We start from the raw sequence: 72,089 nt of genomic DNA, 5'->3' as shown, positions 1-72,089 counted from the left end.
AGTCTATGTAGTCAGTTAACTTGTCTGGAGTTAAAGATACATAAATTTCTCACGGAAACTCATGACAATTTTAGATAAGGCGTCACGACGTTACGTCAAAGCGATCGACGAGATTATCGTTCAATGTCATGCACAAACGCATTAAATACATTGATACATAGGTATGTCCAGTTTTTAGAAGAGTCTCGCCTATAAGCTTATACTGACAGTGGGAGTGCCGTAATTCTTGACGTTTGTTAGGCCAAATAGTTTTTTAAACATACATAATAAAGGACACACATTTTCACATAAATTTTCACTTTACATTTAGATTAAATAATTTGTGGCGTTAAGATATGTTTAAAATACGCTCCAGTAAAAGAGAACAACATAATAAGGTTTCCGTTGGGTATTCTTCACTAAAGAAGCTCGAAACACAAAATATAACCAGCACGGGTTGCCAAAGCTGTTTTAGGGGAAGTTATGTACACGTATATTCGTACAGTATATATTTTTATTTGTACCTCTACAGTAATTCGATGTAAATATACGTAAAAGAGAGGTGAACTGACGAAAAGCAGGGTCCAAAAACAGAAAGGAACTTTTGTAACATACTGTGTACAACTTTTAACCTGTATGCCACGTATAGCGCAACAGCGTCGTTAAAATAACAGACGCATGACGGCCTTCACCAGACACTTAACTCCCATAGTCAGATGAAACCTATGCCTATGGTTTGATTTTTCTACTAGGTTGATCACAATGCTTTTTGTGATGTCATATAACCTGTATCACTCAGAAGTATGTTGTTTATACTTGCTAGACAATTTTCTGCAGTTGGAATGTGGTAAGCTGTTAGTTCGTAAGGTTACTTGTAGACGGGTAGACCTATTTTGTTCTCCTACGGACCTACGATATGCTTTAGTGAACTAGTATTATTTAACTTCCAATGAAGCATTTAAATTAGTGATACAACAGTAGTCATTTCTGCTGCCTTGTTCAATTTAATTTTTGAAAGTATGCATTTGCTTGCTTTCTATCTGTCACTAACTGGTTCATATGGAAGTTGTTATCTTATTGTATGTAACATGCCCTCAGATGTCCCAGTCAAAGGAAAAAAAGTCCCGTTAGTTGTCGCAAGATTGAAATTGTGGGAAAGAAGTTGAATTTGCAGTTGACTTAGTCGTAGCGTCTTGTGTTCGTAATATTTTATTGTTTGCCACTTTGTGTAGGTTTATTGTTGATATTACGTCCGAAAATTGTGAAGAATGTAATTACATTTAATCTTGGAATAACGCAAGTAGCAGTGGTAAATTTAAATTAGCGAAATCTGGAAAAGGAAGACTTTAATTCAGAAGTAATTGTAAAATATAGCCATATCGAATAGATGAAATAGGATAATGTTTTTTTATGTAGTACAATGATACCAAAAAACAGAAATAAAAGTTTTAAAATGTATTTTTAAGTTTAAATTGTAACAAAAGTACTTTAAGAATCATAACCCGTTTTACTAAAGAAGCATTGTATACAAATAGTCCACTGCTTAAAAAAGTACCAAGGTTTCGAAGGCACGACTTTATTCCCTTACTTAGTTTCAATTAACATTAAGTTTAAAAAACACTAGCAGACAGTTTTAAATAAAGTTGTGAAAATGACGTTCATGAAATTAACGCAAAACTACCTTATTTAACATGCTTTAAAGATGTCGTTATGGATCAATTAAAAGCATTACAATAGTTTGAATCGCATGACAAAAACGACTGTATAAAATGTACAGGCGACACATATATGGGCTTTAGTTTGGGCGCCTTTCTAAAGCGTTGTGTACACAGACCGGATTGCCGCTATAATAAAGGTTGTTAATCGTTTTCGCTTTGTCTGTTTAGCGAATTTTCAAGATTTTCTATTTGCACAAAAACGCATTGCGGTACGATTTTACAAAGGCTTGAGCGATGGCCATACATCTTTTAAAAATCGCACCGGAAAAAAAATAACCACGCATTGCTTGTTCCAGGTTTTGGTTTTATGCCAATTACTTAATTTCCATTTCCTTTTTACAGGAATTTTAAAGCGGCAATAAAAAAAAAAAAAAAATTAAAACGTAAAAAACGCACACGCTTTTACATGAAAGTAAAATTCCCTTTCAAAAGACAGGACAGTGTTCACAGTGCGTTTGCCACAAGGTGTCTGTAGAAAGTTGATAAAGAATTTGAAGGCTGCTGTGTGTCGCTTGTAAGAGATTACATCTCGAATTTCTTTAAAAAAATATTTTTTCTCACAAAAATCCTGAAACATTTATGTCTGGTATGTATTTGAAATATGAATTGCTCAATTGCTTATTGTCTTGTGCGCGATTCGTTTGTGATAACGCGTTGTAAGTATTGCAAACATATGCTTGACGCTCTTTATATGTTTGTTTTTATGACCGAACCGTAAAAAAATTTGATTTTAGAACATATAGGTTTCAATTTTTTTTTTCATCTTGTGTGTTAAGTGTACTGCCTGTCGCTTGTTGGTAGGTGTAAGGCAGGGGTTCCCAGCCTATTTACGGTCTTGTACCACTTGGACGCTCTGTACTGCCTCGCGTACCACTTCTGGCAGAACAACTAATTTGATTGAATCATATTTTTCATCTTACAACTAGCATTTTGTAGATTAAGCTTTAAAACAGTAGATTATATCTATCAAGAGAAATCATTTGACATAATTAACGCCCACTATCCAGCAGCGTTGTACGGCTTTTCAAAGCAACTGTGCTTATTTTGACAATTGACATGACCTGTATTTTGAACAGGGTTGCCAGATAGAAAACATAAAAAAAGCCAAAATTACTGTAAAAAAAGGCCCAAAAAAGCCAAATCTACTACAAACTCTAACAAGCCTATGGTTTTCCTTAAATAAATAAAAAATGCAATAAATGGTCATGCTGGTGCATTGAATTTCTCTTTTTGTGGCAAATTTTCTTAATTTTTTTCTTTTTTTGTAAATTTTTCTTGACATTTGTTTTCTCTTTTTGTAATTTTTTTGGAAATTTTTTCTCTTTTTGAGTTAGTTTCATATCTTCTTAACATAACACTCATGACATTTTTGAAAACGAAAAAAGCCTAAAAAAGCCAAATTTCATTTGGATTTTTTTCTTTTAAATAAAATCCAAAGAGGTTCAAAAAAAGCCTAAATTTTCAAATTTGGCTTTAAAAAATCCTAACTGGCAACCCTGATTTTGAAGATCGTAATTATACGAGACAACAGGAATATTTACGTAACAATGAATTGGCTTCGGATTTTTTTGGTAAACAAAACCAGATAAACAAAGTATAAAGTTGTGAATCCAGTGTTTTGTCAAAAAAAAAACGAAAGCTACTCGCGTAACACCTGAAAAACCTTCGCGTACCACAGGTTGGGAATCCCTGTTGTAAGGCGACAACCAGAGGCTACATTTTCGTTTCGTCCATTTTTTTATTATTTAGTTGATATTTGCGTAATAATAATATAAAAAAATACGCCTTATTTTTTCAAATAAATTCCCCTTCACTGTGTCACATAAAGATACGAAAAATATAATTAGTATATAATTTAATTCCCAAATGCGAAGTAAGTTCCCAAATGATATAATCATACCCAAAATAAATTTTTATGTGAGTTTACGGCTATTTACTGCTAAAATGTTTTTTGTCCGCTGCAAACTGCATGGATAGTGACTTTTTAACTATTTTTGTTAGGTTGTAATGGAGATTATTTGTACGACACTATACGTGCCATATATCGTACATTCTAGAAATATTTGACCTACTATAATGAAGGTAATATGATTCTACCACCCATACGAAAACAATTAGGAAAAATTGATAATTAGGTTTTTATTACGCGTCACGTCTGTGTTGTTTTATACAATGAGCAATGAATTTGCTGGTTGATGCACATACTAAATATTATGTAAATTATTTTACCGCAAAATTAAACTTGTACTTTACGATAATTAATTATCTTGTAAAAGTTTAGCGTGTTGTACTCTCTTTTTTTCATTTTACGTATCTCTCAAAAAACATGTTTTTTTCTCAAACATGTCGAAAAAATACAATTCTACAAAAAGGTAAACCCCACAGAATCTGATTATGCACTTAGGAATACATTAATCTATTTTAAAAATAAAGTGGTTAAAAAAAGGTTCTTTTATGGTAAATGTACTGTTTTTCAAGAAACCACCTTTCACTCAAATTATAGCGCCACTTTCAGTGTTAACATGCAACTTGTAAACAATGTCTATGTTTACAGACGTTGCTTAATAGGGAGTAAATGATCGTTGCGAAAGGCTGGTGCTTAAAGAAGAAATCAAACGTTGAAATGTCGTCGACTCTGCCGATTAGAACGTGTGCTGTGGTTGTAACACTGGGATTGTTGGTTTTCGTGATCTTTGCATATAACCTGAATGCCACGAGCTTTAAAATAAAGGTGAGTTGTTATGTAATATATGCCCAGTGTAACGTTAACGCACTTAAACAGACATAGCTGTTTCTGTTTTTAGAATTCGCATTCGGTCATTCAACTAGAACTAGAGATTTACCGTACTCTGAACTAAATATTTTTATAGTATAATGACTAACCACTATATTTAAAACGACAAGCTTGATAAACTTGAAACATCGCACGGTACAATGTTCTCCAGGTCAATAAGTCAAGTTACTTTTCTTTGGATGTAAATTAATATTTTTGCTGAACAACTGGAAGAAGATATTTAGTTTTCCTGTAAATTACACTACATTAATTTTATTCTATTAGTGAAAACTGAATAGTCCTATTTAAATATTAATTGTAAGGAAAGGCTTAAAAACACAAAAACGATTTGTGAATGATACAAATCTTTACGATACTATTAGTAAGTTTGTATCTGGCCACTGCCTTACATTATAGAAGTGAATACACTTTCATGTAGCCTTATATCTGTAAATTTTTATAATTGTTTTTTTGTTCTTGTTAGCTCTTGCCCGTTTAGTTTAAAGAGTTTGTTTCAGAGGTTTATGTTTATCAATGATGGGTGATTTCAGTAACGAAGATTGATAAAAAGGCATCTATTTTGTGGAGTTCGCAGAAAATAGTTTAGATAAACAAAAACCCTTCACTCATGTTTTCAAAGCAACGCTATGGCCCACGGAACCCCTAGATTATATGTGTTGAGAATATATACGGCGATGTTACAAAGTAACGTATTACGAAAAGTTACAAAGTTACATCTAAACGTGGTGTCATAAAGAAGTGACCTTAAGAGAAACAAACAGTTGGTTTATCTTGCTAAAGCGGCGTTACTTTCGATACAGGGTATAGGTGTTGCTTTTCGATGGCTAAAACGATTTTATCGAAACGGGTTCAGTTGGGACATACCAGTTTGCGGAGTCAAACTCGGGACTCGGCATTCGGGACTCGACGGAGTCGGTTTGATTTGCTAAAGTCGGACTTAGGACTCGGGTACGACTGCGTAAAACTACCCGAGTCCCGATTCCGATGAGTGCATGCCAAAGTTCGAAAACTAATAAGGCCGCAAACTGTAAATTATAAAATTGTTACAGCAAATATTGGAATAATTTGCAATCATATATAGTAAATTGGATGACACCATTTGAGTGTATTGCGGAATAACCAACCCATTTTAGTTACGCAAATGATTAAATACAGCTCTAGATTCAGAGACGGATTCGACTCGGCAGCCCTGTTAGAAACAAGGTTACATTCGCGCTGGGCGTAAAAATGGCATTTACGAAGTTAAAATTGGCAAAAGAATACAGAAATAATTTCCTCCCTGAATCCGACCCTGTTTTCTCTTGCATTACAAATGACTTCCATGTCCAAACAAATTATTCCAGACCCTACTGGTGGGGCGCCTATTTCACTGCTGTGAAAACGATTGGTGGGATGGTGGAATGATGCACACGGCACTCTGGTTTAACTGTATACAAACGTAAAACAACAGCGTCTAGCACGACAAAAAGGCATTTCTATAGTTTTGTTGGCAGAATTTTTTGTATTGCTGCCCAAGATTGGACGTCAGAAAATAAATAAAATAATCGGCTTTTAGTCGGTAAAATTAAACACAACTTGTTACGGATCAATAAATTAAAACCTTTAGTAGGTGTGAAAATAACAACAAATTTTTGCCTAAACCAAAAGGCACTCACCAGTTGATGGGCGAGTGACTGTCAATCAACACTCGCCGGAGCGAAAACCACTCTTATTGGCGAGCGGGCGAAACAATTTAAACCCAGATAGAGGGGCGTTCTAAAATCTAAACGCAATGTATAAATCAACATTAAAAAAAAGAATAGCGACTAGAATGATTAATATACTTCGCCTTAAAGCCATCCAAAGGGTCCGGGTCGGGTAAAATCCAACGATATAGACGCACCGTAAAAAGGTAAAATGTTTGCAAAAACGCGATAAAAAAGTTTTATCTATAGGTTTTGCTGTAAAAAAATATCTCCGACCGCCAGCGTCAATTTAAATCTAATAAAGGAAGGTGATATTTAAATTGACGAAGAAAATAAAAAAAGCCATTTGTTGCTTAAGCGGTGGAGCGAACGCCATTGGCAATGTCAAAAAAATGAGGAAACTCATGGCTTTCTCAAAACAAAAATCCTTGATCCGCCCTGCCAAAGAATTAATTCAAATTATTTATTGCGACTGAAAAACTAAATGCCGACAAAGTAGGATTTTTGGTAAAGCACGAATTAGCTTAGAACGAGCGTAATAGCCAACACGTCCAGGGGCGTAGCGTGGGGGGTATCTAGGAGTCTTGACCCTTTGAAATCTCAGTAAACAATTATCACAAAACTAAAACCGTGATTTTTGCATTGGGACATCGGCAACATTGAACCTGTCATTGAAAACACGTCGGAGCTTATCGCCGCCAACGCCTAATCACCACTCATTATTGTTGTTTCATTTAGCTGTCACCTGTCACCGAAATGTCAAACACGCCTGATAACGAAAATATATTTTATTGTTAAACCAAACATTCTTAACAACGTAAAAAACAGGCGTGTAAGCTACAGCAAACGTCTTCACCGCAGGTCGCTCTATTGAATGGTTGTATTAGTCTCAATCTCGAAAAAGAGCGCTTGACCGTCGCATTTTGAAACATAGATTAAAACGTCGGCGAACTATAGCTTCCCGCTAAACTGATAACAAATGACCGTCTTAATTTCAGTAATAAGGCATGTTTGTGTTTGTCTTGCACAGTTTTAGCTGAATAATTTACTAATTATACAGAGTTAAAAAGGGCGATTTTGAAGCCACGCTTTATACCAGGGGTCGGCAACCTACGGCACGCGGGCCGAATCCGGCCCGCCAGTGTAATTCACCCGGCCCGCCACCTCGTTAAAAAACTGGAAACGAGTCCATTTCACATACTTTTTGACAATTTTAACTACCTTGGTGCGAAAACTTTTCGCGCTTTGCGCGAATGATGTTTGTACTTTCCGTTTGTTTAGTTTTGAAGCTGTCTTTTAAACTATAGGTTAACGCTTCTTTACCGTTGCGGCATGAAACTTGACAGACAAGGGCGGCGCGGGCAAACGGAAAACGAATTCAAAAATATTGCACATATATTGTTTAACATTTTACTCTTATGAGCAAGGTAATAAAAACATGTAAGAAATTTAAAAGTAACGCCAGTATACCAAAAAAAACGAGCTCGCTTCTCTCGCCAGGTTCGAACGGACTGAACAAACACTAAACAAGTTTACCCATTGAAGTTATCGCGTTTCCTCAAAGTAGTTATATTACACTTTTCATTAGTAGTATGGATGACGACATGTGAACTTGAATTTTAAACAAAACAAACGCTTTTTTTCACGCTTTGTACCAACACTTTACTGCATCCTCAAATGTAATTAAACACGTTTTTAAGTGTAAAACAATCCGAGGCTCGCCAGATTCACAGTTGTTCTAACACTTTAATAACACAATTCTTAGTTAAGATTTTGTGCGGCCCGCAAATACATTCTTAGGTTGTTTTTAGCCCGCGACTAGAAAAAGGTTGCCGACCCCTGCTTTATACCATCGGAGAAATTAAACTACAGATATATCCAAATTTGTTGGTAAGCATTGTTAATTTTGCTGACAACGAAGTGCAACAGTTTGTGATTGATACGTCACAGAGACTATTCTGACACAGCAATTCCATAGCGTTTCGCGCGCAATTGAAATCACTTGACAATCGGACTTGAATACGAGGTGTTGCAATTTTTCTAATGTCAAATAGACGACTTAAAACAGCCGTATAAGCTCCTATTAATCGCCGTTTTTAGCGTCAAGAATACACGAAACGTAAAATTTTTCGGGCTCCTTCCGAACCCGCTATGGGTAGGTAATTTGGGTGATCATGTGACACAGTGGCGTATCCAGTGGGACTGGGGTTTGTGACCCCCCCCCCTTTTTGTAATTGATTTTATCGTGTTTTGTTCTTTTTTTTTCGGGGTTTAGTGAACTTTCCGAAGCGGTAATGCTTTTAATGTAATTGGGTCACGCGTCTTAAGCTAATGCGACTGCGTAACCAAAATCTAACACAAAACTCCGTTTTTCTTTTTTTTCTCTTTAATTTGTTGAGGCTGGCTTATTATATTAAGTGTGAATTCGACAATTAACAACGCTAATTCTCGCTAAAACGTCAAAGTTAGCGCAGCTGATGTTCCTCTCTGTTCGCTGTCTCTGCTAATATTCGATATTGGTTACCAATGGATTTTTGTTAACTGAAGAAGATTTCTAAAAAAATGGTCTAATTATGACTGTCGTGCACATTTCAGAGTTGCCCTTTTTTAAGTCATGCTACCTAACGCAAAATTATTCTTTAAACAAGCACATTCTAAGACTACGTGTTTAGTGTGCAATTGGCACAACCTATTTTCCTTCAACCGCAGCTTGTATTTTAACTGACTTGGCACATAGTTCGACGCAAATGTTGCGCTAATTGTGGCATAATAACACCCGGGAAAAACGATCTTCGTTTAGTATTGCAGGTGGCGAAAGGCGTGCCTGTAATTTAACGCTAGTCCCGTATATGGAAGTTAGGAAACTGCGCTGCTAATAGTCGAAACACGATTCTACCAAAATCAATCACACATATTTAACGGTCTTGGTTTAGTTTTTCGCCTGGCAGGAGTGTCGACGACGCACGTGTTTCGCATTTGCTGGACGTTAGTTGTTTCTGATTAGAATGTTTAATGACGTCATTACAATCACTATTTTATGACGTCACACCCGTCACTGTTTTAGGACGTCATTATTCATTAACGTCAGACGGAAAATAGGGAAATTTCCTAAGTTGGAAATTCGGGACAACCCTCTTTGAAACGGTCACGCTACGCGCCTGCACACGTCATTCAAAAATTAATTAAGAATAGAATTATCTGCCTTTTGCTGTAAATTCTTAAGTAACTTGAATCATCGCTAATGGTCCGAGTCTGCTTGGGTTTAGTTTGGAAATTTAAAATTACAGGTTTATCGAAGTTAATGCTTGGCTTGTGTTAAGTGGAAGATGTACCATATTTATTGTACCACTAAGGACGCATTTCGGGAACTTGAAAACAAGCAATAAATATTGTTGTAAACAGGCCATTCGGAAATGACTTAAGTCCCAGTCAAGTCTTTTTTGTGAAATAACTCAAGGCAAAGTCAAGTCGCAGTCAAGTCATTATTAGAGCAAGTCATCTTCAATTCAAGTCACGAATATGAAAAATACAACGATAAACCATTAAAATTGGCAAACTCGCCGATTATGAGCAATAACTAAATTAAAAAAGAACCAAAAAAACAACTACTTAATCGTTTTTTGTGCAGAAGTTAATATAAGTAGCTTAATTTTATAACAAAATGTTAAATGGAAACACTCAATTTCAACCCAAATCGTATGACTCTTGAGTTCAAGTCAAGTCATTGTCGTCATCATTACAACACTGGCAATAAACAACCATTATACTATTGTCTTAAAAATCTGGTGAAAAATAAACGAAACAAATGATCACCTTTCAAAGCAACTAAAAAAGAAACATGACCGAACGAGCTTTAAGGATTTTTTTTAACAATACTTTGTTTTCAAGTCTTCTTCGTTATTATTTCTTTTTACTTGTCTGTAAATGCAAGAAATGCTGGGTTAACTTTTCAAACCCGTACATGCTCAAATTTTATTACAGGCAAAAGCTAGACGACAAGGTAAACATTTCGCCGTGTTAATTTTATTCACACAATTGCTTTCTTCGTCCAAACACTAAGGCAACAAGTCCGCCTAAGATCAGGAATATAAGGCGGGCGATTTATATTCAATAAATTATTTAAATCGACCACGGTGCACCGTAAGTCTAATGAAAAAGCTAGGGTCCTAATAAAAGGTGTCGCACGATACCACGTAAAATGTAACCTATCTAGCGACGATGTATCCATTATTTGTCACATGGTTACATTCGTCTTTTATTAAAAATTCTTATAAAGCCAGACGATAAGTTTTTAATCATTAAAATAATATTAATTTCTTAAAGTAATTTTTTTGGAAATGTTGATCTTCGCGCGAAAAGTTGGACAAGCTGTTGTTTTAAATTTAGAAAAGTTGAAAGAACTGTTTTTAACGTGTTTTTTTTATATCAAACAAACCTTTTTATCGAAGAACAAAAAACCTTAACCAATTCATGTTGATAATAATCCGTTGCGAAAGTTGAGTCCTAAAAAAATTTACTGTGCGCAGATCCTGTATGACCAGTGTAAAGTATCTACAAGAAAACTAGTAAATCTATTCGTCGTCAATTTCATTTTATATTAGCTTATGCGTTTATATTTGTTTTAGGCTGATTTAGTATAGGTATGCCGCAAGTGACAAAAGTTGCGGAACATTGGCATAGGGGAAGCCAGTATACCGTTAATGCCCCTTTAAAGACAATGACTCAAGGCGTGTTGTATAGACGTCAGTCTTTAAACGGTCGCGAATAATTTATGATAAACATTTTCGCTGAAACATTCTACCTATCCATAAACCTACAGTGGGTCTTGTTGTTATAAAGGACGGCCTGTATGTATTAAGACGGAAGTCCACATTTCTGCAACACAGCTCTGAACAGTTCACTGGCTTATATCGCAAGGCTGGCAGAAAGGTCATAGTCGTTCGATGCGAGAGTTATAGAATAAAGTTGTTTTATTTTTTAATAAAATTAAGTTTGAATTTTTAAAGTGTAAGTTGTAGGTAGCTGTTGTAATGTACACTTCTAGAAAATACCAAAAGTTGCTATGTTGTCTGTCCCTAAAAACCAGGGCGTGTAGCTCAAAGCGGGTAAAGTATTTCTAGCAGCGCCGGTAAGTTTAAGTTTAACCTGCCACTTTAGAATTCGCAATTTTCCTTCATTTTTAACTATAATACTGTACGACTTTGTCAGCAAGAAATTACTTAATTGTCATGTCGATTGGTATTGTGGATAAATAATAAATAATAATGTATCAGGGTAAATTTAATGATCAGCGTTTGTAAAAGATTAGAGTAAGGCTTCTAACCTCAGTTTATAGTCCGTGGACAACAGTGAGCCCTGTATATACCTATCATCTTGCAATTTCTATTGCTACACAGAATGTTCTATAAATGTTCTTGAAAATGTTGTCCTTTACTGCCGTAAATACTGTACCAACTGCGTGTAAAAAAATATGTTACGCGTATGTGGTAATATGTAAGCCAAACATAACAGTCGGATTTATTTTGTTATGTTCCCTGGATTTTTTTCCGTGTGACGCAATTCGTTTCCATAAGAAAGAGTTGTCCCAGGTGATTTCTTTTGAGAAGTGTTCCAGGTAATTTCTTTTGAATGCAGTTTGGAGCTGGCTTGGCGAGAAAAAAATCAAGGTGTGCTGCACATTAGGAGAGTTTTAAAAGTAAGATTTCCCGAATGAAAATAACTTTATTTAACCCGTCCTTTGGTTTAATGATGGTTTGATGTCGCAATGCTGAACACAGTTTTGACTTGGGGGCAATTTTACACCTACTTACGAATCAAGTTTAACAACCATTGTGATTGTTTTCATACATAGTTGTACAGTTTTGAAAAAAGATACTCAGGTGCTACGCGCATTTGGTGAACGGCTGTGCTGGGCATATATTTTTTAAATATTTTATGAGCCAAAGTTTTTTGTGCCCCACAAAAGCCCATTAGGTGGCACGCCTTAACTGATGTTATAGTTGCGCTGTTGGTGTGATCCAGAACCGATAGCGCTCGATCAAAAAAATAAAAAAATAAAAAATGAAGTTTTTCTCGTTGGTTGTTGCAAGGAGTAGTGTAATATACGTGTTATATTGCATTGGGTTTGCGGTTTATGTTTTTCCAGGTGTCCACGCTCCTATAGTACTTGGTCCTAGGTGATTTCTAAGGCCCTTTGGCCCATGGTTGCGCTTACCGCTTTTTCACGTTTTATGATCGGTTTCGTTCAATTTCTACGGCGAAATTTCCACCTGTAAAAATTCGCTGAACCTAACGTGATAGACCAGGCTTACTTTAACCAAAGGTTTGAGTCCTAATCATTTAGGATTGTGTACAATTTCAGCTTAGTAGCGGCATAACTTTTAAAGACATTACACTCTAAGCTTTCACCAAAAGCAATAACCAGGGTCATATCACACTAAAACCACCTATAAAAGAAAAAACACAGCATGCGTTAAATAAGGTCACGTCGCATAGAAAAATGCAATTATCCGCGAGTTCTGTATGCTACAGTGCAGTTTGTTTACGGACTAGCGATGGACTTATTGACCAAGCACAGCACGCCTTACTGCTTTAAGAGGTCGCCTGTTGGACACGTAGTGCCTCTACAAGAATCCGTCACGGATGCCTTGGTTTGCTAAGCTACGAAAAAGCTCCCCACTGAACTGCGGTCTGAAAGAATCGTCTGACGCGTGAAGCATCTGGATATGGAGTGTCTTGACTGCTTTAACGCTGCGTTTCAAAACTGTAGGGCGAACCACAATGAAAGAATATTTATTGCGAATAAACAAACGATAAATCACTACTTACAGTTTTACTTATGGTCCGTTCAATATAATTGTACCTCGAAAAACGTTTGCGATCGAAACTCCATTACGGAACAATACTAGGACTGTTCATTTGTTCATTTTCGCTTAAAAATGCCTGCACTTGAAGACTTTATACCAGACGTCGATAAATTAGTTTTATGTGGCAATACGCGATTAACACAATCAGGAAATTCTGGACAATTGACAAAGCGCTTCAAGAAACATGCTGAAAGTTGCAAAAATATACAATAGGCAAGTGACATGACGTCATAACCGGGCGGAACCCAATAACCAGATTTGCCCTGGTCGCAATTTCGAACCGCTACTAATCTTAACTGTTGTGTCACTAATGGTACGCAAAGGCTTTTTGGGCGTGGTTCGAAAGCAGCTTCGATGTCTTTATGTCGAGTTTAGTAAAACACCGCAAATTTTAACAATGTTGCGACTGCCGATAGTTGTATTTTTAGCAATGTTGTAAACAAGTCATTTTGAAATGACTTAAGTCTCAGTCCAGTCATTTGTGAAATAACTTAAGTCCAAAAAAATAGAAAATAAAGTCCAAGTCAAGTCCCAGTCAAGTCATTATTAGATCAAGTCAAACCACTAATATAACGAGGAAGCCATTGAAATTAGTTAACTCGTCGGGTAAATTATATCAGCAACAACTTGAGATAAGAAAAAACAAATAAACAGCATGTATAGCAATCTAATGGTTTTACGTGCATAACCTGAGATAAATATATCAATTTAATAATAAAACATATAAGCTAAGTCAAGTCATTTTAAAAGTGTCAGGGGTGCGCCAAGCAATTCTTAGGTGACGCGAGCTGTACTTCAATATTTAATTTTTTTCTACACCGATGACATTTGTCGTCGTAGGTTTTATTACTAATTCGCATTAGTAGCAATGGCGGTGTTGGCCTTGACGTTTAATTATCTAAACTCAGGGGTGTCCACCTCAAACATGCCGGCGTGCCAATTTTTATCTTATAACTTCTTCCCGTGCCAAAGTTTCATAACCAAACCAATTCTTTTTAGTCATAAAAGCGCTTTTTTACCAAAAATAAGAACGTTTATTTAAACTTGAAAAAAAAACTGTCTAGCAGAAATGCGCATCACTACATCAAAGTGTCTCTCGGTGAGCTTACTTTTGTTTCTTCACATCGAGCTATATAATATCATGTGAATATGCTAGCCTCCACACATTATAATGTTATAATATCAAAAGTAATTGTTAGTTGTCGTGATTGCCGCGATTGTTTTATATTGTGAACAAACAATGGCAATTGGCTGAATAACAATTTTAGTATTTTTGGGGAAGGGCTTGCGTGCCACGTTTGGCACGCGTGCCGCTTGTTGGACACCCCTGAACTTAAACTGTGCGTCTTTTTTAAACTGTGTCGCAGAACACTTTAAATTTATCTTAAACCGCCTATTTCAATACGCATATTCAAGCGAGTAAGCAAGTAGGAGTTAAATTCACAGTACAAATTGTATAACATTATGGTATTTTCTAATTCACCCATTGCCTGCTAATAATATATACTTTTCGGCTAACTGTTTCGCTATTTTTTTTTCTCCAAAATTAAAAAAAGTCTTTAAGGATTCTACACACATAATGCGTTTTTCTTAAACTGTTGAGCTTCGTTTGGTGTGACGCGACACAAAACGAGACAGGCGACGGTCTCGATTGTTGTCAGCAGCCAGCGCCAGTTCGCAAAAAGGCAAATTTATCAATTAGGTATATTTTCATTTTCTTGGCAAGGTGCTCCTACACTGAATTGGCTACATCTCCTGACCCATTTTTTCTTTGATTATTAATTATCCATTTTCTGTTGAAAATCGGTCTCGCAAACTTTTCCATTGTTGTGTACATGTATCCACTGTCAAAATAAATGTGTGTGAAAACGCTAGTAAACTCATTATTTTTATTATATATCACCTGGTTGTCCTGCGCACTCACTCATCTCCACATGTTGTCTTGGCTTAATGGGTGTTTCTGTTTTTTTAAAAAATTAATCTTTTGAATCATACAGATATAGGGCATCGCCATCGCCAACCATTTGGATTAGTATTTGATTAAGACTCATTTTTACTGGTCTACCAATAAAAAAGTTATGCTAAACCACTAATTAACATCAGCAAATCAATATATAGTGTAGAGTGCTAGTACATCATTCCGCTGTGCGTCGTAGTGAAGGTCTGCGAATCTCATTTCGAACTTAAGGCGACTGGTTGAAGAGCGTACACTAGCCTTCCTTGTAATGCAGTTGGCAACAGCAGCGAACGGAGTGCGGTGAAACATTTTGAATCCCACAGGCGCGCGAAGCTTTCCAGATCGGTGCGCGGAAAGACGAAAAGCCATCGCGTACCATTCAGCTAGGCCACTGGCCGAAGGAGCGAAAACTAGCTCAGCGCACACGATGCCACATTCGCTCGACTGTTTGAGTGCTTCCCATTGCCGCAGTACAAACGCTTTCTCACGTCCCGGTCATCATAGTCTAGCCTACTCGCATGTTAATATAGTCGGCCGGCAACCAGTCGAAAGCGAAAATTGGGCAGAGGTGCAGTTGTAGTGTTGTGCTTGCTGCCGAGAATGCTTTGATAGCTTGAAATGAGGAAGGTTTGCGTGTCTTATTAGTCTTGCCTGTTGAATAAACAAAGTGCACATTTCTTTGTGTTAGATCTGTTATGAGTAGAGAGTTGGAAAAGAAAATTTTGCTTTAAAACAGTTGAAAATAACGCTTCGATGCCTTTACCGTCCTTCTGAAATCGGCCTTTTTTCGTTTAATAAATACAGAGCAATGTAAGTAAACTTTAAGACATACACCGTCTTTCAGGTGAGTTTGCGTTGTTTTACGTTGTCGAACCGTGTTGCAAAAAGTTGAAAAAAACCCGTGTATTAAAAGGACAACGACCATTGAAAAAATCTCTATGCCTAAAGCATGTGCTGAAAATTCCATTCATAGTCGCGAAAAACTTGCCTGATTTGTATATTGGGTGCTCGCGTCTATAAATAAGTAGGTATTTTTGCCGTTAGGAAGTGCTCGTATTGTATGCCACTGTGTATGCTTGACGATTCCAGTTAAGGGTTCTAATTTTAGCAGTTGTAGTCTGCCTCTGCCTGCAATAGTGAAAACCGTGTGCTGCTGCTGTACGACTGTCGATTGGCGATCAATACTGATCCTCGGCAGGCGAAGGCTGTTTTCGAAAGCCTTTACAAACCTTTTTAGCACAACCAACTGTACCATATTTGAGCACGAGCTCATAGGTTTTTGTTATAACTATGCGGGCCACCATCTTCAGTTTCTATCTTAAAATCGATAATGACTTGTTATTATATATATGTGAAAATAAAACACAGGTACTTTTGGATTGCTGGACAGGTGTTTAGCGACCGGTAATGAATCGATATATCAGCTTAAGATGTCTTTAATTGATTTTTTTTCTGTGGTCAGCTTGACTAACTGGCATTGTCCCAGCTTGTGGGTAATTTCCGTATTAAGTGAACTATCGCCTTTGGTGTTACTTGTTATCAGGTAAAAGATTAATAGAAAACTTATGTATAGATACATTGCACGCGGACAAAAATGTTTTGTGTAAAACCCTGTATAAAGGCAGTTGTATAATTATTGTAACTCAATCAATATAATTATTCTTTTCTGAAATGTTAAACTCGTTTCTATGAAAAAAAACGTTGTGTGTTGTATGACGTGCCTTTATACAATGGCAGGCCTCTTCTAACGAGTTCCTTACCCGATCTATCATAGACGTAATCAGTTATTCTGTTTGAACACTTTCGTTATTCAGAAATGATAACATTGTTTCAAGAACCCATATGACCAATGACTAACCACTTCGTTGCTGGCCAATAAAGCAAGTAGCTTTTAAGGACTGCTTTGCTTTTTGCATAACATTGGGCTTCGTGTTAACCAGTGGTTTGGTTTATGTTTAACCAAATGGTAATTTTACACTTTTATTGGAATATTTCACTGCCAATAAAGCATAACTGTCCATACTAAGAATCACAATAGTTTAAGTTGTTACTGTTTATTCAAGTACAACGCAATGTATCATTATTGGTTTGTAACGGTTGTTTAATTGAAATCAGCTTATATTTGAAATTAAAAAGGGATAATTACTAAGCAAAAACATGATATTCTTTTGATGTGACTTGCTGGAATGTCTTATTCTGGTTCAAACCCAATTTCCTATTTTACCGAAAATGGTTTATCATTTGTAACAAGTTTTCAGGCATACAGGCAACTGACTGAAATAGCTTTAATTGTACCATCCTATGTGTAGTACGCTGTGCCACCTACTATAAGCAAACTAAATTTATTGTGAGTGACAATTCCAGTTCCGAGTTAGTTTCGATTTTTTTGAGAGTTCGTTAATTCCTATTCCGTCTTGGAAAAACGGTTAAGCTCTAATTTTAATTTCTTCCAAACCGTTTTTTTTTTAATTTTAAAAAGCAGAGAAAAATGTAAATATCCAAGGAATAAAACGTATAAGCACCAGATAACTGTCAGTCGCTATTTAATAAAGAGAGAGCTGCTTTGGTCAATGTGGTTGGGGCTCCCCTGTGGCTCTACATTGTAAACCGTCGCTGCTGCCGCCGCCTCGCAGACTTTATTGAATGTGGCGTGCTTTACATTTCCTGTCGCCAGTAGGGTCAATGGCCTGCTGATATGCAAAAGTGTAGATTACCTAATACTGTACCTACCGATATGTACCAGGGATGTCCAACCTGTAAGCCGAATGGGCTGCATTGCCACTTTAAAAATTTCGATAGACCTCAAAACCTCTCAAGTTAAAGGGGTGACGTCATAAGTTACGTCATATCGTGACGTTATAAAACAACTTTACTTATAAATACCCGCTCTTCGAGAGTGAACTCGTGCGCAAATATGCAAGTAATCTTCACCTTATTTATTTTTTTTATTATGGCGAAGCGCGAAAATTTGAGTTTTTACATGTTTGGGCTGATATATTTCCTTAAAACCGTCCGCAAAAACACACATTTTGCTTAACGATGGCGGTTGCACAAGTGTTTGATGGATGTTGAAACGCGACATTAGACTCGAGAATAGTCTATTGCTTTTAATAAAGCCTACTGAAAGTGAGAATAAGTGGTGGGCCGCACGTAAATATCAGGCGGGCCGCGGGTTGGACATCCCTGGTTTAAACCGATGTATAGTATAATCGTTACCTCGTGTGGTTAGACTAACAATAAAAAAGTAAATGAAGTTAATCAAAATATAGGCAACTTACGACTTGCCCGATTGTTTTTAGTTATATTTCGTCATAGGGTTTATTGCGCTGTCGTTTACTATTAATGTTGCCTTACAGATTATTTCGTTGCTTATATTGTTGCTTATTTTGTGCGAAAAGAGAGCCTTCTAAGCGATGGCAATGCCAAAGAAAAAACGACCGAAAAATCCGTTACCCAGTTACGTTTGTTTAAAAAGCACAATGGCATTTTTCCCAATTGTACGAATCGCAAATTACCCTGGTAGGAATTCTATGTTTGTCAACAAAAATTAATCCTTCGCAGAAAGAGAATCACGAGGAGCTATCAAAAAACTGCCTAAACCTATAAATCGAAAGTAGGAGGAGAAATACAACTGAGGAGAAATTCGCGACATTTGTAAGGGCGATACGGTTGTGTGTTTTACTTTAATTTGTCCTTTATACATAGAAGCCAATCGCTATACATAGCCGCCAGACGAAGTCAAATGGCTTATTAAAAGCACATTGCTAAACACTAATATATAACTCAATAAAACCTAAATCGAATCCATTGTTGACTCGAATCATTAAGCCCGTTTATATGTACGTTTAAGCAGGATTCGAATCTGTTTCGTTAATTCATTCTCTCTCGTTTTGGTGTTGGAGTGAATTAAGTTCTCTCGTTTCTTAATCGGTCAAAAGGAGTGGTTTTCAATCCGTTCGCCGCTTATTCTGTTCGTTTCGCGGACGGCCGAAATCGTTTAATGTAGAATGACTTGCTTTAACGCAGTAAACATCATCACGCCACTTTTTGGGCATTATGGCGTAACACGAAGCTAGTCGTAAACAAAACAACAAGCTTAGCGCATAAGGAAAGAATATTACATACACTCGTTAGATACTAATTTGTGACAGAAGCACTGGACTAGAATCCACAAAATCGAAGATTATTATTCTAGGCCAGCGCCAAATACAGTTTTCATTAGTCATGCTTGGTACATCTCATCACCATTCTTTTGTCCTCTCTGCCTCGTATATAGCGTTGACCAGCACACATAAGCTTAAATTTCCTGCACTTACATTCTGTGTGCCAGGTAAACTGAAGCAATATACAATCAAAAACGTACTTAATCGGCAAACCTAACTCAAGTAATTCTTGTTTTTTTTATCAATTTTAGGTTAATAAAAACGAACAGCAATAGATTGCTGCCGCAAGGAGTAGCCTAAACCGAAAAATCGGTTGTGCGTCAGAGGTTTACTAGAATATTACGTGATAATGCATATCAGTGCAGTTTGCACACTCAAGCAGGCTTGAATTTCGCGCCATGTAATTACGACGCTGGAACGGATTACTTTTCAATCCGGATTGAACCTTAATCTAATCTGCCCGCGAAAGATGCATATAAACAGGCTTATTGTTATTTATATACTTTTTAGTCAGGGCTGAAGGCCTGAACCTAACGCTTTCTTAATAATAAATTGTTTCCTATAATAAAAAGAACCTCTATACTAGGGCTACCGTCCCCCATAAGGACGATGCACTATTGTTGTTTAGCTATTTCATCAGCGTTGAGCTGTTTCTTTTCAGAAAATCACTTTAATAGAATAAGCTTACTCTTTAGTTGCAGAGCTTTGTTATTTTAAAGGTTAAAGGGCCAATGACAAATTTGTTCTAAGCTTAATTTTATTGGACCAGCGCTGTATGAAAGTGGGACAATTTTGTTGAATCAGATTAAACCGTATTATGGCTTGTTGTGAACCCAACACGATGGCTTGTTATGAACCCGTCTAAAACAATCGTTTTTACCCGAACGAGAATTAAACCACTATTTTCGATAAGACTGTTTTTGTCGCATCAGAAAAGTCTCTTTGTAGAAAACTTGTTTTTTGTTAAAGATTTAGGCTAACCGGCATCTTTATTCTTTGTTTGGCATTGTACCCAACATTATGCAGTACAGGATTTGGTTAAATTCAAGTTGCCTGGACATTTGTGCCACGCTGCTTTCCGTTATAGATAAACTACATGTTGTTTGTTATCTGTTACATTTTGTATTCTGATCCTTGTTGACATTTATAGAGAAAAATAGCGCTTATGACAGTAAAAAAATCTTTTTCGAGACTCTTCAAGTGTGTAGGTTTTAAATCTATTTAACATGACATTCGTACTAACAAATATCAGCATTTTACCAAGTAGTATTTATAGCGCCTGAGCATTCCTCTAATGATCATGTTTTGAACATTCGCTGTGTGACCGAGTTTTCTAGGTGGTACAGCTTTATTTACTCACGAGACTTCCTTATTGTTTCTTGGAATAGCTAAGGAAATATGCAGCGTTACTTCTAAGAAATCGCATGTCGAGTAATTTAGCTCAAGCCTAACGTTTTGCAGCAATTGCTAATTCCAAAACTTTCTTGCCGACCACCCATTTTTTCATTTAAAATGCAATTTAGTGGTTGTGTTCAACTTTAAGGCCGGGAAGCACAATCTATGTAATTTAACACTCTTGTTTTCTGGTCTTGGCTTTTTAGACTTGTAAATAGTTTTATTTATATATAATTTTGGTGATTTGTTGTGTTTGCAGATTGTTAACAGAACTGACGGCGATGCTATTTGCGTCACTATATAGTATTCTGCTCTTAGTGAATAAAGTTGTTTTGGGACTTTTTTACAACCTTTGTGTTTTTGCTCGGATCTAATTTAACACTCGTTCGAACTTTAATCCACCCTTATAGCGACCCCCTGCTTCTCGATTTTTCGTGGAATACCTAAGGAAATCTAACACGTCGCGTTTGACAAAACAGACGACAGTTTAGGGATGACATGTAATAATTTACGGCCAGTAGCGCATACCTCATGCATTAAATGTACAAATTCATATCATTCTGATTTTGTTAGAAATTGCACATCATTTATCAACGCATTGGAATCCCCTAAATCAGTGGTTCTCAACCTTTTTAGCTTGCGGACCGGTAAAACTTCAAAACAAATTTTGCGGACCGGTGGACCTTCAAATATCAAAATCAACCCAAAATGTAAATACGACAAAAGTATGCAAATTAAAAGCAAAGAATGGAAACTTGAACTTAATAAAGGCATTTGCTGCTGTATTTTTGATATCACGTGTTATACGTGGTTCTATTGAAGTTTTTTTTACATACACCATGGTCTTCAAGTTTATGACTTACGAGTTGTAGCCTACTTTTAACCAGTTGGGCACAATTTTTGCAGCATTACGCAGCCTACCATGAAGTCCAAGTAGATCATTAATGTTACGTCACAATACTGCAAATTACGGAACTGGCGAAGTTCTAAATTTGATGGACAATCCTTCAACATCTTGCGTTTTGCAATTGAGATTTAAAAATGTAATATATTTCGCGGATCGGCAGGAAAGTTGACGCGGACCGGCGGTTGAGAACCACTGCCCTAAATGACTTCGACGCTGTAACTGGTCAGGACTCGCATAGCCAGCAAATCTTGGGATTTTAGTATACGTAACGTAGGCTTGAGTTAACTGAACAGCATGTCTTCATATAAATAGTTCAAGACGCGGTGCCAAGGCAGAAAGGTTTACCAATGGCCGAAAACATGTTTATTGTCACCGCTAATTTATTTTATGTTAGGATTATTAGAGACACTAGCCTAACAATAAAGCGAAAACCGCCGCTAAATAAGTTTTCGAGAGAGAGAGTGTTCCGCCTGTACAACGCGATTAGAGAGGGCGGTGACTATTTGTTTTGCGCCTTTGTCCATAGCTGCGTCATTTTCGAATTTTCTCGATGACTAAATTCTCGAAAAAACAACTCTTTGTACGGAACAATGGAATGGACCCACCACCACTGCACTTAAACTTACCTCATACGTTCTGACATGTTATGGTGCACTGTGTACAGAGGTTTTGATTTTTTTACAAACTTTTTTGTAAAAAAAAAACATCTTTGCAAACATTTTTACCGTTATGTTTATCCTGGTTTGTATGGCAACATAGCAGGGTGTTTTAGATACCATCCTAGTTTAAAGAAACTATGTGGTGAAATGAAACTTTGGCTTAGACTGAGACTTGAAGTTTATAGTTCTTGCTTGTCTAGGATAGAGACTTGGCATGTCATTTTTGACAAATAGCTTTACTTGCTCTTACGTCGTTTCAAACTGTCTTGTTTAAAGCAATAACTGCCACTTCCATGTTACAGTCCCTATACTGCTATAGGTGTCACATGACTTGGCAAATAACATGGAGACCGACTTCCTGAATTGACAGGTTAGGCCAGCGGCGGAGTAAACATTTCAGTCCAGCGTTTCATTTCCGACAAAACGCAAAACATCTGTTCGCCGCTCGTGGCAAAGCGTTTTTAACTTAGGGATCTTCAAAGTAAAATAACCGATATAAAGTCGAATCAAATTCTGCCGTTTATAACCGGCAATTGGAACCGCTCTGAGTTATTCGTTCTTACCCTGCTTAATTGCGTTTAATTGTAGATACGCGAGTGGCGAGTTTCGATATACGCTCGTCGCCGTGGCGCCACATTTACAGTTGTTGATTTAAATGAAGCCATTTAGTGTGGCGTTATCGCATAATCTGTAAGTGTCAATCAACTGTTATTGGACAAGAGAGTTGAGAAAAGTACGCTAAAAGACTAATTGGTTCATTGTGTTAGAACTAATTGGTTCATTGTGGGCAACCCTAGTGCTTTTGTAACAAAATTCATTGAGTGATTTGCTGTATAATGCTTCCAGCCAAACTTTTATTGCTGGTTTTCCATAGCCTTTATAGTTTAGTGTTTCCCAAGGTGGGCGGTAACGCTTTTAGTTCACAAAACTCGTTAGCCTACAAATGTTATTATAAAATGTGCGTTTTAAGCTCGTATATTGTGGTAGCCAGCTAGAAAGACACTAAGTGCGTTGTCTTCACCTTAACGCACTTTTTTAACTGTCAAGACCAAAACATAACGAATTGACAACGACTTAGGCAAGTTGTACTGTGTGCTGTCACCACTATAGGCCTACATAAAAAGCAGCATGTGACTTGTGACCCTTTATCTAAGCCTGTAGCGCCGCACAATATCGCTTTATGAATGCGTAAAATTGCTTACATCAGCTTACTACTTTCACAATCCATTGTTATTATGTAATACAATGCGTTGTTTTATAATCTGGGTCAGAGAACTTGGTAAATATAAATGAATGAAGTTTCTCAGCCCTCGGTCAAAGTGAAATAATTGATAAAGAACACTTTACAAACTAAGCAGTGGGACACAACTCTAAAATAAGCACGTTTTTCTTAGAAATAAGCACTTTAGTATTTTCTAAGACACTGCATCCAAAAATAAGCACAAATCTTAGAAATAAGTACGGTATGGCAACCCTGTGAATAAGCATGATATTCAAAAAAGTGTTTTATATGAAAAAGCGCGTTCAAGCTTCGTAAACGCTCATTTATGTATCGATGACAGTAGTCCTTTGTCTCGTAAGCTTTGTTTGTAAAGAATTGGTTATTCAAGGTGTACTTGATATAAAATAACATGACATTGTTTTCTATGTACGATATTCTAGCAGTTTCCCTAGTCATATCATGTATTTCTGTGAATCGTTTATCCTGATTTGATTTTCATTCGAGTGTATCGTTATTAGAGTTATACTTTTTATGTCTAGATCAGCTAAATAGTCAGCAACTGTAGGGAGCCCAGCAATTTGCGAAAGCTTAGTTCGCCAATACCCATCGGTCTGTGCTTAATAGCACTCTGCTCGGCTTAGCTGGGCATTTGAGAAGTAGGACATATAAACAAAACGCGCAAATAGAAGTTTCTGTTCAAAGCGAGGGGACAAATGAGGTCCATTAAAGTAGGAAATTCTAGGCGCTCTTTCACTATTGTACGTGAAAAGTTATGCAAAAAAAAAAATAATAATACCGCATACCACAACGCATATTGTTTGGGTTAGGGTGCGGGTTAGCGTTTGGGTGAGGGTGGGTCAAGTAATATTATGTTTATTATTAATAATAACTTGACACACCCTCAACCAAACGCTAACCCGCACCCTAACCCAAACAATATGTGTTGTGGTATGCGGCATTTGAAGAAAAAAATTTTTTTATTAATTTTTACGTACAATAGTGAAAGAGCGCCAAATTCTAATAGTATTAGTAGTTGTGGTGAATCAGTAACAGGACATATCTAGCAAACGCGCAAATAGCAGTTCTGTACAAACCGTGGTAAGAAATGAGATCCATTAAAGCAGGAAATTCTAAATGTATTTTTAATTCTTGTGAATCAGTAACAGCACTCACTAAACTTGGAGGGTTTTACGGGGAAAACATACCTGAATTATGCACCAGCAAGCCAATGCGGATTTTTCAAGACACGCAAAGTATGTTTCCTCTGTAAATGTTGATATGGCCATGCCCCCCCTTTTTACTTAATAGGCAGCTTATTTTCGCGGTTCCCTAGGTAGTATGGCCTATTTTCGCCAAAATAAGACATATTTTTAAGCTATGTAGTGGTGTACGAGCTTATGGCGCCATATAATGAATATTTCACAAAAATGGTAAAATTCGTTTCGCGCACTCGCGCAAAGCGGCGTTTTTCAGATTTGCAGAGACGGCTTAAGTGACCGTACGGTACGCTGACCTCGACTATATAATAACTAACTTATATCCAAGTACAATTAAAAGCTTTTTTGTTGTTAATGCAAATCTGTATAAGAACCAGCCTGCCAATATACTTCATCCGGCACGCCGCCTCTTTGACAAATTAGACACGAGTCCATTTTAAATGCTTTTTGACTATTTTATGTTTGTAAATGCAAAAAATTTTCGCGCTTCGCGCTAATGATCTTTATTCATCCAATGTGTTACATCACGTTTTGATGCTCTTTTTGAACTAGATCACCGCTTCTTTACTGTTGCGCCGTGGAAAGCTGCCAGGTGCGTCGCGGACAAACGAAAAACGTATTCAAACATAATCGACGAATATTTTTTAACCATTTTTTTTTAAATGTAACAAAAACAAGAAAAAAAAGAAATACCGGTATACCAAAAAAATCGCGCTCGTTTCGCTCGCCAGGTGTGCCCCAAATGGTTAACAAACACTAAAATAGATTAACTATAAAATTTATCGCGTTTTTTCAAAGTAGTTTTATTACACTTTTCAATAGTAATAGGGGGATGGCGACGTGTGGACTCGAATTTTAAACCAAGTATACGCTTTTTTAGCGAATTTGCGCCAAGACTTTACTGCCTCCCTAAAAGTTATTATAAACACGTTTTTAAAGTGCAAAATAATCCGAGGCCCACCTGATTCACAATTGTTATAAAGTTGTAATAACACAAAATCTCATTTAACATATGTTGTGCCGCCCGCAGAGACCTTTCTGAGTTTGGTTTTGGTCCGCGACCACTACACAAAGGTTGCCGACCCTTCTGTAAGGATTTGAATAACCTATCCAATGTTAGGATTAAATCTGCATAGAGTTTTGCATATTTCAGCAACCTTATTTGGCAAAAACCAGATAGAGTAACATAAAAATTGAGAGAAGTGTCATAAAAGAACCACAGCTGACCGCAGCAGACAACGCTATGGTTTTATTGCGACGTGGCCTCGGCGCTTTTTCGGTGGCATGTGCGGTTGCTCTCGCCTTTTCGGGAAAAAGCAAGATGTGTCATAGACAATAGACATGGTAGCGTCCTTTAGGGATGTTCTTCATATCGGGTCACACTAGGAAACATGCCAACTGTATAGAGGCTAACCTTATTACTTTTTCGTGCTTTGAAAATGTCTGTTTTTCGCGTTATTTTGCAGGAGTTAGTTTATACGGCCAGCCGATGTTATTTGTACCTGAATTATGACGTCACGCATACTTTTGTGACGTCATATCTGAAAAAATTCATGGCCCTCCCCAAACTAAAATCCTAGATCCGCGCCTGTTCATTAAGTATTCTATTCGTGGTGATTGGTTTATCAACATCGACCGACGTGTTATATACATATATGTGACGCAATGCTTTTCTGGCAGTTAAAAACGAAAGGCTGTGACTATACGTTACATGTTTAGTCACCGTGGGGCGAACAGAAATCGTTATTTATTTTGTGGCTTGAATCATAGGAAGGAATTAAGCAAGAGAAAGATTGAAGCCCGTTTCCTAATTAGTCATCCAACCAAACTGAAATCAGCCATCAGAGAATTTATGTTGCCATTGAAGCAATCTTTGTAATAAAGCAGTTTAATTAAAAACGACGGTTCTGCACTGACTGTATTTAGACTCCGTTTCACTTTCACATCTTTCAGATCGAAATCAACAGATTTATGAAGTTCATTTGTATTGTGACTTCAATTTATGACGTCATTTTTGAAAAATTTTGCCTATCGTGGTCCACGCGACGTCAAAAAAGTAGGGTTCCGCGTTAAAAAAAGTTTAAAAAACCCTGAAATATTAACTCTATTGTCATTGAAATTACTTAAGAGTATTGCCTATTTTCTGGACTAATATTAATTAAGAAGGCGTTTCCCGAACGCTGGAATATGTGTGTATCAGCGGCAGGTTTAAAATATGCCTTGAAGGGCGCGCGTGCGTGTGTGCATAGCTGCATGCCTGCGTGCATGTGTAGTTCAATGTTGAACCAAGCTGCGAAATGCACCAGGGTCAGTCGCTGATTAGATTCGAGTTGTTGGATTACCGCTGTAAATGCAAGGACAAACACCAAAAACTGGAGGCATCACTTTTGCTAACATATTCTGTAGCTTTCAGTGTAGTGGTAAGAGAAGGTAGATTTTGCAGCAATTACTTTTTTAAACATAACGAACCTGACGTTTTTACGCCGATCCTTAATTCTATTCTGGGCATGCAATCAATAATAACGAAGGTTTGTACTGCCACGACGCTGTCGACCTTGAGTAACCCCGTAGTACAATTTGCACGTCTAACGATGGAATGTTTCTTTTGCAACTTCACGCCCTTGAAAAATAAATTGAGAAAATCTTTGCACCTGGCATTACACAGATCCTTAGCATTAAGGCGAAGGTTATGGGAAAGTAATTGGTCGCCAAAAGAACACTAACCTAACGCCACCTTATTAGGCTACACGTAGCTGCACAGTAATTGTTTCGCCATAGCTATATGCGGCGTTAGTACAAACTTGCCACTCGCGCATGTACGACTGTCGACTAGGCATAACTTCCGCGATAAAACGAACACATTTTGTCGGTTCCAATGAACCGATATAAACGGCAGAATTGGGTTTGATATAATTTGGCTCGAATGTTAGGATCCGATATTGAGTAATAATCATCAAACGACGTGTCAGAAAAATGCGGTATAGTACGTTACTTTCCGGTGTATTTGAGTAGGTTTTAAAATAATTCGACCCAGCTAGAGTGTTATGCCTGTGGCCCCCCAATGATCACTCCGTGGTCCCCCGAGGGGGCCGAGGGCCACGGTTGAGAAACCCTGTATTAGGTTAAGGTTCTTTTTATGGCAGGTGGTCCGCAGCGGTAGTTGCATAACACTTTAAGTCAGTGGTTCTCAACCGGGATGCCGCGGCGCTCTGATGTGCCATCTTTAATGCTCGAGGGTGCCAATAGGTATTTGAGAATTTTTAAGAAGTTGGTTTTTGCTCAATTGTTAAGCTTCTTGAAACAACTATTTGTGTACGATTAGAGGCCATTATATTAAGTAAGTCCGGTCGATGCCTCTGGAGTAAGTCCGGTCGATGTTAAGCGTTTTGTGTTCACTAAGTATTATATTCGTGGTGATTGGTTTATTAACATCGTCCGACTTGTTATATACATATATGTGACGTAATTCTGGCAGTTAAAAATAAAATGGTGTGACCAGTGGCGTAGCAAGCCGAAAATTTTTAAGGGGGCCAAAAAATTGGAATTTTTTGTTTAGCTTTTGTCATTGTATTAACTGCCATAACGAACACAAATAACAATGCTAGCAGACCGTTTCAAGCAGCAACTGACTGAGTGTTAACGCAATAATCAAAAAACAGTCAAAGAGCGAAAACTGTCTAACAGTATAGTAAAACTACATTATTTGTATAGCAAACGTTATATTAACTACATCGTTTGTGACGTAACAATGCATGACAATTGAGGGTGTGGCATGCCCCTGATCAACTGTTGTAGTAATGCTCATAAATGCTAAAAAAAAAAATTATTAAGAGTAAAATATTTATAAATTTTTGGGGGGCCATGTCCCGAAATTTGGCTCGAATGTTAGGATCCGATATTGAGTAATAATCATCAAACGACGTGTCAGAAAAATGCGGTATATTACGTTACTTTCCGGTATATTTGAGTAGGTTTTAAAACAATTCGACCCAGCTAGAGTGTTATGCCTGTGGCCCCCCAATGATCACTCCGTGGTCCACCGAGGGGGCCGAGGGCCACGGTTGAGAAACCCTGTATTAGGTTAAGGTTCTTTTTATGGCAGGTGGTCCGCAGCGGTAGTTGCATAACACTTTAAGTCAGTGGTTCTCAACCGGGATGCCGCGGCGCTTTGATGTGCCATCTTTAATGCTCAAGGGTACCAATAGGTATTTGAGAATTTTTAAGAAGTTGATTTTTGCTCAATTGTTAAGCTTCTTGAAACCACTATTTGTGTACGATTAGAGGCCATTATATTAAATTACATTTTCCCTCATGTTTTATGTTGATTATGTTGTTCCAATTATAGTGACATTTCAGTCAAATACTCCGAAAATCTATTTACTTATTTTGAGGGGTGCCATAAGCCATCAAAGGTTGAGAATCACTGCTTTACGTCATTGCACCGTAATCTTTATTTAGTCGCATCCAACTTTTACCAATGTTTTGTAAAAAGAGGCTCACTTTTACTGAGAAATCAAGGGCCCGCAATCAGGAAATAATACTGTCAAAATTGACACTCCTTTAACACTAGCAGTGCTTCTGGTGTATAAATTGGCGAAACTTTACTCATAACAAATCAACCAAAATAAATAAAATAAAGTTTTCAAATTGGGGATAGCTTGTCAAAACTAGAAATTGGTTCAACATATCAGATCTGGGCCAGTCTTAACATCGTGGCTTGTGTTAAAATAACGTAGATTTATTTGGAAAATCGTTAATTTTGTTGAAACAGTTCAGGAATTAGGCAAGATTGGCAGAAAGTGCACATAGCCATAACATTGATTTTCCTGTTTAATTTTTAATTTTTTTTTTGAGAAATCCTAAGGTAATGTCAAATGCTTATCGGTGAGTTATAAACAAACTAAGCAGTCGATTAAAAAGTCGCCCGGTTTTGACCGAAACAGCCGAGTGACGTTCTAGACACGATTTATCTTGCTTGTCATGTTTATCCCTTTCCCCTTTCCCCCTTCACCCCAAAGTTTCGTTTTTAAAACTGCCTTCGTAAAATTGCCAATGCCGTAACCCGTAATAAAAATACCTCCGCACCCTAACACTTTTCACTTGACTAGGATATCTATTTTCCGGGCAGTTTTTCCTGTGAAATTCAAAAGAAACGTATTTTAATCGCAAAAGTAGAACTCTTTATTTTGAAGCATATAGATAGCACATAAACTGTATATATAGAATACACATTTAAGCTACTTCTAGTCATGCGTGTAGGAATTTCCGTGTTCGCTGTTAGATAAGGAAAAAGTGGTGCTGACCCCACGCGCTGAACTTTTGACGTGCATGTTGCGCTAATGTGGGCTGTTGCCTTTCGGAAACACTGCGTTATAGCTGTTGTTGTTTATATACACGTTGGACATTATGTTAGAATCCCGTTTTAAGTTCTTGTTTAGCACGATTATAATATTGCGTAGAGCATATTATAAGTTAAGAATTGTTCTAAATGGCGTGTCTAGGAGTAGGACATTAGGTGGCCATCTTAAAAAAACAAGAAGCCTAACAGTATTTTTTACTCGTGTGTGCGAAATTAGATCGCCGTCTATACGCATGTAAGGCGCGAATGTTCTACACACTTCGTTGACTTGTGCCGATTAGATACTTAATTAGTTTGTGCATTTCAGCCGTGGATTGCGAACAACTTGTTCTTTTTCACCTTAAAATGATGTTTTCCTTGTTAATGTACAATTTAAGTAACTTGTATTGTGTAAAGGCCAAGCAAATTTTGTCTTTACAAACTGAAAACAGTTTGCACGGTATAATTTTATTAAATATTTATTTTGTCATAGTAATGACGTCATAATCGTCATTTGGTATCGGTTGGAAAAAAATATGCTATAGGATGTATCGAACGTCCGTAATGAACACGCCAATCACGGTGTACAATTTACGAGCTTCTTAATTATACAGGTTGGTGGTACGGGTGGGCTTTTATGATAGACGCTAAAACATGGTAAAATTTTTACTGCTTTGCGGTTTGGTTTGCTGCCCATTTTAGTAGCACGGCTTATTGTTTTTTTTTCCTTTTAGGCCGTTCAAAAGGATCTGTCTCTATAAAACACGCTCGTTAAAGTTGATGCGATTCACCGCAACAAACATTTTTTTTCATTGGACACGAAAAAAACAACCAGAACAAACATAACGCAAACCGGATTGCAAACTGCAGTGAGCGGAAAAGACTAACATTACGTGTGTTGTCGAGACGTATCTGCATTACTTATTAGTAGGGCGATTATTTTTTGACCTAAAAAATAGGAAATTTTGACCTAAAAATAATTTATTTTGACAAAAATTTGACCTGTTAGAAATACATCGATTTAAATAACCTAGGCGTCGTTAATCACGCGTTTTTTGTACCGTATATTGCTCTAATAAAGATATAATACGGTTAAAATGACTTTGAACATAAATCAAAACTAATTTTTTTTGATAAAATTAAACGATAAATTTCGAAACAACTGAACGACGAATTTCAAAAAGCTGTCTATAGTTTTTTTTAATTTTGTAAACGATTTACGTGCATTTTTATTCGATTTTGACTTGAAAAATTTTTGACAAATTTTGACCTAACATGTAAATTTTGACCAAATTTTGACTTTTTTTGACAAGTCAAGAAATAATCGCCCTACTTATTAGGAAAAATCTAATCACGCAAAACAGATCTTCTAAAGATAAATGTCAATTGTGTTTTCAATGTACAGCAAACTTTCTTGATGCTTACAAAAATAAATTTAAGAATTTTCGTCAAACTTTTATTAAAATTTACATTTTATTTTGTACTAGAAATTCGTCTATCGTGGTTAGAACACTTTAGTGACCCTATTAAATCACCTATATCAGTTTTTGAGCTCCTAAAATAAGTCCAACTTGAAGGTTTATTTGGGCGAGCCTTCTTAGCTGAATTACGTTATCTGATCTGCGAAAAAACTACAAAACTTTGACGGGTTAATTATTGGAGACATCAAAACTGTAATATATAGAGTCAAACGAAATGATCAATTTTTCCAAATCCCAGTCGCCGCAAAATGTCCAGGTTTGTATGAGGACTTTATGAACTGTAATACATTTGCACTAATTGTTTTCTTGAAGGGCGATCCGTAAATTATTATTGTCTGCCATGTCGTCCAGTTGTTCGAAAAAGGTTTGCTACAACTGAAATGTAGGGTTATTTACGTGGCTGGTAATAGTAAGGCTGACCTTTCCTTTTCGAAAATATAGTGCGTGGCAGAATCGAAGAGCTTAACGTCTCTCTTTTTTCGAAAAAAAGTCACTCATTCGAGCGTTGAGAAAAGACCCAACGATTATCCGAGAAAAAGGAAACCTGTTCATTCCTAATACTGACCTAGTGGGTAAAGGTTTGTATAGCGACTTACTCCGAGAAAGTAGCCAGGCGTCCTGACCCAATACTGCTCCTTGTAAGTGTTGACTCTGCATACAAGAGATCGGCTCTGTGTTTTACCATTGGTGGTGCTGAAATGACCAGGGCAAATAATGAAAGAGGGTTGTCGGGTGAGGGCGGTTACGTTAAATGGAACAGTGCGATATGTTTGACGAGCTTTTAGTAACTCTAAAAATCGCGAGAGGTGTGCTCAAAAGTCATGGCGACGACCTGAATACGTAATGCCACGTATAAAATGAAAAAGGAATAAAGAGAAAAGAAAACAGAGAGAATTAAGTGACCTGAAACTTCGAAAAACTGAAGAGCTTAAAAATTGTAATGTGTTGTTCTTACTGTGTCAGTTTAGAAGCTGGTTGTTGAAAGGCTAGGTTATCTGGAAATTCGAAACACGGATAGCTAAAAAAATGGTTTGTTGGTATAGCTGTGACAGAATGGAAAGTAGTTGTCAAAAAGCTAGGTGATCTAAAATTTCGAAAAACTGAAGAAAATTGTAGTGTATTGTTATGGCTGTGACAGTTTATTTATAAGGTAGTTGTTAAAAGTGTTGTAAGATCCATACCGTGTTTCCGTACACAAGAAAGGCAACCTAATGCGCCCAATAGGAGTGGCAAGTTATCTCGGATAAAGCCGCCTCCCGTAGAGATAAGGCGAACTAAACCAACATGTGACTGGTTGCTAGAAAGTTCAGCCCTCGGTGAACCTGGTTTTCCATTTCTCAGTTTTTCGATTAGGAATTGTTATTCCATTAGAAACTGTTTTTAAAAGTTGATAGACTAGTGCTTGTCAAACTGGGCCCGCGGAAACTTGGGGTTCAGTAAAAAGAGGCCCGACTAACATTTTTTGAATTCATTGAATGATAAATAATATTGGGCGAAGCAATTTCTATTAAGGTGAAAAAAATCCAATGTTATTATTTATATTGCTTTTAATCGCATCTAAGTCGATCTAAAACAACCTGATGTAAAGACAAAATGATCTTAAACAACTTTGTTCAAATGCAAATTACTGCAGTAACACCAAAATCGGCATCATCAGTTCTGCTAAAACTTAATTTGAATAAAGACCTATTAAGTTTAGATAGATTGAGTACAAAAAAGTGTACACTGATTTGTAAAGTTGACATCAATCGACCGTGATGATTGAAGTGTTCCATCAACAGCTAAAGAGGCGTTTTCTAATTTTAAGAAGGCAAAAAATATTCTTGATGTGCTAAACTTTTAAAGAGCTCTGTGATAGACATAGACGTGGGTAGTTACCTTAGAGCTGGGCAATTGGTAAAGTTTCCCCGCACTCTTACGTCCCACTTCAGTAACTCCGCACCAATCGCCCACGCCAAAACGCGAGACGAGTAAAAATGCTAGCTTCCTAGGCTATATGTGACCAGATCGGTTAGCTGACGTACTTCAAACCAAGCCAAGCATCAACTTAAAATCATAGAGTGGAGTTTGGCATTGTTGCCGAAAGAGGACTGCTGTGCCCTTTGTGAAAATGGGGACATGTTTTATTGATTAGGTTCCGTCAGACAGCTATAGTAGCTTCGTTGTATATGCTGTACTCGGCTTTATTGTACATGACCGGCCTTGGACAACTTTAACTTTGTTCAGCTTTTGGTAAGATTGGAATTAAAATGACAGCTTTTTATTTTTTTAGTATTATAGTAGAATTAGAATTGTTGCTTTTGCGAACACTAGATTTTAAACTGAAACCTGACCTAAAATTACTTTTATTCATTCACAATTATTCGCGTGGCTTTATGCGATGAACACACATTAGCCCCAGATTGGAAACTTTGGATATTGCGCGGGGGAGATGTTTTGCAGCTGAAAAAATGCGCGGCTGAAAATAAACCACCAGGCTACCGAACGTTGTAAGTTGCGACATTATAATAAACTTACAGGTTTACAGCGTTCATAGAATACTTGAAGCACTGAGCAATTTTTGTTTGGCGTGCAGGCGCAGCTAAATATTTAAAAAGGTTGATAGTGTAGCATTTAATATGCAATATTACTCGATATTGCCTAATTTGACGTCACTATACACGTAACCGTTTTCCACTGATGCGTGACCAATACGCAGAACTGTGCGTTTTTAGCGTTTTGCAGGGGATTCTATATGATGCATTATATTATATACGTCTTATAAACTAACGTTAAAAAATGTTATGCAACTTCAGTATGCGGCCCGCCAATTTTTTTTGTGCTTGTTGTGGTCCTTGTACATTTTAGTTATGCAGGCCTGGTTAAAGGTGACACATTTTCGGTCATACACGAGTGATGAGTGAATAAATGTGACGTCAGTTTTACAGGAGCCATACTAACGTTTCTATAATGTTAATATACTTCTCGTAAATAGTAAAGGTTGTTAAAGTCCATATTTGTATTTTAGCAGTATTACTCATTATTAGGTAATTTAGTTTCATACAGAAGTTTGCGCGGCTGAAGTTTTGCGCGTTTGCTCGAGTCAGATTTGCGCGGCTGAACACATTTTCTATAAAATGCGCGGCTGTGACCGCGGCTGAAGGTGCTACTGCGCGGGGGATAAATCGGATAAATCCCCCGCGCAGGCCAAACTTTCCAACCTGGCATTAGCCTACGTTAACGTAAGAAATGAGTTTCTTTATATCTGACTGGTTGCCCACTCTTGCTTCAGAGCTATGATTCTCCTAAACTGCGCCGCGGCATTGTGAATCAATAAAATTCTCAATGTAGCCCAAATTTTTTGTGTGTAGCCCAATTTTTTTGTTAGTTTGGTTCACAACTCATTCGAAATTGCAAATAGGCATTCAGGCAAGTATGCTAGACTTAAATGTGCACTATTAAATTAACAACTCATAAAATTAGTGGTTACCTTGTCGTGTAGTAAGGCTTATTGTTAGTGATTTAGTAAGGTTTCATAACAAGTTTGCAGTGAACTTTTTCACATTTTAATGTGGCGAAGGCTGAGAAAAATTTTGTATCACTGCCTTCGACAGAAAAGCATTGCGTCTTAAGCTAATGCAAAACGAAGATCGAGCGCAAAACGCCGTTTTTCGTTTCTTGTTTGGTCGACCGTAAACGCGGGATATTTTTTCTCTCGCATTTCGTTATTTGTTCAGGTTGGCTGATTAGCAAGTGTGTGTTCGACAATTAACAACGATAAATCAAGCGGTCTCCGCCTTTTCTCGCTTATAACGTCGAGTTAGGCGGTGCTCATGTTTCTCGCAGTTTACCAATTCATATACTTTTCGACTATTTTAACTACGTAAGTGCGAAAAATTTTTTGCGCTTCGCGCGAATGACTTTTCTGCATCCGTTTTGTTTACATTTTAATGCTATCTTTTGAACTAGATCAGCGCTGCTTTACCGTTGCGCCGTGGAGGGCTGCCAAGTGCGTCGCGGGCAAACTTGCAATAAAATTAAAAGAAATGCCGTTATACCAAAAAAAATCGCGCTCGCTTCGCTCGTCAGGTGTGCCCTCACTTAAAAAGGTTAAAACACTGATTTTACAACTATTTAAGTGGCGTTTTTATGTTATGCTAGTCGAATAACATCCGGGAAAACGATCTTCGTTTAGTATTGCAGGTGGCCAAAGACATGCTTGTAATTTAGCGTGGTCCCGTACATGGATCTACCAAAATCAATCACATTTATTTCACGGTCTTGTTTTCGATTTACTCAAGAAGTTAACGATTGCACACTAAGCGGTATTATTTATGACGTCATCACAATCGCTATTTTATGACGTCATTAACGTCAGACGGAAAAACGGGGAATTCCCCAAGTTGAAAATTCGGGACCCCCCCTTTTTAAATTTCTGGATACGCCCCTGATGGTCACAGTAAAGTTAGCACATTGCGACTTACTCCTTTGTATTGTGGTATAAGAGGAACACTTGTGTTCCATCCTTGAATTTAGTTCCGTATTAATTTTGGTCGCCGCGTTTTGTATGTTTTTTCGCATCGTCTAGGTATTTCTTAACCGTGGCACACGGACCTGTCATTGGGGAGCCACGAGCATAAGTCTGTAGCAATGTGGTATCGCAAAACCCGTGTCACTACTTTTAGTTTTTTTAGTTAAACTTAAACTTGCAGTGTTAAACCTTCTTTGACCTATTTTAACTCATTTTTTCTTACAAGTTTTGCAACAGTCGACGTTAAGCTTGCAATTCTTTATCTGCTCTCCTAATTGGCAAACATTGTTACGGTACATACAACAAACACTTGTGTTTTTCTAGTTTACACAGTTTTTTTTTTGGATCCTTTAAGTTTTTAATTAGTTTTTAAACCGCAAGTTAGAATGATAGCAAAACTAATACAAGCAAGTTTAACATTTTTTTCGCAAAACGTCAAATAACGATTTACAATTTTGGCTTGGAGAGACAGGTTTGTTGTTGTTTCATTGATTAAATTTTGTGGTAAACTTTATTGTGTTAGTTCAGGGGTGGGCAACATACGGCCCGCGGAACATATCCTGCCCGCCAACGCAAATCTCGACCCATAAGTAAATGCAAATTTTTTTGGCTCTGTGTGCAAATCTTGTTCCTGCATCGAATGTAGCATGTAGTTTAGACCCCTTTCAACTGCAAAATAGCATACCGTACTGTGGTATGCCTGATTAACAGTCTTTTCGGTTGTTAATATAAAATTCGTCGTACACAAGTCTACACAGTTTAAATTTAACGGCCCACAGAGACATTTCTAAGTTTGATTTTCGCTTGCAAATAGAAAAAGGTTGCCCACCCCTGTGTTAAGTGGTCAAAGCAAGCTTAACAGAACGACAAGTAGTTGAATTGCACATACTTCCAGAGAAGTTTAGGTTGAGAAGGTTGAGAACCACTGGTCTAGGTCAAGTTGGCGCAAAGCGCAAAAAAAGCGTTTGTTTGGTTTAAAACTCTAGTTCACACGTCGATATCCATACTACATATAAAAAGTGTAATAAAAGTACATTGAGGAAACGCGATAACCGTTTTAGTTAGTCTAGTTCAGTGATTCTCAACCGCGGCTCTCAGAGCCGCATGCGGCTCTCAACTGAACATTTTGCGGCTCTCTAACCGAGTGAAAAATTAGTTAGAAGTAGCAGAATTGAGAATTGTAACAAAATAAGTAAGAGAAATCAAGAATTAACGAATTGTATCAGCAAGGATCCCGAATACGAAGTACTAATGTTACCGGGTACTTCCATCCGGCTCTTTAAAATAATTTTGTGGTTTGTTACGTCACAATATATTTAGTCCTGATCGACAAGCTATGGCAAACACTGTTAATTAGTTAGCCTAGGCTAGCGTAATGTATATTTGTTGTTTTCTAGTTGCTTTCTTAATATTTTTTAATTATATGCCTACTGTTGTTTTTTATGCGGCTCCTTGCAAACCTTAGGTTTGAAATGCGGCTCTTGCTCTAAAAAAGGTTGAGAATCACTGGTCTAGTTCCGTGATTATTAAGCTTGTTGTGTGTGGAACACTTGGCGAGCGAAGCGAGCGCGATTTTGTTTTTTTTATGCATAAAAGACAGCCTTAAAACGTAAACGAACCGGATTTTTAAAACGTAAACGAACGGAAAAATTTCCCATTTACGTAGTAAGTATTTGAAATGAACTCGTGTCTAGTTTGTCAAGGTACTTAAGTGTCCAGTCATATCTAGGTAATAAAGTGTCTAGTCATATCAAATAAAGCCACTCCTTGATTTTTAGGAACAGAACGCCGATCGTCCTAGCCTTCCTTAAAGTTGTTCCAATGGGGTTCATATGTGTAACAATGCTTAGCGCTGGTGTGTCCTTATCAGTGGTTCCCGACCGGGTGACGCGAGAGATATTTGCGAATCTGTAAGAACCGTAAGCCATAAAAGTTTGGGAACTACTATTCTATAAAGTCTAGTGGTTCTAAACCTGTGATTGGAAAGGCCATTAAGGTTGTAGTCGAGCAGACTTAACGTCTTATTCGAATGAAGAAAAATTCCGCAAGTTTGACCTAAAATCTGAAATATGTTTTAGTTCATTTTTTGTTTGTTAGGTTTGTTTTGAGAAAACTGGTTTTGTAACATTAGCTGGTACGCAGCGATATTGAAAAGCTACTTTATTGTTTGAGGAAGTCAGAAAAGGTTGGTAATTAATGGTCTACACTCTACAGGAAAATCAAATCTAGCTGGGATAAAACAACCAATCCAGCGTTGCTTTGAAAGTTCAAAAGCAAAAAATGACTTGATATCAGTTAAATTGAAAGTTTACGAAAGCGTTCTAGTATTCCATCACCAGTGTTTTCGGTTTTGGGGTGTTTGGGTAACTAATGACCTTTTATGTTAGCATGAAGGGCGATTTTATTTAGGTATAGACGGACTTTCAGATGATTTTTTTCAGGTCGATTAACAGCTCCTACTACTATTTTTTGCTTGGTAATTAAAATACAAAGTCTAGAAACTCACCGAAAAGGATTCCATTGAATCTACCTCCCAATAATATGTGCATACAAAATCTAGGTTTGACAATATTTGGTTATTATGGAGAAACTAGTGATTGATTGCCCACACTGTTCGCCCCATAAATGACGCTTCTAGGCAATATTCTGTATTTCTTATCACACTAAACTGTCATTGGGAATTTACGACGGCGATACAATGCTACATTTCGATTAAAACCTGTTTAGTTTTACGCGCTTAAACATTCCTATTATTAATGGCTTTGTTGAATCGTTTCCGGCGAATTGGTTTTCTCTTTGATTCATCGATTCATTGATCCGCGTTCCGTAGAGTTACGTTGAAGTATCAAGGAACTGTGAATACTCTTTGTTGAGCTATACACATTTTCGACGAAGCGTCTATTTCGAATTTTTTTGCCCGATAATGCCAAATCAGCGATGACAACAAATAGAGTCCATGAGGTTATCTTTCGACATAAATTTGGGCTAGCGTCTTTACAAGCGACTTATCAGAACGTCTTTAACTTTTTGAAACCTATAACCTGCAGCATATATGGATTCCAGTACACAATATTGTAACTTCCTTATATGGACTTTATAAATGTGCCTTGTTACTTTCAATTTCCTGTCCTTGGCTTTACTTAGCGGCGACTTCAATGCGCTGAACTTGTTTCCAGCTGGCATAATATAGGTAGGCCCATGTTTTATTGATGTTGCCTTTTCAGGAAATGGGGAGAGGCATGTTTGACTGCCTGACTGGCATATATCTTTCGCTTAGCGAGATAAAATGCCTTGTATATTGCGATTATCTTACCGTGTTTCATTAAAAAGGCTTTTTCGAATGACCTAACTGTTACAATATTAATGTGCTTTCACTTTGGTATCGATGTATGCTTGGTTTTTGTTGTAGTATTTTAATATTGTTTTTTTCCAGTTCCATAGCTGTTCAGTTTTAGTTTCTGATATACAGCCATAAATGTTATATTCTCAGATCGGTCAAAAAATGGGACAAATCAAAACTTGACATAAACAACACAACAATGGTGCCTTAAATTGTATTTAAAAACATTGTTTTTCAAAAAAATAAATAAAAAAGCATGCTTTTGCAGTTTGACAGTCACATCTCATATAATAATAATTCAAAACTGTAAATTAAAGCACTATTAATAGGAGACCCTGAGGGAAGAGTCTATTTCACGGTACGTTGGTTTAATGCTGATTCACCAACGTCAAGACGTTCAAATTACCGCGAGGAATATTTTTCGAGAGTCATACGACGGGTGATTGTGCAGTTTACAGCATTTTAATTTGCATTGTGGGAATCTATAGTAGAAATTGTCAAACCGCGTTTAGCTTCAAAGCTATACTAGATCCACAAAACTGTTTGCCGCAAGTGCAATTTTTTAGTTGGTTGCTAATTTTGTAATTTTAGAAAATACCTCTTTTGTGATACAAATAGGCATTCCGACCAGCATGTGAGACTGAATACGCACTATCCAATAAAAATCGTTTATATTTTGTAATTACATATTGCCTACCTATAAGTAGGATTTCACAGGAAGTACCGCCATGCAAACAGTTTGAGTACCTCTAGTTTTAGCATAAGAACCCAGTCAGGGCTTTTTTTATTTTTTTAGTTCTAGGAAACTCCTAACCAAACCTTTTTTGTTCGCAGTAAAATGACTAAGTTTGTCATTAAATTGTTTCTGGGATTCTTGCTTTGTTTTATGATCCTGATTTTCTCCATCAACTTCGTTTACTTGGATCGCAGGAATTACCAGACGGTTGCAACCAAAGTAAAAGCCTAGCGCGCTTCAAGTTAAACTCATTCATTTAACCCAACGCATAAGAGTAAATTGTAAAATAATGGTGCGGTTTGATTTTTTTGCAATCATAATACACTGAGACGTGAAAATAGGTTCATAATTAGACAAAGTATGAAACGATGTTTTTCTTAAGAAGCAGATCCAACGGAAATATGGAAAACACGTATAATTATCAATTCAGCCATCGTTTTTTTAAAGTTAAAAAAACTTCGTTGTTTAATATTAATACAATGACACATACGTTTATATTCGTTCAAAATAACTGTGATTTAGCCCTAATTGATTGACTGATTTGTTTAGCCTTCCAAATGCATTTGGTGTACTATTAATGCAATTTTTCGCGCGGTACAGTTATGAAAATTAGAAAGCACCCTTGTTATACCAACAAATTTGGGGTAGGTTAAGTTGCTTTGCCACAATTATCACACTTGTTTTGCAGGCCATCAACATAACACATCGGGTCTTTGGAAAACCAGAGCCATTGGGCAGACAATTCGCCGAGAAACGCCGAGAAAATGCAATCGATGTTGTTTACACTTGGGTAAGTCCGTGTGTTTAATAAAAATAATCCTCAGGACTCGGGTAGTTGTACGCGGTCTTGCTCGAGTCCCGAGTCCGACTACGCAGCCCTGATTGTGACAGCACTGAACGCAATTTCCACTAAGTATGAGCTGGGAAATGCAATGAAAAACATTTTTATCCGATCCCACACGTGAGGATATTTAACTTTTATTTCGCGTTGCAGCCAAAATGATTGATACGAGACACGGAATTTTGGTTTGAGTTTAAAATGATTTTGCAAGGTTATAAGTTCCTCAACGAGAATCCCTTGCTCGGAAATATTAATGAACGGGTCGATTATCCAGTCAGGAATCTCCAATTGTAGTACATCCTGAAACCGAACTTCCATGTCTTCATGCAATTCGTGAATATGCTCGCTTTATGTCTCAACGTCAACAGTAGAAATACTTTCGTCGCTGATAGCAAAACTGGAGGAATTCGCGTTTAGCTAAATTTCGACCATACAACACAAGCTTATTTTTAATTCACACACTGCTGATTTTACCTTGATTAGATTTAACTCGTTGCCCTCAAGCAGTGGCGTATCCAGGGGGGTTTTGGGGGTTCGGAACCCCCCCCCCCCTTTTCGTAGGTGATAATATCGTTTTTTGTTCGTTTTTTCAGCGTTTAAACTCACCGTCCAAAGCTGCGTGTTTTATAATGTAATTGGGTCACGCGTCTTAATCTAATGCGAAACCAAGATCGAGCGCAAAACGCCGTTTTTCGTTTCTTGTTTGGTCGACCGTGAAGGCAGGATTTTTTTCTCTTTCGCCTTTCGTTATTCGTTCAGGTTGGCTGATTAGCAAGTGTGTGTTCGACAATCAACAACAATAAATCAAGCGGTGTCCGCCTTTTTCTCGGTTATAACGTTGAGTTAGGCGGTGCTCATGTTTCTCGCTGTTTACTGTCCGCGTTAATATCAGATGTTGGTGTAAAACAGGGGTCGGCAACCTACGGCCCGCTGCCTCTTAACTATACACTAGTCCATTTCATACACTTTTCGACTATTTTAACTACGTAAGTGCGAGAAAAATTTTTGCGCTTCGCGCGAATGATTTTTCTACAGCCGTTTTTTTATATTTAATGCTGTCTTTTGAACTACAACAGCGCTTCTTTACCGTTGCGCCGTAGAAGGCTGCCAAGTGCGTCGCGGACAAACGGAAAACGTATTCAAAAATATTGGACATATATTTTTACTTTTTTATCTTTCAGTTTCGGCAATGTACTAAAACTTGCAATAAATTTAAAAGAAATGCCGTTATACCAAAAAAAATCGCGCTGGCTTCGTTCGACAGGTGTGCCCTCAATTAAAAAGGTTAAAAACACTGATTTTGATTAACTATTGAAGTGGCGTTTTTATGTTGTGCTAGTCTAATAACACCCGGGAAAACGATCTTCGTTTAGTATTGCAGGTGGCGAAAGACGTGCTTGTAATTTAGCGTAGTCCCGTACATGGATCTACCAAAATCAATCACATATATTTCACGGTCTTGTTTTCGATTTACTCATGAAGTTAACGATTGCACACTAAGCGGTTTCGCAGCTGGCGCCTGGCAGGAGTGTCGGCAACGCACGTGTGCGTTTTGCGTCTAAAGGTTCTCTTTTGCTGGAAGTTAATCGGTTGTTTCGTTTCTGATTACTTTTTTATTATTTATGACGTTATCACAATCGCTGTTTTATGACGTCATATTCGTCACTATTTTATGACGTCATTAACGTCAGGCGGAAAAACGGGGAATTCCCCAAGTTGAAAATTCGGGACTCCCCCCCCCCCTTTTCATATTTCTGGATACGCCCCTGCCCTCAAGGGATAGGTTCTTTCGTTAAATAAGGAAAATTTATCTGACAAGTATGCGATATCACTTTTTATAGCAATAATTTATTTGGCAAGGCCAGGGTCACAGCTTTGTAAGAATTCCACAACAGTATCTATCAGTGTGTAAAATCGTGCAAGGCAATTTCCCTTGGAGAGCCATCTTACTTGTGTAGAAGTAAATGCTCAAAACGGCCTCGTCGTTCTCCCACACAATTGCTTAAACAAGCGTGTGTTAAGCGCACGAGCTTTGATTTTATTTACTGCCCTTGATTATAGTCTTCAATGAGAGATTAGGACGGTCACTGATATTCTTGGCCATAAAATACTGCCGATGAATCACACAATGAATTGTTAGCATGTTTGTATTCGCTGCTTTTAGAAATGCTATGAAGCCACGGTAACGGCCCATCATAAATGGGGTACCGTCAGTTGCACACGCTATGACATTGGTAAGTGGAATTTGTTTGTTTTTGTCAAAATATGTTTTAACTTTCTGAAATACTGTCTCACCCCGGGTATCTGAATCCAGTGTTAAAGCGATTGCCAACTCTTCATGTAAAACTCCATCATTCAAAAAACATTTCCCATTCATTTCCTGGCAAAGTTGACTCATCCAGTTGTAAACTGAATGATGTATTTCTGATTATGCTGCATATGCTTTCATCTATATCAGTAGCCATCTCGTCTACCCGTCTCTGTACAGTATTGTTACTCAGAGGAACAGATTTAATAACTGTAGAAGAGGCCTTGTGGTGCAAAACGGGGTCCAAAACTACCTTTACTGATGGCAAGATCAATTCTTCGCCAAACGTATGTGGCTTGCCTTTTCTTGCAATCATCACTCACAAATTGCAAGACGCACGTAATCCATCATTACTTGTTTGGGAAAGGTTCGAAATTATTGTGCTAACAGTTTTCCGTTTTTTGAATTTGTCCCAGAGCATTTGAAAAAAACGTGCACTCTTGCCTACTTTATCTGGGTGAATTGTCGCTAAATGCTCGGAGAGACTGGACGGCTTCATTGCTTCATTAGAAAACACTTTGGAGCACAGCAAACACATCGGCTGTGATTCACAATTAGGGGCTGGAATAAATCCATACTGGAGATAACTTGATTTGAATTGCCTTCATTTTCGTTTGGCTGAACTCATCATTTAGCGCTCTAATGACTGAATAAAATAGCTATACCTAGGTACCGACCGCCCACTTTGGGAACCATTGTTTAGGTTATTGGGTCGCATTAAACTTACATACAATTGCTAACCTCCTATTTTCTAATATTTTAAAATGATTTATTTATTTAAATTATCAAACGTAACAGAAAACAAATTGAATCTCACTATTTTGCCTAAATCTAAAATTAAAAAAAATGTTTTTTGTCCAGTTCCTACGAGTTTTTTCAAAGAGTACCTATAAATACAAACTTCAGTATTTATCCATTGTTTTCTGTGTTTACAAGTAAACCTATGAAAGCAAATACTGACTGGAATGTTCTTTTTTGCCAGGTAAACGGCACAGACCCAGACTTTGCCCGGACCCTTCACCTTGAAATAATGAAGCTGGGAGGCAATGTCGTCGACAAGCGTGAGCAGCGTTTCTACGACAATGGAATAATGAGGTGCTCGATTTTCGCATTCAAAATATGTTTTTATTGCATTGCCTCAATTTTAATTCTCTTGCGTAGACCGATTTGTTCAGACGTTCGATTTTACCAGTTTACCAGCCTGAAGTATGGATATCAGATTAAAACAGATCGGGTACAAATCCCTTTATTCTGAACTATTGTCGATGCGCATCCGATACTTACTTATCGACAAAAAACGAACTGCGCTTTCACAATTGTTTAATGAAAAATATAGTTTTAACCAAACGTTGTTATATTTCGCCTGTACTTGATATTACATACAAATGTCGTAGAAAAACCGAACGTTTTTTCGAAAGTCTTGGAGTTTATAATGAATCGCAGATTGAGTTACGGGTTTAGAAAGTGTCGTAGTTATTGTGATTTGTGTTGACTATGCTCCCGCTGTACTTTTTTTTCGTTTCGATTTTTTTTTTGTTTTCTCGGCAAATTTCATACTTTTTTGAGATTCTTTATTGCAGATCAAAACTGCTTGAGCAAATTACGATTTAAATAAGTTTATTGATGTCATTTGCACAACGTTGTTTACCTGCTTCTGAATCAGCGCGTATTTACCTGAATTTATTTCATCAAACCAAGCACTGCCATGTTTGTTTGCCTTTTACCTGAAAAGTTCACTTATAACGAGAACTTTTGCGTAGGATTCTATCTTTTTTGAAGAATTGCAACTACTTAGAACTTAACGCCGATGTTTCCAAATACATATGTTTTGGTCAACACGTCCCTTCAATGTATTCCTACTTTGTTTCAGATACTCGATGAGGTCGATCGAGAAATTCGCGCCATGGATCGGCAACATCTATGTCGTCACAAACGGACAGATCCCCTGCTGGTTGAACACCAGCAACCCGAGAGTGCGAGTGGTGAGTTTTTTCCTTAGAGTGAGCGAACGTTTTTAAAGTAAGCATGTCGTTTTGGATTTCTGTCCGTTCTCTTTAAGCGATATGTCCCAGTCAAGCGAATTGCAAAAAAACAAGTGTCATTGTTAACAAATTTAAAGTCTCATTCCAAGCATTTGCTTACCCAGTTATATCTCAGTCCTAAGTTATTGTCCTAGCAAGTCAAGTCTATCTCAAAGCTATCAGCAATAAACTTAATTGCAATATTTATTCCATAGTATCTTTAACTGAAATATTTTTATTCAAAAGGAAATACGCCTTTGGCGAGTTCTGATTTTGCAATGGCGTGATTCGTGTAACGTAATGTATGACATCGATCTTCTACCAAAAAGCCAAAAAACACGCCGGTGTGTTTATTAAGCATTGATATGGTAAGACTATCAGTATGGCATCGTCAAACAGTTTAAATATTTGCCTTTTTGCCCACAGTCAAAACTGCTGAGCGATGAATAAATGGAAGTGACATCAAATGACCAGAAAAAGCTTTTTTTTTAATGCGAGCTCTCCCCCTTTGTTGAACGTCGCCCTTCAGAACACAATCGTAAATTCATGACTTTAGTACGCGAACCAATTAGATTTCGGTTCGGCACTTATATCAGCCTAGTATACGACCAGTTCCAATGCTTGTTATCAGATAGTAAAGGACGAGTTCCAATACTTTCTACAGATATCTGCTCAGATCTGATATTATCGGATCTCCTAGAATCCTAGCCCAGTGGTTCTCAACCTTTTATGCTTCGTTGCCCCCTTTGGTAAGCTCTCAGTCCTTGTGGCCCCCTGCTTATAAAAAATAACAATCATTGTATTTCAGTGTTTCCACTTGTTTTACTTGTCCACGTTAGTTAAAAAATCAGCCATTAAGCAAAGTCCAGCAAATGATTAACTTTCTAAATTACTGCCACTTAAGGAAGTCAAAACTTATTTTTTGTCCCTATAGTGAGTGTATTGAAAAAACAGTTGTGTTTTAATTTGGCCCTGTGCCGTGTTGTTGGTAAACAAGTCGTATTATAAGAAGGAAGGTCAGGTCAAGTCATTCACAAAACAACTCCAACTCAAGTGTAAAAGTCCAAGTCAAGTAATTTTCTAACTGACACAAGTCAAATCACTTGAAATCGGCGACCTAATTGCAGTTAAGTAAAGTCATCGACTTGAATTAATGCAACACTCCCAAAACCTTTCCATTTCGCCGCGTCAGTAGGTTTTCAACAAAGAAATTTTACATTTCTATAAATTTTTGAATTTTATTTAAATTTTATACCAGTTTTTAATTTTAAAATTTTAGGTAATTTAAGAAAAGGTTACAATTTATATCACACATAGTTTAAGGAAATTTATTTGATTAATCAGTAACTCAAGTAAGTTGTCCAGTATTTGACATAATACGATACCCACTTGTCTTAGAAACAGAAAACGAAATCCCAATGTGGAAGCAATATCCCTGTTATAAATTTTAGTATTTAATTGTTGTTGATTGCCAACAGATTTTCCACAAGGACATCTTCGAATACCAATCGCAACTTCCAACCTTCAGTTCGCCAGCGATCGAGACTCACCTGCACAATATTCCAGGATTAAGCGAAGAGTTCCTCTACTTCAACGACGACATTATGTTAGGTGCTCCGGTAAGTGGTCGTACCGCGATACGTGATCATTAAGTACGCCCTTCAGCTAAGAGTCCTTAACTGATGCTTTGTGTGGGCCACAACTTTTTTAGGGAGATGTGTGATGATATTGACAAGTACAAAAGTCAAGTCGTTGTTTTTCATCAGAATTTTAATGTAGTCAATCAGCCAACCAAGGTCAATGGCTTGATATTACTTAAATGCATTTCTAACTAACTCAAAAGTGTTAGATCTTTAAAAAAGTTTGTATGACTTTTCTGTTTAAATCTTCCAGTATTTGCTGGGTGTTGAAAGAAGGAAATCTAAGTAGCTCTGCAACAATAACTGTAGTAAGCTCCCATAAAAAATGCCGTTTATCTAACACCTCTAACACACTGAAGGTACGTGTGAGAGGCTGCGGTAAACAACGTGGCACTATTAACACACCCTTACTTAAAGGCCTTTTTGATAGAGCTGTGTTTTCAATATAAAGTAAAGATTTTTTATTTATAACGTTAATATTAATGTATTTCAAACCAGCAAATCTTAAGCAACTGGGGTAGGCCTACTACTGTTTGCGTGTCACAGAAATTGTCCCAGCACTGTTGTACTACGTGTACCCCTAATAGTGTATGTTTCGCGTGTATTTGTCAATATAACCCCCCTTTAACTTTTGCAAACATAACTTACCCTTTAACACCCCTTCACACGCAATAACGTGCATCGCCAAACGTTCGCAGAGCAGGCTGAATTAGTAGTTCATTAGGGAATTCCATTGTTTAATTGATGGCTCAAAGCTAACCTGTCGTTTCGATTAGATTGCCATCTTTAGTTTACCGCCGGAGTCATTATGTTAAAAACTTAAGTCAAAGTTTCGCTGTAGCCTAAACAATAGTTTCATAATCGTTTAGCCAACGATATTTGGAACACAATACACTGTTTTTATTTAAATAATTTCAGTGGAAATATTAAAGCCACAATATTCGATAAAATCGACATTTTGCAGATTACAGAAGATCGCTTTTATCTTCACTTGAATTTTTACACTGATGATGGCATGAGTTATTGCTGGAACGTCTGTAAGCTGTGAAATGTCGATTTTATCGAATATTATGGCTTTAAAATTTCAATTACATCGATATTCGGTTTCTGAAAGTTTTCAGTTGGCTAACTTTAATAACGAACCAATCAATCGTCTTTAAATGGTATTTGGGTGGGATTATTTGCTGTAGAGGTGTTGCTGAACATCCACTCTAAAATTTCAGAGACCTTAACAATATCAAACGCTCTATTTTTGATTTGTTATAGATTATGTTTGGCCCCAAGGCTGTTGCGTTTTTTGTCACAGTCTTACTTTTCCACTCGTGAGATTTGTGTTTTAATGTCAAGGCGTTGAATCTATATGATTATAATTTATGATTCGTTAAATTTATGAAATATCTTGTATATTATGTTGGTTTATTTTTTTAAATAAATTCATATCGAACACAAATAGAACTTGTTCGTCTTTTTGAAATTGATGTATTTATTTTTAACCCAATGCTGTGTTTTTGATTTCTTTCACTACGGGAAAATCTATTCCTTTTTTATTCATGAATGCACCCTTTTCACCCTTTTGGTTGTTCATTTTTTTTACTAATCCATACATTTTATTGACGTATATGGTATCCTTTAATCTGTGGGTTTACACAAGCGTGTTTCTATATATATTTATTTAAATTTACATATCTATCGACTTTGCGTGTTTTTTGATTTGTCTTTTATCCTTGGCGATATCGAAAAAAAAATCAAAAGTAAAAATTCCGTGAATCGGTGTTTTTTTCACGGTCGTATTTAGCGTGAGATCCTTCAAAAGCGAAGTGACTCCGAACTAGTCTCTTTTCAAATATGGTGGGTTAAGCTGGCACCTATTTGGTTCTGGGACACTGCGTCAGGTTAATACCCCCATTCATCGTTCTATATAATTTGGTCATCTCTTTCTGCGCCATTGCTTTTTTGTCTTTTCGCGTTTCGGTCGAGAGCGCACGATTTTTTGGTGTTTTTTATTCCTTGACGTGGCGTTTCTTTGTCTCCCGACTGGACTGTGGTGACCGTGAAACGCGAAACGTCTCTGTGACGTTATAACGAGCGCGCTTTTTCTTCTGGGCGTTGCTTAAACGCGAAACACAAACGGTCCCTGAGTTTATCGTTGTCAGGTGTAATGTTTGCCGAAAGCATCCTTTGCAAACAAGTACGGGTAGAAGATAAGGCAGCTGACTTCTACACGATTTTTTTCTGAATACGTGGTTTAGAACGGCAGGCATAGAGGTGTTCAATTTAATACAGTGGTTGCCATCCTTTTTTGGAACAGTACACGCTTTTACGTTTGCTAAAGAACTTGTACATCCCAGTCCACGCAATACACTGAACTTATAGAATCGTACACCCTGTTGTAGTGCAAAAAAACAAACTATTAACCGTTATGAATAACTAGTTAGTACCTCAAAATGACGATTATTAAGAGATATATTTGGTTATGTGGTCACAAAATAGAATATAGTATCTTATAAGGTACTGTGCCATGTATTATACACTCCAGTCAGTATGGTAATAAACCTGTTGGATGGGGGAGGGGCTGTACATCCAAAGCACTGCTTTAATATAACGTTTTTTCTTGTATAGGTTGTAAACTTAGCAGCGGCCAAACGTGTTGGTATTTTCTTTGCGATTATTTCTTGGTCAATATATATTAAATAGTCTGACTGTATTTTGTCGTTCAGGTCTTTTTCTCGGATTTTTACACGCCGGAAAAGGGCTACAAGTTGTACTTGAGCGGAGGCATTCCAGGACTTGACAGGATTGAACAGAAGAGTTTCATGCAAGGCGCACCAAATAAGGCCGAGTAAGTAGAGTGTTGTTGTGCCAAATCGTGTGCTCTATTTTGCGGCCTGTCGGATGCCAAGCGCTGCACGAAGCGTCTTACTATTATATGATCTAAGGCGATATAAGACGATGACACAAATAAATGAAAAAACAAAACTAAAATAAAATAAAAGCGGCCCACGTCTAAAAGGGGGCTCAACGGTAAAGTTGTAATAATTTGATGTGTTAAACCAGACTTCCTATTCTCACTGCCATCATTTTCGTTGTCGGACAGTGTCTGCTGAATTCTAAATTGTTGGTTAAAGCTTTCTCTATACCAGAAGAACGATTTATTTATGCGTTTTTTCAATTGTCAATTAACAACACTATGAATTATACATATATAAGCTATTGCTACCAGGCATAATATCAGGTTTGTAGAGCTCTTCTGGCAAATGTAATTTTTATTCCGACGTTTCGACGTCCTATACAGGTCGTCTTCATCAGGGTAAATAACACTGAATGCGACTAGTACAGTGCACGATAAACAAAGGAAAAAAGGAAAAAAGAATGGAACGCAAGCACGTTACAACGCAACAAAAACAAAACGCGATAACGAATGATTGGGCCTCTAATCTTTAAGCAGGTGCCTGTAGCACGCTGAAGCGTATGTTGCGTGACTTTGGTGTAGCGGTGGGCGTCCAACCTGCCAATACTCTCCGCAAGCTACTGTGTCACCCGAAAGATCCAATCAACACCTTTGAACAACGAGGTGTTGTATATTCTATTCCCTGCGCCGAGTGTCCGTTAATATATATCGGAGAGACTGGAAGGTCACTTAACACCCGACGAAAAGAACATCAACGGGATGTTGCCAACAGTGACGCGAAGAGGTCGGCCCTCTCCAATCACGCGGTGTCACAGGGCCACCGTATTGATTTTAATGCGGCGTCTGTTTTGGCCCGGGAATCTGACTACAGGAAAAGACTATTTCTTGAGTCATGGATTATTCACCAACGGGGCAACACAATGAACATCAAAACGGACGTGATGCTTTCAGCGTGCTACAGGCACCTGCTTAAAGATTAGAGGCCCAATCATTCGTTATCGCATTTTGTTTTTGTTGCGTTGTAACGTGCTTGCGTTCCATTCTTTTTTCTATTTTCCTTTGTTTATCGTGCACTGTACTAGTCGCATTCAGTGTTATTTACCCTGATGAAGACGACCTGTATAGGACGTCGAAACGTCGGAATGAAAATTACATTTGCCAGAAGAGCTCTACAAACATGAATTATACATATCCGATAAAGGGGTTCGTTAACTTCATCCCGTATCACAAAGGATGTTTTTGTTCTGAATCTGTATAGATTACACCCTTTTGTCGTTCTGCCCAAGACGTATATGAACGAATACAAAACACTATGCTTCGACAAATATTTTTTCAACTATATGTGCACGGTCCTAAAAATCAAAAATCTTACAGTGCAAAAATATATGCAAATATTCGAAGCTATATATCATTCAAGTTCCAAAAAATTGGTGAAAATTTAAAAGGTCGAAACTTACATTTCTCCGTTCATCAAATTGATTTAACGCTGTAGTTTTTTGTGTTTTCTAGCTCGGACACCATTTTCTTTGATTCGCTTCTGTATTCCGCCTATCACTTCAAGCATGAGCTCAACATGAAAATGACCAACATGGTCGGACACGTTCCACATCTCATAAACCGGTACGAACTCGAATATTCTTTTTTCTAGATATTGGATTGTGTTCATTTTTTATCCGAATCCATATTTTCGCTAACCTTCGAATAATGTTTTCTCGTTGTGGCGAAACACGAATGAACAGGCCCATTCGCGAACTGTATAAAATTACCGAAAAAGCAAAATATTACTTATTTTAGAAGAAAAAATGTTGTTTTAGAAAAAAAACAGTTTTATTTCAAAAATCGATTTAGGTTTATGTGATATCGTTACTTTAATGACTGAAGGCCGGTAACTAATTAATTTTATAGCAAATCAATACATTTACACAGTAATCTGCCCTAATAGCTCCAAACTGAATCATTATGCCAAATGTTCTTCTTCCAAGACAAGCCATTCGTTTAGATCAGTCAAATCAAATGACCTGTAAACGTATTGTCCCGTTTTGAAATATATACTAAATACGTCAGAAACGAAAGCTTGTTGATTGATTTTAACCTGTTTTACCTGTTTTAACTCAATAACTTAACATGTGCACTACTGCAGTGCGCCACACAAACGAAACGTCAATGTGGCGACCCATGGGTTAATGCAGCGCTTCTTCACTGGTGCGCCATAGAAGGTTGCCAGGTGCACCGCGGGCAAAAGGAAAAAAATATATAACATATTTTATGTTGGTCTTTCTTTTAGGCTTAGCTCCTTCTGATTCCACAATACTTAAGGGAACACACAATAAGACTACAAAGCAACAATATTTAAATCAGTATAATCTATTATAATATATTATTATTAGGACCACCGACATTGTGAAGCTAAATTCGTAGTAATAACCTCGTCACAATAAGATCTAAAATCGTCTGAATAATAAGACCTTAACATGTCGGAATACATCCTAAATTTTTCGAAATAATGCCTAAATGGATAAATAACTTTAAAAATTAAGTACACTTATCTGATATCGACCGTTTTGGTGTCGCCCTAGGTTATACGGCGCCGCTGTTGTGGCACCGGGTTGTTCACCCCTTTTGGTGTTGGGGAAGTCAATGATGAAGTTAGGAGTATGGTTAGACAGATGTTGTATATACTGTATATATATAAATTAATAGTATATAAATATTACAATAAATCTGACGGGTTCGGGCTCGGTAGCAGTGGCAGTACCACGAGACTGGTACGTTGCCACTAGTTACGTGGTAATGTAATGATTTTTTGAGTTTGCCAATTATGACTTGTTCCTATAGGCCTCGTTCTGCCCATTTAGGTCTTAATTTGACGATTTTGAGTTCCGATTTAGAAGGTTATAACGACAATTGGTTTAGTCCTATTCCGAGCTATGTTGTATTTCGACGTTGATGTTGTAAGAAATACTGTGTTATTGTGATGAACAAAGCCTTGGCTAAGTGCTTATGTTCGCAGCTCGGTGATGGGAAGGCTACAGAAAAGACTGAGGGAGTGTTTTAACCATACTTCGGGGCACAAGTTCAGGCATTCCGACGACATTCAAGTTCCTTCCTCCTATTTCAGTTACTTGAAAGGAGAGGGAGCTCCAACGGAAGCAGCCCCGGTATGTGGCGTTATAGGCTTGGAACGTTGTAAACAGTTTTTGACATGCCCAGTCAAGTCATTTGTAAAACAACTTAATTCCCAGTCAAGTCATTTATAAAACAACTTAATTCCCAGTCAAGTCATTTTCAAAATAACATAAGTCCCTGTCAAATGATTTGTAAAAAAAATTAAGTCTAAAGGCCCGTTTACACTACAGCTGCACTGAGCTGCGCTGGGCGTAATTTGCATTTAAATTCTATTGTGGCGAGCGTTTCACGCTTTGCTAAACTCAAGCCCTGTGCAGCAGCTGCAGCTAGCTTAAAGTTACGCTTTGCTAAACTCAAGCCCCGTGCAGCTGGAAAAAAATACGCTTTGGAGCGATTTCCACGCTTTGCTAAACTCAAACCCAGTGCAGCTATAGAAAAACATTACGTTTTGTCGCGATTTTTACGCCCTTCGCAGCTCACTGCAGGTGTAGTGAAAACAATTCCACGCCCAGTGCAGCTCAGCTCCGCTCAGTGCAACTGTAGTGTAAACGGGCATTAAGTCAAATATTTTTAAGCAAATTACAATTCAAGTCCTTGTCAGGAAAATTAAACGTTTGTAATTGGTAAATTCGTCCGATTATTAGCAAAAACTCAATCAAAAAGTAACACAAAACGCAACGTGCAGCAAGCAAATGGTTTTATGTACAAAGATATATATCCTCAGGTTAAAAAACACTGCGATAAGATTAAGTACAGGAAAGGTCGCCCTTGTATAATAATAATCAAAATAGCTTCTCCTGGAAACTGTATTTTTTCCCACGTTTTGGCAAAGTTGCTCTCTTTATGGCAGACTTGCGAAACTCGATTAATTTTAGGTTTTAAGAAAAGTTAGAATTAAAGTTGAAGCTTTCGGGCGATTTTAAACTAGATTGGAATTGGAATAAGAATTCGGTCACTTTAGATTTAGAATTGCCGAATTCTTGAAAACTAATGCATAAACTAGAATAAAAACTATAGAATTACATTTCATCATTCACAATAAATTGTGGTTAAATTGGCAACGTTTGCCTTTAAACACTTTTCGAATGTTTGTCATCTGTAAATATGAACTGAGTTTTAATGTGTTTTTAAGTAAATTCCCATATTTTAATGATGTAACTGCTAAACTTTGGGGTCGTTGATTAGAGCGAAATCATGAACCACTTTTAATAAGTTTTTCGTCAATCCTATTTTTAAGGACCAAACATTAAGAAAACTTCCATAAGAAAAACTTCAAAAAAATATCAAAATCTGAACAATATTAAGTCAAGGATACACAGCACAAAGTCCGCCGCAACTTTTTGCAATCATTTTCTTTTTATTTTTCAGGGGGGCACAGTCAGGTACTTCTCGCTGGGCAACAACTGGCAAGCGAACGAAGCCAGTTTGAAGGGACTCAGGCCGACAAAGTTCTACTGCTTGAATGACGTCATCGTTTACTCGGTCAAGTGAGTGGCATTTCTGTGGTGGTAAATATGACAAGAGGTTATAATATATATGCTCCCTTGTAAATATAGTTCACCGATTTTGTCGGAAAAACTAGTATTTTGTTACTTTTCTTATATTACTCTTTTCAAAAACAAAATCGCAGGTTGAAATTAATTTTTGTTTTTTTTTAAATGTGACTTATAGGTTTACGCAACTTTTCAAAAATCCAAATTAGGTTTTACACAAAAGGCTTAGCATTTTATGCTTCTCATTTTAAAGAAGCATAAAAATAGTAATTGACGTTAATAATGCGCAGCTAATTTGGTTTATATATTTTGTCAATTTAAGTGCCCTTATGTTCTAGTTAACATATGTGAGCAAGTCGTTATAAAAAAAATGATAAGCTACTCGTATATGAAAAATGAATTGTTCAAGTTGTTGTTACCCATCGTTTGACAAATTTTAACGTGTGAACACTTTTTTATTTAACATTATTTAAAGATTACACTTTTTGTTTTAACAACACATTGTTGTGGCTTCTGGGCGTCGCAGGCTCAAAAACAGCAGTATTTTGAGTTTTGCTGACTGCCGTAATCCTATTTAAAACGCTTGTATCACTTTTACTGCAACTTTGTTGGCTTTCCGAATTGATGCAAAACCCCTTTTGAAATTTCTCACGTGGATCATCGTTTTGTTGTCGGCGCAAATTCTAAACGATTGCTGAATTAACAAATTAGTTGAAAATCAAGGTTATAATGTCAACAAAGAAACAAATGCATTTAGCTTTTTCGAAATAGGAAATAGAAAAATACCTATAAATAAGCGGCAAAGAAATTAAGACAATCTGAATTAAGTAAAAGGTGAACCTAACGCGATAAACTATAAACATATAGAAAAAAAAGAGCGCATATTCGTCAACTTAACCTGTAATAACACCACGACAGAATTTCGTGGACGAATTTTACTTTAAAATTAAATTGTTACCTAACGTACAAAATTTAACTTTGAAGGTAGTATAACCGGTTACGAAAAAATAAGAGTTGCCTTTAATTATTGGTAACGAAAAAACAACTTCCCTATCTTGTTGCAGAGACACCGCTATGCTGGCGGCAAAGAAAATCCGAGACTACGTCAAGGAAAAATACCCGGAACCCTCTTCATTCGAATACCACCCCGAGACCTGCCTATTGTAAACAGACAAAAGGGCGCCTGGATACGGCGCGCTTTTTAACACAGCGAATGCGCGATGCCTTCAAGCCCTGGTGTGGCAAGCACTGTCGACGTTCCTTATCCAACACGCTTTTAATTCTTTTGCATGCTGTTTTTCCTGCGCACGCAACGGCTTCCATCGTAGGGTTGCCACTCTTGAAAAGGCAAATGTCCGACAGGCTTATGACAGGTTGGATAACCACATTTAGCGGCGCCAGTAATGTGCTATTGTTCCTTATACTGTGCCTCAAATTATGAAACATTTTTCTGCTGTGAACCTTAAATGCTTCAAAATTTGCTGTAGTGATACAGGGTGTATCGTTAACATTTCCGGACATGGCCTGGAAAATCCTGACGTATCGCATCCCAAATCTGTAGGCCGCCGTAACTTTGCGGCAATCATCAACACGCGTTTTTCTGTACCAACAAGCGTAAACAAATTCTACCTGAAAATCAACCTCAATCGCAAGTTCTTCTTGTCATGTTCACAGCTTTCTATTTGTTCGCAGATTCAAAGTTTTAAGATTTAATTGGGGAAATATTGTTCTTGTAAATGGGATTACCTAAATTGATATTTTTTTTGCGAAAACTAACTCGATGGATTAGACATTAATAAAATCACATCAATTTTTTAATCCTCAAAATGTTGATGTGTTATCTTAAAAAACAAACAGAAACAAACTAACCTAACCCCGAAACGTTTATTCTTGCATTTTTGTGGTTTGAATATATTTTTCGGGGTTCTAGAACAATCGCTGTTGCAAAAGACTTAAAAAAACATAGAAAGAATTAATTATGGCATACTTACCGGTGACACACACACACATGCGTACATACGCACATAAACAGCACCATACGCTCTTTGTATTTTTCATATTTTTTTTGTTTAGTTGTGGGGTCGCAAAGCTTGATGTGTTTTGTAGTGGCAGCGCTAGCGCGAAATAAAACCAGTTTTAGTTTCACAGAGGGAAAAGCCAAACAAACACGACAAATAGATTAAAAAACAAATCTTCAAAATTAAAGACGAGAGCCATCCTCGCCCCATTTTGCTTTTAATCCATTATGCGTCGCTTTCTTCACTTAAAGTCCAGGGGTCGTTTTATTATTTAATACAATGTGTGTCGCTTTCTTCATTCGTTTTCTTTCTGTGTGCATTATTGCGTCTGTAGTTTATCGAGCGAGGTGCAGTAGTTTGCTTTTTCACAAACACGCAAGCAAAACAGCTGTAGAGAGAATTCTTACATTCCGCTTTTTGTCGTGAAAAAGAAAACACGAATTATGTTCCGCGCTGTTGAAATTGCCCAATCGTGCGATGTCGATTAGGGATGTTCGATGTTATGGCATCCCGGCCGATACGCGATTTCCAAGTAACTGTATCTCGTCCGATATCTGTGTAGTATCCATGCAGTATGTTTCGTTAGTCGTTTTCCGCCCTGAAGAATAAATTTTTTGAACAATAGTACCTTGGAAATCCAAAAATTAACAGGCTTAACGCTAAACAACTAGCCGCCAAATGAAAAACATTGCTATTGCATCTTAATTTTAACCAAATCAATTTGACCTATAATGTTAGGAATTCAAAAATTGACCGATACGGCCATAGTAATAATGTCATTTAAAATCGGATGAGACGGCGGTGTTGTTTGCCCATCTTATATCGGAATGATATAATTATCGGACATCCCTAAAAGTGGAGCTGTGCTTTTCCAATCGCCGTAGATCGCCTGATATACAGAGCTAATTGTATCAGGCTTAGTCTTCGTGTGGTGCTATATCTATGTTATTACGCGTTGCCGGCGACTTTGTGTAGTTCACGCGTTACGATTGCGATCAAGCGTTCTGTAGCAAACCCACACTTTTCGAGCGAAAATGAGTTGATTTTATGTCCGGGCATCGAATGCTTGTAGAAGCGAAGTTCACCAAGTCCCCCCTGTGATTAAGCACGGACTTTTTTGTTTATAGCCTAAAACACCTATACCGTTTGCACTTTTTAATTTTACTAATGTTACTCTATGGAATGACCATAATAAGTGCGTTGTGTATTACGTTTTGTTAAGTCGAAAATAGCATCTAATAATTTTTTTTCAAATCGCCCCCTAAAAAGTTTACATTTCCCTCTGATGAAGGGTAGAAAATCACCCAACCTCTTTCATAACTTGTGACCTATCTTTATTATCCACAGCAGATCGTACAACATTACGTTTAGTTTTTTTCTTGGGTGCGAAAATGAACTTCCATGTTCTACAGTCAACGCGGTGCATTTTGCATTTTTATAAACGATGTGTATTTTGTTGCTTCGTAAATCCAGCCACACAACCATTCACCCCTGACGAAAATCTCGTCTTTCGGCTGGAAAACAAAGTAAATTTTAGTTTTCTTTTCCTGTTTAATGATAGGCAATAAAAATAATATTTTGTTTCATTGTGCCCCAGAAGTATGAAGTTCATTTTGATTGGAGACATAATTTTTTAAATGATAAAGTGATTATTCGATTTCTGTGTTAGGGAATTATGTTTCAGGTATAACCCCGTTTCATATTTATCGATTTGTGCTGGACTTTGTATTCTGAATCATAAAATATTGTATTTTTAAAGAGCAGCGATTGATATAGAAGAATTTGGTTTTGCACTGAGAGTATCGCTTTTACTTGATGCCCTTGTATGTACATTGTACAACTCCAGCGATGGTATGAAGCTACAAAAACGCTTGCGTATTATCGGAACGAGGTTACTTAAATGAATTAGTTAAACGAATTTTCACAGCAAGCTTTTTATTAATATTAAAATAAAAAGTGGTTCACATTAGGGATGATAATATCGCACCGGAGCCGATATCTTATGCCAAGTGATAGTATCGGTGCTCATCCAATACTAGGCTGATATCGGTGCTGGTACGAATCTAAATTAATATAGGTATTTTGGTCATGATATGCAACTGAGTACAGCATTTCCTATCATAAAAGGCAATTTTATCAACAAATAGTAGGTTAACAACTGATTGTAATTGAACCTCTTCACCCCAAAGCCAATTTTGGTCAAATGACTTGAGAAAAATCCTCACTGAACGTTTTTATGTTATCTGAGTGACGTCATTATTATCGGATTGCGATACTTTTTGCCAAAACTATCAGATTTAAATATCAAGTATCGGACATCCTTAGTTAACATATTAGGAAAATGAAATTTGATAATTACCTGGAAAAGATAGGCAGGTGGCCTTACATAAAATAGTTATTTTTGTTGGCTTTTATAAAATGCCAATATAAAATAGATAGCTTAAGCTGCAATAAACCACTGAGAGAATATATATTACTGAACCTGTAACGCATAAGTGGGCGCACGGGTTGAAAAACACTGGTCTAATCCATCCCTCGCTACAAAATTCTAAAATTCTGAGTTTAAATCAATTCTTATCAAACATTTTATCCATATTGTAAATGCAAATAGACTTTTTAAAGCTTTTTGCTGTGTTTTTCATATTTTATTGAGCGAAAAAAGTTTATCACTAAATTAAAGAGAGTAGTGTGTACGCACTAATGTGCGCCGTGGACCTAAGTTTGACCACTGAAACTAGGTGACTACATACCGGTAAAAAAAAAAAAAAAAAATATTGTATGAAATTTGAAAAATAAATAGGCAAGGGATTAAATTAGGGGTTCTTAAACTGGGTCCATGGACCCCTTGGGGTTCCGTGAACAAGTTTAAGGGGGTCCATGAAGGCCTAATTGAAATGTTAGTATATATTTAAGAAATAATCAATTTTTCGTAGAAAAGAGTTAAAAAAAAAATTAAAAATAAAACCAATTAGCGGGTTTCTGGAATTTATGAGAATTTATGACGTCATCTCTGAAAACCGTGGTCAACGCGAAGCAAAAAAATAAGTTAGGGGTCCGCGGTAAAAAAAGTTTAAAAACCCCTGGATATAGTGAAGGGTCAAACTGCGCACTCGTCTCCAAAGGGCGCAGGTGAAACATCTCTCAAAATCTCTGGACGTAAAAGGTTAAAACGTTTTCATACCGATATAGCGCAATAACCTGCGTGACTGAAAAAAGTAGGTACATTGCCTTGGTAAAAATGAGATTCGTGTGGTAAAGTTTAAACTTTTATGTTTAATGGTTTCTTGCAGTTTGTTCAACCTAATACAAGAGTCTGAGTTCGCAAAATATTGCGTTTATCGCAACGTTTTTCTTGACATTTTTTCATACTGCATCAAAAAACTTACACAGACAGTCAGACAACGTACAGCAACCCTAACCGTGTACAAACTACGCAAAACTGAGTTTGCAAAACATCGCGTTTATTGCAGCAGTTTGAACACTAAGTAAATTTACTTTTCAAACGGGATTTTTTGATGTTGATCGCAGAATGGTACCTACCAGGATTACGTATTTGCTTTAATTTCGCGCAAGTTGAATAATTGCTGCTACTACTTCAGGTTTTACTTTGTTAGTGATTTATTAAATGATCACATCTCGTTAGAGCCTTTCTTATTGACCTGTTTCGTACACAAAACCGCTTTTTAAGTTATAGCCTATGTTAATTTTACATTTTTACACTGTTTTAACCAAATGCAAAAATTAATGGAAATTTACGGAGACAAAGAATTCGATTTTTAGAACCACGCAGATAAGTCAGATAATAAAACACCGGCTTTCACACAGGCTGTAAGGCGTTATTCTGATTGTGGGGAAGCATTAGGATAACCGATTACAGACAGACTTAAAATCAAACAGATTAGGAACGATCGACCAGCGTCTTTTCTTTTTACAGTGTAGGCGCATTTCGATCACCGCGTGCACTATAATAACACTGATTAGATTTTTTTTATTTAGTGACACGTAGTGCATACGTAAAATGTTAAGCTACTTGAAAAATTATTTTTGCACTATTCAGAAACGAAAAAAATCACTTTATCACTTACAAATTTTTGTTGCCAAACGATAGAAACTACATACTGCGGTACAATCAAACAAAGTACTATGTATATTGCCTATCAAAAAACATAAAACAAAAAGTATAATTCACTTTGTTCTTCAGCCGAAAGACGACATTTTCGTCTAGGGTGAATAGAAGTAGTTTGGCTGGATTTACGAAGCAGCAAAAAACACATCGTTTGTAAATATGCAAAATTTATCGCGTTCTGTAGATCTTGGAATTCATTTTCGCACCCGGGGAAACAAAACTAAACGTATATGCGATATGTTCAATAAAACATGCACACTATGTGTAGTTACACACAACTGTGATCTAGCCCTTCTGAAGCTGCTTTTTGACCAAAGATTACGGCTTACATATCATTAGTACAACGAAACCCATCGCAGATATGGCACCAAATCTGTCGATCAGTGATGAAGGCAGGACAGGCCAGAAAAACACCTAGTCTGCAGTGAGGTTCGAACTCACGACCTTCGGCCATACCGGGACCGTCGCTGCACCAACTGAGTAACACAGGCTCAGGGAGGAGCGAGTTGAGAAACAACCATACGCCAATGCTTGCTACATTCTGTTAGTACGAGCAAACTTCAAATTGAAGAGGATCGACAGTTACATATCATTGTTAATGAAACATACACACAAATATGTGTGTTTAGAACTGTGATCTAGCCCTTCTGAAACTGCTTTTTGACCAACAATCACGACTAACGTAATAATCAGTACACCGAAAGCCATCGCAGACTCACTGAATCTGTCGATCAATGATGCAAGCAGGGCAAGCCAGAAAAACACCTAGTCTGCAGTGAGGTTGGTTTCGAACTAAAAATTAACTCTTTTTCGTTCGAAAAGTGTTAACCGGGTTTTCTACAGAGCGCTTGATCGCAATTGTAACGCGCGAACTACACAAATTCACCGGCATTGATATAGCAACACGTGAAAATTAAGCCCGGTATCTCTGCATATCAGGCGATCTACGGCGATTGGAAAAGCACAGCTTCGCTATTAGGGATGTCCGATGGTTTGTAATTCCTAAATCCGATGGGCAAACAGCACGGCCGTATGATCCGATTTTAAATGACGTCATTACTAAGGTCGTATCGTTCATTTTTTTTTAATTTGTAAAATTATAGATCAAATTAATTTGGTCAAAATGAAAGTGCCATAGAAAAGTTTTTCAGGGTATTTTGCGGCAAATTGTTTAGCGTTAGCGAGCCGGTTAATTTTTTTTTGATTTTGAATGTTCTATTTTTATCAAACTGATTCTTTAGGGCGGAAAACGACTAATAAAACGTACTGCAACGATACTACACAGATATCGGACGAGAACCGATACAGTTACTTGGCATCGTGTGTCGGCCGGGATCGGACATCCTTATTCGATATCGCACGATTGGGCGATTTCAACAGCGCGAAAAATAATTCGCGTCTTCTTTTCAGGATAAATGCGGAATGTAAGAATTCTCTCTACAGCTGTTTTGAATACACGGTGGCTACGTGTGGTGCTGTGTATGTGCGTATGTGCGCATATGTGTGTGTGGGTGAGTGTGTGTGTGTGCGTATGTACGCATATGTGTGTGTGGGTGAGTGTGTGTGTGTGCGTATGTACGCATATGTGTGTGTGGGTGAGTGTGTGTGTGTGCGTATGTACGCATATGTGTGTGTGGGTGAGTGTGTGTGTGTGCGTATGTACGCATATGTGTGTGTGGGTGAGTGTGTGTGTGTGCGTATGTACGCATATGTGTGTGTGGGTGAGTGTGTGTGTGTGCGTATGTACGCATATGTGTGTGTGGGTGAGTGTGTGTGTGTGCGTATGTACGCATATGTGTGTGTGGGTGAGTGTGTGTGTGTGCGTATGTACGCATATGTGTGTGTGGGTGAGTGTGTGTGTGTGCGTATGTACGCATATGTGTGTGTGGGTGTGTGTGTGTGTGTGCGTATGTACGCATATGTGTGTGTGGGTGTGTGTGTGTGTGTGCGTATGTACGCATATGTGTGTGTGGGTGAGTGTGTGTGTGTGCGTATGTACGCATATGTGTGTGTGGGTGAGTGTGTGTGTGTGCGTATGTACGCATATGTGTGTGTGGGTGAGTGTGTGTGTGTGCGTATGTACGCATATGTGTGTGTGGGTGAGTGTGTGTGTGTGCGTATGTACGCATATGTGTGTGTGGGTGAGTGTGTGTGTGTGCGTATGTACGCATATGTGTGTGTGGGTGAGTGTGTGTGTGTGCGTATGTACGCATATGTGTGTGTGGGTGAGTGTGTGTGTGTGCGTATGTGCGCATATGTGTGTGTGGGTGAGTGTGTGTGTGTGCGTATGTACGCATATGTGTGTGTGTGTGCGTATGTGCGCATATGTGTGTGTGGGTGAGTGTGTGTGTGTGCGTATGTGCGCATATGTGTGTGTGGGTGAGTGTGTGTGTGTGCGTATGTGCGCATATGTGTGTGTGTGTGCGTATGTGCGCATATGTGTGTGTGGGTGAGTGTGTGTGTGTGCGTATGTACGCATATGTGTGTGTGGGTGAGTGTGTGTGTGTGCGTATGTGCGCATATGTGTGTGTGGGTGAGTGTGTGTGTGTGCGTATGTACGCATATGTGTGTGTGTGTGCGTATGTGCGCATATGTGTGTGTGGGTGAGTGTGTGTGTGTGCGTATGTACGCATATGTGTGTGTGGGTGAGTGTGTGTGTGTGCGTATGTGCGCATATGTGTGTGTGGGTGAGTGTGTGTGTGTGCGTATGTGCGCATATGTGTGTGTGTGTGCGTATGTACGCATGTGTGTGTGTGGGTGAGTGTGTGTGTGTGCGTATGTGCGCATATGTGTGTGTGGGTGAGTGTGTGTGTGTGCGTATGTGCGCATATGTGTGTGTGTGTGCGTATGTACGCATGTGTGTGTGTGGGTGAGTGTGTGTGTGTGCGTATGTGCGCATATGTGTGTGTGGGTGAGTGTGTGTGTGTGCGTATGTGCGCATATGTGTGTGTGGGTGAGTGTGTGTGTGTGCGTATGTGCGCATATGTGTGTGTGTGTGCGTATGTACGCATGTGTGTGTGTGGGTGAGTGTGTGTGTGTGCGTATGTACGCATATGTGTGTGTGGGTGAGTGTGTGTGTGTGCGTATGTGCGCATACGTGTGTGTGGGTGAGTGTGTGTATGTGCGTATGTACGCATATGTGTGTGTGGGTGAGTGTGTGTGTGTGCGTATGTACGCATATGTGTGTGTGGGTGAGTGTGTGTGTGTGTGACCGACTGGGACGGCTTAATTAATTCTTTCTATGGTTTTTTTAAAGCTTTTACAATAACGATTACTCTCTAGAACCCGGAAAAGCATCTTCGAAACCACAAAAATGCAAGATAAATGATTCGCGGTTAGGTTAGTTTGTTTCTCTTTGGTTTTAGATGCCAAATCAACATTTTGAGCCTTAAAAAAATGATGTGTTTTTTCACTGTCTAATCAATGGGGTTAGTTTTTGCATAAAGAGATATCAAATGAGGTAATCCCATTTATAAGAACAATATTTCCTCAATTAAAATCTTAAACCTTTGAATCTGCAAATAAATAGAAAGCTGTGAACATGACAAGAATAACTCCGATTGAGATTTAATTTCAGTTAGAATTATCGTTTATTGGTACAGAAAAACGCGTGTTGATGATTGCCGCAAAGTTACGGCGGCCTACAGATTTGGGATGCGATACGTCAGGATTTTCAAGGCCATGTCCGGAAATTTTAATGATACACCCTGTATCACTACAGCAATTTTTTTAAGCAGTTAAGTTTTACAGCAGAAAAATGTTTCATAATTTGAGGCACAGTATAAAGAACAAAAGCACATTACTGGCGCCGCTAAATGAGGTTATCCAACCTGTCATAAACACGTCCGACATTTTCCGTTTTAAAAGTGGTAACCCTACGATTGGAGCCGTCATTTTTGCGCCGTTAGCGTCAGCAGTGCGCATGAAGAAAAGCATGCAAAAGAATTTAAAGCGTTAGGGATACGAAACGTCAGTGCTTGCCACATCAGGGCTAAGGCATCGAACATCGGTTGGCTTCGTTATAAAGCGCGGTGTACTGAGCCGTCCTTTTGTCTGCTTACAACAGGGAGGCCTCGGGGTGATATTCGAATGAAGAGGGTTCCGGGTATTTTTCCTTCAAGTAGTCTCGGATTTTCTTTGCCGCCAGCATAGCGGTGTCTCTGCAATGATAAGGACGTTTTTTGTTTTTTTTTCGTCACGAATAAATTAAAGCAACTTTTGCATTTTTGGATCGGTTTGGGTTCAAAAACTTTGGCATGATTTATGTTACTACCATTTTTTTTAAGCAGCAAAACATGGCAGTCAGTTATTCTTCGTTATCAAAGAGTTCAAATTTGTCATTAGGAGAAATCTAATTTTAAAATAAAATTCATCTGTGGAATGCTGTCGTGAATTATTACAGGTTATAGTTTGACGAATATGCGTTTTTTTGCTAAATATAATTTGATAGTTTATTGCGTAAGGTTCACCTTTTACTATATTCAGATTGTACTTCAATCAAAATTAGGTGTTTGTTAGCTGATGTCTTAATGGTGATTTAAAAATCAAAATAATCTATATGCTTTTGTTCCTCTTTGACATTTTAACTTTGATTTCAACCAAACTATTAACTCAGTAATTTTCAAGAATCGGCTCGACAACTAACCTTGGATTCACATGATAAATTTCAGACCAATAAAGAAAAGTGATACAATTGTTTCGGTAGAAATACGTTAGTCAGAAAAAACTCAAAACACAGATTTAAAAAAACAGAGACTGTGACCTCAGAAGCCAAAACAATATAATAGTAAAACAAAAATTGTAGCCTTGTTAAAAACTGTTTTCAGCTAAAAATTAGACCAACGATTGGTAAAAAATTGATAAACGATTGCATGGTAGCTTATCAGTCTTTTTAAAATACTTGCTTGCTTATTTTTCACAGTAACACGAAGGCACTGAAATTGATAAAAATAAATAAAATTAGCACCTCATTATTAAGATTAATTGTTTGTTTGTGTGCTTCGTAAAACCATGAAAAAAACTTGACTTGAATTTTTTTAAAAGATGCCTAAACCTAAAAGTCGCATGTTTTAAACAAAAAAAAAATTTAATTTCCCACTGATTTTTTAAATGATTAATAAAAGAAAAGTGACAAAATACAAGTCGTTCCTAAAAACCCGGCGACCTGTATTTACAGAGGGTATAATATAAATATATATATATTTATTTCGTAAATTACCTCTTGTCAAATTTACCACCACAGAAATGCCACTTACTTGACCGAGTAAACGATGACGTCATTCATGCAGTAGAACTTTGTCGGCTTGAATCCCTTCAAATCTGCTTCATTCTTTTTCCAATTGTTGCCCAGCGAGAAGTACCTGACGTTTCCCCCCTGAAACGGTAAAAGAAGATGATTGGAAAAAGTTGTGGCGGACTTTGTGCTGTGTACCCATGACTTGATATTGTTCAGATTTTGATTTTTTTTTTAAAGTTTGGCTAATCGAAGTTTTCTCCATGTTTTGTCCTTAAAAATATGATTGACAAAAATTCGTTGATGATTTCGTACTCATCAACGACCCCAAAGTTTAGCAGTTACATCATTAAAATATGAGAATTTACCTAAAAACAGATCAAAACTCATTTTATGTTTACCGGTGACAAACATTTTAAAGGTGTTTAAAGGTAAAATACAAAAGATTGGCAAAAGTTGTGGCGGACAATTTTGTGCTGTGCATCCATGTGCATCCAAGCGTGACGACCCTCTTTTGATTTCAAGCGTTCGTGTTGTTCTAAACTAGTGGTCAACAAACTAGCGTTTTTTAACGTTTGGTTGTGTTGCCACTATTTTTTTATAGCTTGATGTATTGTCGCGTTCTAATATATTTCAACAAATTAAATGCCTCGTGTTGCATCATAGTAACCCGGTCTCCAGTGTGCATGGTAGTGCTGGATTGTATTAGTGAAGTTTTATTGCACTGTGTCAAATAACAACTCTTAAAATCAACGAAGCATGATAACATATGGTGATACGAATAGTATTAACCCATACTGTGATACTGTGGTGACGACACGCCTAACGTTTTATAAGAAACGCCTTTTTTGTTTTGCCTTTTACCTTGTGTTTCGTTTACCTCTCGTTTTGGCGTGTCGCAGTTCATTCTTAACTGGACACGCTGAATAAAAACAACTTCGCTACAATACGAATATTACAGCCTAGCTGTGATACAAATACTTTTATTTTTTATACTTTTATTAAACGCATTTATATAATGCCGTTCAGGGGAGATGGGGTGTTTTTATTAATGTTCGATTTACAATATGTTAATGCCAAGGGTTGTAACTTCTAGGTAGTTCTTACCAGTGGGTAACGGTTTCGTAAAGGTTAAGAATCACTGCCTTAGAGTCTCTTCCAGCAACGCAGTGTTCTAATAACTTGACATAAGTGCACTTGAGCCAATCTTTTTAAATAACTTGACTTCAGTATGTTGGGCAAAATTACTTAACTTAACTTTATTTTCTAAAATTGGATAATTTATCTAAGTTTTGCACATAAAACCGTTTGCTTGTACAATGTTGCATTTATTTTTTTGCTTGAGTCATTTCCGATATTTGGACGAGCTTACTAATTTTAGAAGTTTCGTTTGAATTTGATGACAAGGACTTGACTAAAATTTGACTTGTTTTTTATTCACGAAGATTCGACTTAGACTTCGTTCTTTTATAACTGACTAATCTTGAACTTAAGTTATTTTACAAATGACGTGACTTGGAATTAAGTTTTTTTACAAATGACTTGACTGGAAATTAAATTATTTTACAAATGACTTGACTGCTACGTAAGTTATTTTGCAAATACCTTGACTGGACATTTCAACATGACTCGTTCACAACACTGTAGAAACGTTACAAGGCTATAACGCCACATACCGGGGCTGCTTCCGTTGGATTTCCCTCTCCTTTCAAGTAAGCAAAATAGGAGGAAGGAACTTGAATGTCGTCGGAGTGCCTGAACTTGTGCCCCGAGGTGTGGTTAAAACACTCCCTCAGTCTTTTCTGCAGCCTTGCCATCACCGAGCTGCAAACACGATAAGCAAAATGCATCCGTTATGGTTTAGGGCTGCGTTGGTCACATTAAACCATAGGTTGCACCTTAGTTTCGTCCTCTGTTTGATTCGTTTGGGTGGGGCACTGCAGTAGTACACATGTATGAAGATCGGTTCTGAGCAAGTTTCACGTGGTAAACGTTTGCTTTAAACCTTAATAATCACCGTGCTATAAAGATGTTGGTGAAACCTTAATGTTCAATGTACCAAACGGGTTTGTTTTGTTAAAACCTTTATTACCGTGTTACCACATTGATCAAAACGTTATGTTTCCCGTTTTATTTAAACATTAAAGACCATTGTGTTAATAGCTGTGTGAAACCCCTGGTTTCTTTATCGTTAATTATCCTTATAAATAGACCGTGTTAAATAATGCATTACTAAGAGTGTGAAATAAATCACTCTGCCGAAACTTATTTGTAGATGGCACCTTTAATTTCCTCGTTTAAGCTTTTTTGAACATACTTTTGTATCGTGTTACAACAACAAGTTTATCTATGCATTCAATGAACCATCGTGTAATATAACTCGAATAGTTAGCAGTTCTTATCAGGCCATAAACAGGTTACGCCTTTTTGGTGTTTGCTCGAAACGCCAATGTATGTGTTTTCCTAACGACAAAATTTAACCGTATGTTGATAAAAGCGTCAATTCTTCGTGTCATCATGCCATAGACCAATGTTTCTTAATGTTACTAGCAAATAAATTATATTGGTCGAGAGCATATTTTTCCGTAAAATGTTAACAGTTTTGACAGCTTGTGTAGAGTAAGTATAGTTAGTAAGAGGACTGGACCAAACTGAAATACTTAAAGTAAATATTATGCAGTATTTTTTTTCTGTTTTAAAAATAAGGGGTGCTCTAAATTTAAAGAAACCATAAAGCGTCAACATGTTGAAAAACTTAAGAACCGCTGCCACAGAAAGAGCTGTATCCAGCCTTTTCAGTACGTTTTTAGCTACCGGTGTAAAAAACGCTATGTGGTTTATTATAACAGCGCGTTCTCCGACTTTCGCGGTCTCTTACCACGTTTTGCGGCTGAAATACAGTGCTTCAAATGTAGAAGTACAATTGGATCTGATGATGTAGGGAAAACAAGTAAAAACTTCGAGTGTATTTAATATCTAACTTAAAATGGGATCATTTGTTTATAAGCCAGTTGCTATGACTAATTTAAACGAATGACTCCGTTTGGAACGAGAGGAATTGGCTTAATGATTTGTTTTGAAAATATTAGGGTAGATTACTTTGTGAATCCTAATTAGTTCGTGTTAAATAAGTTTAGGGTGTTTTGCTATGAAATTAATAAGTTAACGCCGTTCGGTAATTAAAGCAGTGAATGCTAATGATTGTTTGGAATAACACCGATTTTTTCTCCGAAAATTTTGCATCTGAATAACGTTTTTTTAATTCTTTTAAGGTTTATCTTTTTCCATAACTTTGTATAGTTCGGCCAGTTCCTTGGTGTGTCGGTACAACTATTAGAAAATAGTCTTGGAACTTTAGCTAAAATATGGATTCGGACAATGGACAGAATCTAAGATCTAGACACGTGGAAAAGAATATTCGTGATCGTACCGGTTTATGAGATATGGAACGTGTGCGGCCATGTTAGTCATGTTCATGTTGAGTTCATGCTTGAAGTGATAGGCGGAATACAGAAGCGAATCGTAGAAAATTGAGTCCGAACTAGAAAACAAAAAATTAAACGTTACATCAATTAAGTTAATCCAGGGAGTTAAGTGTTGACCTTGTATATAGGGATTTACCAACACAAAATATCACAATTTATTTAAAATTTGAAATACATAAAGCTTTGAATATTCCTACATATTTTCTCGCTAAGACTGCGTAGCCTACTAGTTTAAGCATAATTTATCAAACGGTAGTGTTTTGTATTTGTTTATACGATTTGGAAAAAACGTCAAACGAATGTTATCTATTACAGATGCCGAACGAAACAGCCATTGTATATTACGGGATCGAGTAAACTTTCGCCTTTATCCGATATTTACAATTCATGATGTTATTAATTATAAAAACGAACAAAATAAATAAAGACTCGCATAGAGAATGTTTTAACGGACAATGCAGATCCAGGTGCGCCGACAAATTGGAAAATAATGGCAGTGAGGATTGGAAGGCTGATTTAACTTCAAATTATTACAAGTTGAAGACCCGTTTTAAGACGTAAGCTAATCTTATTTTACGCGTGTTTTGTTTAGTTTTTTGTTCTCCTCGTTTATCACCTTAGATCAGAGGTTACCAACCTTTTTGTTCTCGCGAACCTCTTCAAGTTTTCGATAACTCACCCGACCCCCAATTATCGTGTAATATACAAAAACCACAAGAGTCAATTAAAACACATTTCAAAATTAGCAAAATTCAAATTAGGAAAAGATCTAGACGGATTGTATCAACATTTGGCCCAAATACCCGGATGTAAGTATGCACAATAATCTAAATTTACGGATGAGCGTCCATTCACTTTTACTAGAGACATTGTTTGACTGAAAGCTACGTTTGATTCAATAATAAAGAAGTGTAATGGTAACGTCATAAACATGACTGGTTCACTAAAGCAAAAGCCACATAAAAACACAAATGTTAGACTGGTGGTTGATTTTGCTCCTTCTATACTGCTAAACTTTTAGTTTATATTTCTTATTTCTTATGATATTTTTCTTTATTAAATATTAAACGGCGACCCCCGGTTGGGAACCGCTGCCTTAGATATATAATAATAAGACGCTTCGTGCAGCGCTTGGCATCCGACAGGCCGCAAAATAGAGCACACGATTTGGCGCAACCCACTCTACTTACTCGGCCTTATATGGTGCGCCTTGCATGAAGCTCTTCTGTTCAATCATGTCAAGTCCTGGAATGCCCCCGTTCAGGTACAACTTGTATCCCTTTTCTGGCGTGTAAAAATCCGAGAAAAAGACCTGCACGATGGGGTCAGATAAGGTTACCAGCGGTCACAACGATTACAGTGGTTATAAAGATTTACATAATGAGCTACAAAGGGTCAATGTAGTGGGAAAATGTGGCAAGGCTATATCACCACACTAGTCAGTCCAGCAATTTTCACAACACTTTAATATAAAACATCAAATTGGACCAAAAGTCTAAAAGTCCTACCGCATCCAAAAAAACAAAAAGTCTAAGTATCCAAACAATAAACGCGCATTACACCGACAACGATAAACTCCGGTACTGTGTGTGTTTCGTGCTTAACCAAGGACCAGAAGAGAGAAGCGCGCGAGTGCGACAACGCTGGAAACGGGTACGTCATGACGTCACAAAGACGTTCCGCGTTTCAACACAGTCAAGTTCAGAGACAAAGAAATGACACGTCAAAGCATAAAAAAAACAAAAAATCGTTCACTCTCGGCCGTAACGCGAAAAGACAAAAAGACGATGAAGCGGAATCAACGTTGGACGGTGGTGTTCACCTGACGCCGCGCCCCGGAACCAAGTGAGCAATCCCTGGTCCATATAAATAGTATTTGTTAATCTTCACACAATTTGTTGAAAAAAGTCCCTCAGCCATTTTTGCTGCCAAAGCTTCAATAACGACTCGATTTGAAAGAAAGTTAGGGTATCTGAGTCAAAACTAACAAGTCGCTATATTACAGATAAACAAACGAAATCGGATTTGAAAATGGAAATATAAATACACACAAGAAAAAACACAAATATATTGCTGCTGGCGAGCCGCTGTTAGGTCACCACTGGGGTAACACTTCCAAATAACTTAGATATAAACTTCAGATATTGAATTCATCGTACCGGAATATCGAATCACGCCATTATGGAATACTAAGGCAAAACCAAGTTCTGACATTCTTCCCTTGTATCCCCAAACCTCACACCAAGTTAAGACTAAACGATTTAGACAAAAAGAGTCTTACAAACTTTATGAAATACCCAACACTTTCTGACAAAGATTACCAACACTTCTGAGTGTGTTAGAAATACACTAAAGTCACATCAAGTCATTGACCTTGATTGAATGGTTGACTAAGTAGATTCAAATACTAATGAAAAGCAACAACTTGACTCTAGTTTACTTCTAAATATTACAACACATCTCGCAAAAAAAGTTGTGTCCTTAAAAAGCATCGGTTGAGTACTCTCAGTTAAAGGGCGTACTTAAAGATAAGGTAAATTTAAAGAACTTACAGGAGCCCCTAACATGAAGTCGTCGTTAAAGTAAAGGAACTCTTCGCTCAATCCTGGAATCTTGTGCAGGTGAGTTTCGATCGCTCGAGAACTGAAAGTTGGAAGGTGGGATTCGTACTCGAAGATGTCCTTGTGGAAAAACTGTTGACAATAAAGTTACAATCAAAGAGTAAATGCACAACAGGTATATTGCTTTCACATGGGCTTTCGTTTTGTAATTCTAAGTCAAAAAGGTTTTAGCAGTGTTGCAATGATTTAAGTCTATGACTTATTGACTTAACTTCTGTAGGGCACTGTTATTAAGTGTCTTTTGACGTGACCTTAAGTTTTTCACGCGTTTATAACTGGAATTGGATTTGACTTGCAAGGAC

At 37.4% G+C, this 72,089-nt stretch overlaps 2 protein-coding genes across 2 annotated transcripts; one reads left to right on the top strand and one right to left on the bottom strand.

Moving 5' to 3' along the window:
- The first annotated feature begins 37,898 nt into the window (after positions 1-37,898).
- LOC146159136 (uncharacterized) lies at positions 37,899-58,050 on the top strand. The gene is made up of 10 exons (XM_083384880.1): positions 37,899-40,186; positions 40,656-40,757; positions 44,099-44,211; positions 44,987-45,098; positions 46,616-46,756; positions 49,495-49,616; positions 51,195-51,305; positions 52,696-52,843; positions 54,180-54,298; positions 55,369-58,050. Exons 1-10 carry the CDS (start codon positions 40,070-40,072, stop codon positions 55,469-55,471), a joined length of 1,188 nt encoding a protein of 395 aa, XP_083241006.1. The 5' UTR covers positions 37,899-40,069; the 3' UTR covers positions 55,472-58,050.
- Positions 58,051-64,301: 6,251 nt separating this feature from the next.
- On the bottom strand, positions 64,302-67,500 carry LOC146159135 (uncharacterized). The gene is made up of 3 exons (XM_083385962.1): positions 67,358-67,500; positions 65,704-65,822; positions 64,302-64,608 (listed from the first exon to the last, which is right to left on the bottom strand). The coding sequence occupies exons 1-3, from the start codon at positions 67,496-67,498 to the stop codon at positions 64,506-64,508; spliced, it is 363 nt and encodes a 120-aa protein (XP_083242088.1). The 5' UTR covers positions 67,499-67,500; the 3' UTR covers positions 64,302-64,505.
- Between the last annotated feature and the right edge of the window lie 4,589 nt (positions 67,501-72,089).

The sequence above is a fragment of the Ascidiella aspersa genome, chromosome 3 (genome assembly GCF_963924565.1).
Source record: "Ascidiella aspersa chromosome 3, kaAscAspe10.2, whole genome shotgun sequence".
Classification (NCBI taxonomy): Eukaryota; Metazoa; Chordata; class Ascidiacea; order Phlebobranchia; family Ascidiidae; genus Ascidiella; species Ascidiella aspersa.
The sequence above is the reverse complement of the archived record's forward strand: the minus strand, read 5'-3'. Positions and strand labels throughout refer to the sequence as shown.

What these genes read in the sequence shown, in the direction of transcription:
- LOC146159136 (XM_083384880.1), top strand. Translation starts at nt 40,070, where the DNA reads ATGACTAAGTTTGTCATTAAATTGTTTCTGGGATTCTTGCTTTGTTTT. An exon ending in ACCAGACGGTTGCAACCAAA is followed by an intron (nt 40,187 to 40,655) that starts GTAAAAGCCTAG and finishes CTTGTTTTGCAG; the next exon opens with GCCATCAACATAACACATCG. An exon ending in GTCATCGTTTACTCGGTCAA is followed by an intron (nt 54,299 to 55,368) that starts GTGAGTGGCATT and finishes ATCTTGTTGCAG; the next exon opens with AGACACCGCTATGCTGGCGG.
- LOC146159135 (XM_083385962.1), bottom strand. Translation starts at nt 67,498, where the DNA reads ATGGCAAGGCTGCAGAAAAGACTGAGGGAGTGTTTTAACCACACCTCG. An exon ending in ATCCAACGGAAGCAGCCCCG is followed by an intron (nt 65,823 to 67,357) that starts GTATGTGGCGTT and finishes TTACCGTTTCAG; the next exon opens with GGGGGAAACGTCAGGTACTT. An exon ending in GTCATCGTTTACTCGGTCAA is followed by an intron (nt 64,609 to 65,703) that starts GTAAGTGGCATT and finishes TTATCATTGCAG; the next exon opens with AGACACCGCTATGCTGGCGG.